Source organism: Coregonus lavaretus (assembly GCF_964263955.1).
Source record: "Coregonus lavaretus genome assembly, chromosome: 31".
In the NCBI taxonomy this organism is placed as follows: Eukaryota; Metazoa; Chordata; class Actinopteri; order Salmoniformes; family Salmonidae; genus Coregonus; species Coregonus lavaretus.
The window spans coordinates 17,959,287-18,031,375 of record NC_140018.1 but is presented as its reverse complement, the minus strand read 5'-3'; the positions used below and the strand labels follow the sequence as shown (position 1 = coordinate 18,031,375).

The 72,089-nt window shown below is 43.7% G+C and overlaps 2 protein-coding genes across 2 annotated transcripts; both read right to left on the bottom strand.

Moving 5' to 3' along the window:
* Positions 1-23,078: 23,078 nt before the first annotated feature.
* On the bottom strand, positions 23,079-29,408 carry LOC311106393 (radial spoke head protein 9 homolog; the record flags this gene model as incomplete). Its single annotated transcript, XM_084148727.1, has 5 exons — positions 23,079-23,304; positions 28,000-28,146; positions 28,505-28,634; positions 28,818-28,986; positions 29,182-29,408. 5 exons carry the CDS (start codon positions 29,406-29,408, stop codon positions 23,144-23,146), a joined length of 834 nt encoding a protein of 277 aa, XP_084004853.1. The 3' UTR covers positions 23,079-23,143.
* Positions 29,409-34,602: 5,194 nt separating this feature from the next.
* Positions 34,603-47,243, bottom strand: tmem63a (transmembrane protein 63A). Its single transcript, XM_084149522.1, has 23 exons — positions 47,107-47,243; positions 46,527-46,684; positions 46,278-46,357; positions 45,991-46,069; positions 45,871-45,908; positions 45,615-45,757; positions 44,979-45,030; positions 44,742-44,850; positions 44,505-44,575; positions 44,164-44,244; positions 43,876-43,999; positions 39,268-39,401; positions 38,804-38,959; positions 38,502-38,655; positions 38,238-38,344; positions 38,059-38,145; positions 37,855-37,920; positions 37,524-37,686; positions 37,242-37,347; positions 36,992-37,159; positions 36,733-36,848; positions 36,611-36,658; positions 34,603-36,101 (listed from the first exon to the last, which is right to left on the bottom strand). The coding sequence occupies exons 2-23, from the start codon at positions 46,674-46,676 to the stop codon at positions 35,955-35,957; spliced, it is 2,379 nt and encodes a 792-aa protein (XP_084005648.1). The 5' UTR covers positions 46,677-46,684; positions 47,107-47,243; the 3' UTR covers positions 34,603-35,954.
* Positions 47,244-72,089: the final 24,846 nt, after the last annotated feature.

Below are 72,089 nucleotides of genomic sequence, written 5' to 3'. Positions count from 1 at the left end.
CTCGAGTGGTTTAAAGGGAAACATTTAAATGTCTTGGAATGGCCTAGTTAAAGCCCAGACCTCAATCCAATTGAGAATCTGTGATATGACTTAAAGATTGCTGTACACCAGCAGAACCCATCCAACTTGAAGGAGCTGGAGCAATTTTGCCTTGAAGAATGGGCAAAAATCCCAGTGGCTAGATGTGCCAAGCTTATAGAGACATACTCCAAGAGACTTGCAGCTGTAATTGCTGCAAAAGTTGGCTCTACAAAGTATTGACTTTGGGGGGGTGAATAGTTATGCCCGCTCAAGTTCTGTTTATTAGTCTCATTTCTTGTTTGTTTCACAATAACAAATATTTTGCATCTTCAAAGTGGTAGGCATGTTGTGTAAATCAAATGATACAACCCCCCCCAAAATCAATTTTAATTCCAGGTTGTAAGGCAACAATATAGGACAAATTCCAAGGGGGGTGAATACTTTCGCAAGCCACTGTACATTACAGAACCTTTCCCTTGCATGGGCACATGTTGATATATTTGGAGTTATATCCTCACATGGTACCAATCACAGTCTACATTCGCTGCACACATTTGGAAATGCCGTGCTTCCTTTACATGACCGATCGTAAATATAGAGGGATGTGAAGTGGGGCAGGAAGTTTTAGCTCATGCTGAAGTAGTAACATGATTTGAGTACATGCAAGACCCTGTCCCACTTCAAGGCTATGCATTTCATCAGATTTCCCTTCAAGAGGTATCTGCATATAGAACTTAAAGTGCCCTTTTAAATAGTACTTGAAAAAAGATGTGTAAAAGTCAGCTGTGCTTACTGAAGAGCATAGCCTAATATGCCATGACAAAGATCCAACATAAACTGAAATATTGTTGTGTGGTGGTAAAGGTGTTTGGTGCCTGCCTTGTCTTAAATAGGCCCAAAAATAGGCCTAAATCATTTTTACAAATCCTATCACTGAGGAATGTTTTGTGGTCACTGATTAGATTTCAAGGTAACATCACAGAGTAGAATAGTCCTATGGACTGGTGCCATTGAGAGGAAAAGTGTGCGTTATTGCTATGACAACAAACATCACTACCTTGCTCCTACAAAAAACCCTCTGTAAATACGTTGATTTCATCTCCATGTCAACAGCAAGCGATAATATGCCTGTCACAGAGGCACCACCAGCACATACAGAACATCTCTTTCTCCTCTCTTCTAAAATCAAGCAGATACAGTAGATAGGGCCTACTGTACAACAGAGACACATGGTGAAATGGAGCCACAGTGGAGTTATTGTGGCAAGAAGACACCAGATTCTACTTGTTTCATTCCTAAATGTCTTAGGACAAAAAACAAAAAGCCTATGTCGTGTCCTTTAGACCAGTCTGATATGACTGATAATATGTCAAAGGTAGGTTAAAGTTAGAAAAACAGCAAATAATTTGGTTTGCTACTTTGCCTCATGGTACTGAACATCATGTTTCCAAGGGCGGATTGAAACAAAAATTCAGCCAAGGCCTTTCAGCCACACCAGCTCAGATCAGCGTACGCGTGCGCTACTTACACACACAGGTAGTAATGCTACCAACACATAACATAGGCAACTATAGTACAGCATTTCTCAACTTTTACTGTGCCAGTGACCGGTGAAATATAGCCCTCCTCCTTTTTTAACCAGCTCTTTTTAACCAGCTCATGTTTAAGAAAAATACAGCATGTGAAAGCACCACTGGAGATACTCACCACTATAACTGTGCCTCTGTTGCCTCCCTGTTGCGCAGTCTGTCTCTGCATCTTCTCTGCTGTCACTCTGTCTCTGTCTGTCTGTATGTCTGTCTGTCTTTGCTTCTCCTTGTGCTCCTCTATTGTCTCTCTCTCTGTCTGTCACTCATAAGTGTTAATTGCTATTACATATAGAGCCAACATATTAAGGAACTTGCAGTACATCTGTGTCTCTCTGTATACAGTGCCTTGCAAAAGTATTCATCCCCCTTGGCGTTTTTCCTATTTTGTTGCATTACAACCTGTAATTTAAATGGGATTTATTTGGATTTCATATAATGGACATACACAAAAATAGTCCAAATTGGTGAAGTGAAATTAAAAATATAACTTGATGAAAAAAATTCTAAAAAATCAATGATGGAAAAGTGGTGCGTGCACATCAAATCAAATCAAATTTTATTGGTCACATGCGCCGAATACAACAGGTGCAGACATTACAGTGAAATGCTTACTTACAGCCCTTAACCAACAGTGCATTTATTTTAAACAAAAAAGTAAGAATAAAACAACAAAAAAGTGTTGAGAAAAAAAGAGCAGAAGTAAAAAATAAAGTGACAGTAGGGAGGCTATATATACAATAGAATAAAGTGACAGTAGGGAGGCTATATATACAGGGGGGTACCGTTGCATAGTCAATGTGCGGGGGCACCGGCTAGTTGAGGTAATATGTACATGTGGGTAGAGTTAAAGTGACTATGCATAAATACTTAACAGAGTAGCAGCAGCGTAAAAAGGATGGGGTGGGGGGGCAGTGCAAATAGTCCGGGTAGCCATGATTAGCTGTTCAGGAGTCTTATGGCTTGGGGGTAGAAGCTGTTGAGAAGTCTTTTGGACCTAGACTTGGCACTCCGGTACCGCTTGCCGTGCGGTAGCAGAGAGAACAGTCTATGACTAGGGTGACTGGAGTCTTTGACAATTTTGAGGGCCTTCCTCTGACACCGCCTGGTATAGAGGTCCTGGATGGCAGGGAGCTTTGCCCCAGTGATGTACTGGGCCGTACGCACTACCCTCTGTAGTGCCTTGCGGTCAGAGGCCAAGCAGTTGCCATACCAGGCGGTGATGCAACCAGTCAGGATGCTCTCGATGGTGCAGCTGTAGAATTTTTTGAGGATCTGAGGACCCATGCCAAATCTTTTTAGTCTCCTGAGGGGGAATAGGCTTTGTCGTGCCCTCTTCACGACTGTCTTGGTGTGTTTGGACCATGATAGTTCGTTGGTGATGTGGACACCAAGGAACTTGAAGCTCTCAACCTGTTCCACTACAGCCCCGTCGATGAGAATGGGGGCGTGCTCAGTCCTCTTTTTTTTCCTGTAGTCCACAATCATCTCCTTTGTCTTGGTCACGTTGAGGGAGAGGTTGTTGTCCTGGCACCACACGGCCAGATCTCTGACCTCCTCCCTATAGGCTGTCTCATCGTTGTCGGTGATCAGGCCTACCACTGTTGTGTCGTCGGCAAACTTAATGATGGTGTTGGAGTCGTGCATGTTTCACCCCCTTTGTTATGAAGCCCCTAAATAAGATCTGGTGCAACCAATTACCTTCAGAAGTCACATAATTAGTTAAATAAAGTCCACCTGTGTGCAATCTAAGTGTCAAATGATCTGTCACATGATCTCAGTATATACAGTGGGGAAAAAAAGTATTTAGTCAGCCACCAATTGTGCAAGTTCTCCCACTTAAAAAGATGAGAGAGGCCTGTAATTTTCATCATAGGTACATGTCAACTATGACAGACAAAATGAGAAAATAAATTCCAGAAAATCACATTGTAGGATTTTTTATGAATTTATTTGCAAATTATGGTGGAAAATAAGTATTTGGTCAATAACAAAAGTTTCTCAATACTTTGTTATATACCCCTTGTTGGCAATGACACAGGTCAAACGTTTTCTGTAAGTCTTCATAAGGTTTTCACACACTGTTGCTGGTATTTTGGCCCATTCCTCCATGCAGATCTCTTTTAGAGCAGTGATGTTTTGGGGCTGTCGCTGGGCAACACGGACTTTCAACTCCCTCCAAAGATTTTCTATGGGGTTGAGATCTGGAGACTGGCTAGGCCACTCCAGGACCTTGAAATGCTTCTTACGAAGCCACTCCTTCGTTGCCCGGGAGGTGTGTTTGGGATCATTGTCATGCTAAAAGACCCAGCCACGTTTCATCTTCAATGCCCTTGCTGATGGAAGGAGGTTTTCACTCAAAATCTCACGATACATGGCCCCATTCATTCTTTCCTTTACACGGATCAGTCGTCCTGGTCCCTTTGCAGAAAAACAGCCCCAAAGCATGAAGTTTCCACCCCCATGCTTCACAGTAGGTATGGTGTTCTTTGGATGCAACTCAGCATTCTTTGTCCTCCAAACACGATGAGTTGAGTTTTTACAAAAAAGTTATATTTTGGTTTCATCTGACCATATGACATTCTCCCAATCCTCTTCTGGATCATCCAAATGCACTCTAGCAAACTTCACACGGGCCTGGACATGTACTGGCTTAAGCAGGGGGACACGTCTGGCAATGCAGGATTTGAGTCCCTGGCGGAGTAGTGTGTTACTGATGGTAGGCTTTGTTACTTTGGTCCCAGCTCTCTGCAGGTCATTCACTAGGTCCCCCCGTGTGGTTCTGGGATTTTTGCTCACCGTTCTTGTGATCATTTTGACCCCACGGGGTGAGATCTTGCGTGGAGCCCCAGATCGAGGGAGATTATCAGTGGTCTTGTATGTCTTCCATTTCCTAATAATTGCTCCCACAGTTGATTTCTTCAAACCAAGCTGCTTACCTATTGCAGATTCAGTCTTCCCAGCCTGGTGCAGGTCTACAATTTTGTTTCTGGTGTCCTTTGACAGCTCTTTGGTCTTGACCATAGTGGAGTTTGGAGTGTGACTGTTTGAGGTTGTGGACAGGTGTCTTTTATACTGATAACAAGTTCAAACAGGTGCCATTAATACAGGTAACGAGTGGAGGACAGAGGAGCCTCTTAAAGAGGAAGTTACAGGTCTGTGAGAGCCAGAAATCTTGCTTGTTTGTAGGTGACCAAATACTTATTTTCCACCATAATTTGCAAATAACTTCATAAAAAATCCTACAATGTGATTTTCTGGAAAAAAAATTCTCAATTTGTCTGTCATAGTTGACGTGTACCTATGATGAAAATGACAGGCCTCTCTCATCTTTTTAAGTGGGAGAACTTGCACAATTGGTGGCTGACTAAATACTTTTTTTCCCCACTGTACCTGTTCTGAAAGGCCCCAGAGTCTGCAACACCACTAAGCAAGGGGCACCACAAAGCAAGCGGCACCATGAAGACCAAGGAGCTCTCCAAACAGGTTAGGGACAAAGTTGTGGAGAAGTACAGATCAGGGTTGGGTTCTAAAAAAAATATCAGAAACTTTGAACATCCCACGGAGCACAATTAAATCCATTATTTAAAAAAATTGAAAGAATATGGCACCACAACAAACCTGCCAAGAGAGGGCCGCCCACCAAAACTCACAGACCAGGCAAGGAGGGCATTAATCAGAGGCAACAAAGAGACCAAAGATAACCCTGAAGGAGCTTCAAAGCTCCACAGCGGAGATTGGAGTATCTGTCCATAGGACCACTTTAAGCCGTACACTCCACAGAGCTGGGCTTTACGGAAGAGTGGCCAGAGAAAAGCCATTGCTTAAAGAAAAAAATAAGCAAACACGTTTGGTGTTCGCCAAAAGGCATGTGGGAGACTCCCCAAACATATGGAAGAAGGTACTCTGGTCAAATTGAGCTTTTTGGCCATCAAGGAAAACGCTATGTCTGGCGCAAACCCAACACCTCTCATCACCCCGAGAACACCATGCCCACAGTGAAGCATGGTGGTGGCAGCATCATGCTGTGGGGATGTTTTTCATCGGCAGGGACTGGGAAACTGGTCAGAATTGAAGGAATGATGGTGGCGCTAAATACAGGGAAGTTCTTGAGGGAAACCTGTTTCAGTCTTCCGGAGATTTCAGACTGGGACAGAGGTTCACCTTCCAGCAGGACAATGACCCTAAGCATACTGCTAAAGCAACACTCGAGTGGTTTAAAGGGAAACATTTAAATGTCTTGGAATGGCCTAGTTAAAGCCCAGACCTCAATCCAATTGAGAATCTGTGATATGACTTAAAGATTGCTGTACACCAGCAGAACCCATCCAACTTGAAGGAGCTGGAGCAATTTTGCCTTGAAGAATGGGCAAAAATCCCAGTGGCTAGATGTGCCAAGCTTATAGAGACATACCCCAAGAGACTTGCAGCTGTAATTGCTGCAAAAGTTGGCTCTACAAAGTATTGACTTTGGGGGGGTGAATAGTTATGCCCGCTCAAGTTCTGTTTATTAGTCTCATTTCTTGTTTGTTTCACAATAACAAATATTTTGCATCTTCAAAGTGGTAGGCATGTTGTGTAAATCAAATGATACAACCCCCCCCAAAATCAATTTTAATTCCAGGTTGTAAGGCAACAATATAGGACAAATGCCAAGGGGGGTGAATACTTTCGCAAGCCACTGTACATTACAGAACCTTTCCCTTGCATGGGCACATGTTGATATATTTGGAGTTATATCCTCACATGGGTACCAATCACAGTCTACATTCGCTGCACACATTTGGAAATGCCGTGCTTCCTTTACATGACCGATCGTAAATATAGAGGGATGTGAAGTGGGGCAGGAAGTTTTAGCTCATGCTGAAGTAGTAACATGATTTGAGTACATGCAAGACCCTGTCCCACTTCAAGGCTATGCATTTCATCAGATTTCCCTTCAAGAGGTATCTGCATATAGAACTTAAAGTGCCCTTTTAAATAGTACTTGAAAAAAGATGTGTAAAAGTCAGCTGTGCTTACTGAAGAGCATAGCCTAATATGCCATGACAAAGATCCAACATAAACTGAAATATTGTTGTGTGGTGGTAAAGGTGTTTGGTGCCTGCCTTGTCTTAAATAGGCCCAAAAATAGGCCTAAATCATTTTTACAAATCCTATCACTGAGGAATGTTTTGTGGTCACTGATTAGATTTCAAGGTAACATCACAGAGTAGAATAGTCCTATGGACTGGTGCCATTGAGAGGAAAAGTGTGCGTTATTGCTATGACAACAAACATCACTACCTTGCTCCTACAAAAAACCCTCTGTAAATACGTTGATTTCATCTCCATGTCAACAGCAAGCGATAATATGCCTGTCACAGAGGCACCACCAGCACATACAGAACATCTCTTTCTCCTCTCTTCTAAAATCAAGCAGATACAGTAGATAGGGCCTACTGTACAACAGAGACACATGGTGAAATGGAGCCACAGTGGAGTTATTGTGGCAAGAAGACACCAGATTCTACTTGTTTCATTCCTAAATGTCTTAGGACAAAAAACAAAAAGCCTATGTCGTGTCCTTTAGACCAGTCTGATATGACTGATAATATGTCAAAGGTAGGTTAAAGTTAGAAAAACAGCAAATAATTTGGTTTGCTACTTTGCCTCATGGTACTGAACATCATGTTTCCAAGGGCGGATTGAAACAAAAATTCAGCCAAGGCCTTTCAGCCACACCAGCTCAGATCAGCGTACGCGTGCGCTACTTACACACACAGGTAGTAATGCTACCAACACATAACATAGGCAACTATAGTACAGCATTTCTCAACTTTTACTGTGCCAGTGACCGGTGAAATATAGCCCTCCTCCTTTTTTAACCAGCTCTTTTTAACCAGCTCATGTTTAAGAAAAATACAGCATGTGAAAGCACCACTGGAGATACTCACCACTATAACTGTGCCTCTGTTGCCTCCCTGTTGCGCAGTCTGTCTCTGCATCTTCTCTGCTGTCACTCTGTCTCTGTCTGTCTGTATGTCTGTCTGTCTTTGCTTCTCCTTGTGCTCCTCTATTGTCTCTCTCTCTGTCTGTCACTCATAAGTGTTAATTGCTATTACATATAGAGCCAACATATTAAGGAACTTGCAGTACATCTGTGTCTCTCTGTATACAGTGCCTTGCAAAAGTATTCATCCCCCTTGGCGTTTTTCCTATTTTGTTGCATTACAACCTGTAATTTAAATGGGATTTATTTGGATTTCATATAATGGACATACACAAAAATAGTCCAAATTGGTGAAGTGAAATTAAAAATATAACTTGATGAAAAAAATTCTAAAAAATCAATGATGGAAAAGTGGTGCGTGCACATGTTTCACCCCCTTTGTTATGAAGCCCCTAAATAAGATCTGGTGCAACCAATTACCTTCAGAAGTCACATAATTAGTTAAATAAAGTCCACCTGTGTGCAATCTAAGTTTCAAATAATCTGTCACATGATCTCAGTATATATATATACACCTGTTCTGAAAGGCCCCAGAGTCTGCAACACCACTAAGCAAGGGGCACCACAAAGCAAGCGGCACCATGAAGACCAAGGAGCTCTCCAAACAGGTTAGGGACAAAGTTGTGGAGAAGTACAGATCAGGGTTGGGTTCTAAAAAAAATATCAGAAACTTTGAACATCCCACGGAGCACAATTAAATCCATTATTTAAAAAAATGGAAAGAATATGGCACCACAACAAACCTGCCAAGAGAGGGCCGCCCACCAAAACTCACAGACCAGGCAAGGAGGGCATTAATCAGAGGCAACAAAGAGACCAAAGATAACCCTGAAGGAGCTTCAAAGCTCCACAGCGGAGATTGGAGTATCTGTCCATAGGACCACTTTACACTCCACAGAGCTGGGCTTTACGGAAGAGTGGCCAGAGAAAAGCCATTGCTTAAAGAAAAAAATAAGCAAACACGTTTGGTGTTCACCAAAAGGCATGTGGGAGACTCCCCAAACATATGGAAGAAGGTACTCTGGTCAAATTGAGCTTTTTGGCCATCAAGGAAAACGCTATGTCTGGCGCAAACCCAACACCTCTCATCACCCCGAGAACACCATGCCCACAGTGAAGCATGGTGGTGGCAGCATCATGCTGTGGGGATGTTTTTCATCGGCAGGGACTGGGAAACTGGTCAGAATTGAAGGAATGATGGATGGCTCTAAATACAGGGAAATTCTTGAGGGAAACCTGTTTCAGTCTTCCAGAGATTTGAGACTGGGACGGAGGTTCACCTTCCAGCAGGACAATGACCCTAAGCATACTGCTAAAGCAACACTTGAGTGGTTTAAAGAGAAACATTTAAATGTCTTGGAATGGCCTAGTCAAAGCCCAGACCTCAATCCAATTGAGAATCTGTGGTATGACTTAAAGATTGCTGTACACCAGCGGAACCCATCCTGATTGAAGGAGCTGGAGCAGTTTTGCCTTGAAGAATGGGCCAAAATCCCAGTGGCTAGATGTGCCAAGCTTATAGAGACATACCCCAAGAGACTTGCAGCTGTAATTGTTGCAAAAGGTGGCTCTACAAAGTATTGACTTGTTAGTTTCACCCCCCAAAAAATTGCATCTTCAAAGTGGTAGGCATGTTGTGTAAATCAAATGATACAAACCCCCCAAAAATCCATTTTAATTCCAGGTTGTAAGGCAATAAAATAGGAAAAATGCCAAGGGGGGTGAATACTTTCGCAAGCCACTGTAGTGCAACAAGCCCACTCTTGGTCTGTAAAGTTCTCTACAAACAATATTGGAATCACCATGGTCACGACCATAAACGGTCAACTCCATCTGCCTGATAGAATATGAATTTTGGTTCAAATATGTTACATTTAATTCGGTTTTAGTCATAAAGCACATGAGGAAAAACGAAATTGCAACTCCCTCAGAGTGCTGAAAGATCTGATAGAATGGTTGTTTTTATTGGGGATTTTCAAATGAATAATTGTTCATATTTTACAAATTTTTGAAAGCAAAAATAAGTCTGTTATGAGAATCTGTTGTCAACTCCGTCATTGAATTGTCAACTCCGTCACTGATGGAGTCAATATTTTTTTGTCAATATTCAGAAAAGGTATTTTAATCACTGTTCTTCAACATATGCTTAAACAATTGCAGTATTTGCTATGCTAGACCTAAGGGATAATGCTTGCTTTATAAATGTTGTTTTATGTTCTAAATCTAGAAAAACTAAATGCTAACAAAATTTTCCCTGGAACATTTAATCGTGCTCGGACCTTGCGGGGGGCTCCGTGAAACTGTGCTATGCCACTGTCTTTGAGGTATGTTTGCTCTGGGTTTTCTCCAGTTTGGTCAGTGTGGCAGCTAGTGACCTGACCAATATGACCATTTGAAATAGTGTAAAAATGGCCAGCTCCTGGTCTTCTATTCACAAGACCCAACTGCTTTTAGTTTTCTTACTGGAATAAAGTCACACCAATCATTATTTTAGTAACCAATCAGAAGCCTTTACTCCCAGGACTTTTAGAGTAGGACCCCAGCACAGCACGACAGTTAATCAGTAGTTTTCCATCCTGATGACCACTAACCATTTCCCTACCTGCTCACTCTACCTCCTGTTGACAATACCTGTTTGATTGTGGGTGCAGCAAAATTTACATTTTACATTTACATTTTAGTCATTTAGCAGACGCTCTTATCAAGAGCGACTTACAGTTAGTGAATGCATACGTTTATTATTATTTATATTTTTTTCATACTGGCCCCCCGTGGGAAACGAACCCACATCCCTGCCGGCCAAACCCTCCCCTGGACCAATTGTGCGCTGCCCATGGGTCTCCCGGTTGCGGCCGGCTGCGACAGAGCCTGGACTCGAACCAGGATCTCTAGTGGCACAGCTAGCCCTGCGATGCAGTGCCTTAGACCACTGCGCAACAATTAGTTTCAGAGAGAGTGGTGTTGTATGTGTGTGAGTGGATCTTCATTAAAAACATTATGTGGTGGTTACTACTGGCCTGAAACCAGCACCTAAGTTTTCCCCTATTTTGAATGGTCCTTCGAAGCTACAACCAACCCATATTTTTTAAACAGCAAAACTCGTACAGCACATCATATGAGTAGGACACAATTGTCCTATGGGCCACCATAATCACAAAGTTCTTAAACCGACCGGGCAAGCAGGGCACATGCCCTGGGACCCCAACCTCCAGCGGCCTGGGTCAAACTGTCAAACACCATCAAGCGCACATGGGTCTGCCTACAAATGTAAAGATGGTATATGTGAGATAGACGGTGAGAGCGTTCGTGAATAAACTGTTGCAGTGCCGAAATTGCAAAGGTTATGGCCATGTATCAAGTGTGTGCAGACAGAATCAATATGCAGTTGAGTAATCTGATGATGTACGGTGTTGCAATTGTGGTGGAATTCACTTTCCTGAATTCCCAGAGTGCCCTGCTAGGGCGAAGGAGTTTGAAGTAGCAAGGGTCTGGATAGCCCAAGAATGTACTGCTAAAGTCTAGGCCTACTCCTTTCACATCCAAGGACCTTATTGTGGTGCTATTTGCATTTTGCATTCTGATTGGCCATATGCTAATGAGGAAAGCATCTCTCTCTCATGTGGCTTGTAATGTGAAGCCACGTCAAGTTAGCAATAAATGTGCCTTCATAAAGATACACTGTTAGTAGTTACTGTGTTTTACTCACGTACAGACAAGTTTGATTACACGACGTGGTGTCAGAAGTGGACTAGAATGAGTGTATTTACTAACAGAGTTTAGCTTACAGTACTGGGTTGAAAAGTTTTGGGAAGAAAATCGAGGAGGCCAATCATCATGGAAGACGTTGCGGGAGAAGCGCAGCAGCCACCGGCTGCAGTGGGTAGAGGAAGAGGCCAGCCACCCATGCAAGGTGCAGCGGGAGGGGCACAGAAACTTGCGCATACAGGCCCAAGTGCTACCTTTAGTATACAGCCGCCGGAGCCGTTTTATTTTTCTAAACCTCAAGAATGGACCAAATGGATTAGGAGGTTCGAGCACTTTCGTCAGGCGAGTAATCTTCACACATCTACCGAGGAGAACCAGGTAAACACGCTCATGTACTGTATGGACGACGAAGCAGATTACGTTTTGAGGGGTGTAAACCTAAACGAACTCGAGCAAAAACAGTATGGACAAATAAGAGACGGATTTCATGCATTCTTTATTGTGAAAAAAAAACGTGATCTATGAGAGAGCCCGCTTTAACATGTGGAGACAGGAGGAAAATGAAACAGTGGATTCTTTTGTCACAGCCTTATATGCCCTAGCAATGTATTGCAACTATGGACTTTTGCATGATGAACTAATTAGAGACAGGCTAGTCGTTGGGTTAGCAGACATGCGTGTGTCAGAACGTATGCAGCTAGATAAAGATCTCATGCTAGAAAGAGCCATTGAGATGGCAAGGCAAACTGAAGAAGTGAAAAAGCAGCAAAGATGCCTGCGAGGTGACACAGTAACAACAAAAGAGGTATGATCAGTGGATAGAGTTATGCAAAAAGACAGCCAGTGGAAACAGACATTCCAGCTTGAGAAAGCTAGCCATTGAAATGGTATTGCTAATGATAAAAAGTAGTCAAAGTGTCGAAACTGTGGCAAAATCCCTGCATATCCAAGAGCACAGTGTGCAGCTAATGAAGTAGTGTGTCACTCCTGTGGGAAAAAGGGACATTACCAACGTGTGTGTATGTCATCAAGAGCCTTAAACGAGGTTGAAGAAGAGGATGATAGCATTTTCCTAGGAACAATAACAACAGGAGGTGACCCATGGATGATTGACATTCAAATGATGGACAGAAATGTGAAATTCAAAATAGACAAGGGTGCCGATGTGACTGTTATCCCAGACAATGTGTTCAATCACATTTTTGCAGGAACCAGCAAGCCAACTCTGCAAAAACCAACAAAACCTCTGCTAGGACCAGGAAGAGCACCGCTGGACGTGATCGGTGTCGCAAGTGTGGTTCTACTAAAGGGAGAAAAGGAGACACTGGAGGACGTGTATGTCATCAGAGATCTACACACAGCTTTACTAGGCAGACCAGCTATCACAAAGCTTGAGCTAGTTGCTCGACTTGACAGCATTGATTTACAGACACTGAAAGAAAGCTATCCAAAGCTGTGCAGCGGTCTTGGCACAGCACAACAACCATATACCATCAAGCTGAAACCCAGCGCAGAGCCCTACTCACTCCACACTCCACAACGGATTAATCTGACATTGCTGCCAAAAATAAAGAAAAAGCTAGAGCGCATGCAAGGGTTCAAGGTTGTCACCAGAGTGGAGGAGCCCACAGACTGGTGCGCCGGCATGGTGGTTGTCCCAAAGAACGGGGATGTGCGGATATGTGTCTATTACACCAGTCTCAATGAGTCAGTGTGTAGAGATGCGAACATGGGCTTCTGGCAGATCCCGCTAGCCGAGGAGTCAGTTAAGCTAACAACCTTCATCACATTAATGTTATAATGCCGCCGGAGAAGATGGCTGCCGTTTTACAGCCCTCTAAAAAAGTGTACTATTGTGTGTGTTTTTTTGCATTATTTGTAAATGTATTCTGTACATAATGTCTGCCACCGTCTCTTATGACCAAAAAATAGCTTCTGGATATCAGGTCAGCGATTACTCACCTCGTATTGGACAAAGATTTTTTCTTCAACGAGTCGAATGCGAAGGATATCCTACAGACACCCGACAAGGCCCAAATCCCCCTCATTCGCATGAGAAAGAGACAGAGATATCGTGGACGTAGGTTGGGGTGCCTTGTAAGGATCCGACGGCGAGCGAGTAAACTGCCTCTTCCATCAATCCTATTAGCCAATGTTCAATCATTTGAAAATAAATTGGACGACCTAAGATTAAGGTTATCCTACCAACGGGACATTAAAAACTGTAATATCTTATGTTTCACTGAGTCGTGGCTGAACGATGACATGGATAACATACAGCTGGCGGGATATACGCTACATCGGCAGGATAGAACGGCTGACTCCGGTAAGACAAGGGGTGGCGGTGTATATTTGTAAACAACAGCTGGTGCATAAAATCTAATACTAAGGAAGTCTCGAGGTTTTGCTCGCCTGAGGTAGAGTATTTCATGATAAGTATGAAAATGTATGCACTCACTAACTGTAAGTTTCTCTGGATAAGAGCGTCTGCTAAATGACAAAAACATTTAATAATAGGCTGTAGACCACACTATTTACCAAGAGAGTTTTCATCTATATCTTTCGGAGCTGTCTATTTACCACCACAAACCGATGCTGACACTAAGATCGCACTCAATGAGCTGTATAAGGCCATAAGTACTCATCCAGAGGCAGCGCTCCTAGTGGCCGGGGACTTTAATGCAGGGAAACTTAAATCCGTTCTACCTAATTTCTACCAGCATGTTAAATGTGCAACCAGAGGAAAATAAACTCTAGACCACCTTTACTCCACACACAGAGACCCGTACAAAGCTCTCCCTCGCCCTCCATTTGGCAAATCTGACCATAACTCTATCCTCCTGATTCCTGCTTATAAGCTAAAACTAAAGCAGGAAGCACCAGTGACTCGGTTAATAAGGAAGTGGTCAGATGACGCAGATGCTAAACTACAGGACTGTTTTGCTAGCACAGACTGGAATATGTTCCGGGATTCTTCCAATATCATTGAGGAGTACACCACATCAGTCACTGGCTTCATCAATAAGTGCATCGATGACGTCGTCCCCACAGTGACCGTACATAAATACCCCAACTAGAAGCCATGGATCACAGGCAACATCCGCACTGAGCTAAAGGGTAGAGCTGCCGCTTTCAAGGAGCAGGACTCTAACCCGGAAGCTTATAAGAAATCCCGCTATGCCCTCCGACAAACCATCAAACAGGCAAAGAGTCAATACAGGACTAAGATTGAATTGTACTACACCGGCTCTGACGCTCGTTGGATGTGGCAGGGCTTGAAAACTATTACAGACTACAAAGGGAAGCACAGTCACGAGCTGCCCAGTGACACATTTACATTTTAGTCATTTAGCAGACGCTCTTATCCAGAGCGACTTACAGTTAGTGAGTGCATACATTTTCATACTGCCTATCAGACGAGCTAAATCACTTCTATGACAAGCAAGCAACACTGAAGCATGCATGAGAGCATCAGCTGTTCTGGATGACTATGTGATCACGCTCTCTGTAGCCGATGTGAGTAAGACCTTTAACATGTCCCTGACTGAGTCATGGCTACAGTTTCAAGCAGACCACCATAGTCCCTGTGCCCAAGAACACTAAGATAACCTGCCTAAATGACTACCGACCCGTAGCACTCACATCTGTAGCCATGAAGTGCTTTGAAAGGCTGGTCATGGCTCACATCAACACCATTATCCCAGAAACCCTAGACCCACTCCAATTTGCATACCGGCCCAACAGATCCACAGATGATGCAATCTCTATTGCACTCCACACTGCCCTTTCCCACCTGGACAAGAGGAACACCTACGTGAGAATGCTATTCATTGACTACAGCTCAGCATTCAACACCATAGTGCTCTCAAAGCTCATCACTAAGCTAAGGACCCTGGGACTAAACACCTCCCTCTGCAACTGGATCCTGGACTTCCTGACGGGCCACCCCCAGGTGGTAAGGGTAGGTAACAACACATCTGCCACACTGATCCTCAACACGGGGGCCCCTCAGGGGTGCGTGCTCAGTCCCCTCCTGTACTCCCTGTTCACCCATGACTGCATGGCCAGGCACGACTCCAACACCATTATTAAGTTTGCCGACGACACAACAGTGGTAGGCCTGATCACCGACAAAGATGAGACAGCCTATAGGGAGGAGGTCAGAGACCTGGCAGTGTGGTGCCAGGATAACAACCTCTCCCTCAACGTGATCAAGACAAAGGAGATGATTATGGACTACAGGAAGAAAAAGAGGACTGAGCACGCCCCCATTCTCACCGACGGGCTGTAGTGGAACAGGTTGAGAGCTAAGCTGCACGAGGGTCATCAAGGTGTGGTCAAGTACAGAGAACGTGCACAACAGGCTGTGTGGTGGCCTGCACTCAGCCAGCAACTGAACTAACTTGTGCTTAACTGCAGGACATGCATCAAAGAGTGCACAAACCACACAGAACCACTCATACCATCACAACCTCCTGAGAGACCCTGGCAAAGACTGGGAGCGGACATGTTCACTCTGAAAAGCACCACCTACCTGCTAGTGGTGGACTACTTCTCAAGGTATGTGGAAATCGCAAACCTGTCACTAACAAAGTCTGCGGACGTTGTAGTTCATCTGAAGTCCATCTTCGACCGCCATTGGGTACCTGAGGTCCTAGTTATGGACAATGGGCCTCAGTTCTCTGGAAGACCCCTTTCTGACATCGCTGCAGAGTATGGATTTTGCCATTTCACCAGCAGTCCAAAGTTCCCGCAAAGCAACAGAGAGGCGGAACGCCATGTTTAGACAGTGAAGAACCTCCTCAAGAAAGCAGCTGACCCTTACCTTGCTTTGCTGGCCAATCGGTCAACTCCACTCTAGAATGGCTTCAGCCCGGCGCAACTGCTGATGGGACGACAGCTTCGTACCACAGTGCCAACACTCCCATCGCTGCTAGACCCATCACTCCCAAACACAGCTGCGCTCAGCTCAAAGGAAAAGGAGAAAAGGAGTGCGGATCAGCAGCGCTTCAACAAGAGTCACAGAGTCAGCGACGTCAGCAGACTCCCACCTGGAAAACAGGTGTGGGTGACTGACTCAAAAAGTCACAGGAACAGTGCTGAGGGAACATGCAGCACCACGATCCTATATGGTGGAAGTTCCACACCGGTCTGTCCGCAGGAACAGACCACCTCATCCCTATGGATGGACCTGAGAACAATAACACTACGCAGGAGAAGATTCAAGTCTCTTCACCACTCCGACACACCGCATTGCCAGATCCACCAACACCCAAGGTAATCATGGATGTACCTGCTATACCCAGAACAAGGTCTGGGAGAGCAATAGTTAAACCTCAAAGACTGGACTTATAAGTCAGAGCAAGAAGAACAAAAGACTGAGCTAAAAATAAAACAAATAAAGACAAAACAACAGCTGTCAAGTTGTTACAGTTCTAACTTACCTGTGGGGTAGATTTGTGTTAAAAGAAATGAGAGATGAATTTTGGGTTAAAGTTTACAGAACATATTTTATGTTCATGACTATGTTGAAATGTTCCAGAAGAACTAGGCAGGAACAGACCTACCGACATAAAGGCAGAATAATCATTTGAGGTCTGTTGAGACAAAGGCAGTCTATCCTTTGTTCTCTGAAAAGGGGAGATGTGGTGTTATTTGCATACTGCATCCTGTTTGGCCATATGCTAATTTTTTCATTTACATTTTCTGTCATTTAGCAGACGCTCTTATCCAGAGCGACTTACAGTTAGTGAGTGCATACATTATTTTTTCATACTATTTTTCATACCCCCGTGGGAATCGAACCCACAACCCTGGTGTTGCAAACGCCATGCTCTACCAACTGAGCTACATTCCTGCCGGCCATTCCCTCCCCTACCCTAGACGACGCCGGGCCAATTGTGTGCCGCCCCATGGGTCTCCCGGTCATGGCCGGCTACGACAGAGCCTGGATTCGAACCAGGATCTCTAGTGGCACAGCTAGCACTGCGATGCAGTGCCTTAGACCACTGCGCCTGTGGGAATGTATGGGTTCATGAGGAAAGCATCTCTCTCTCACATGGCTTGTAATCTGAAGCAACGTCAAGCTAGCAATAAATGTGTCTTCATAAAGATACACCGTTAGTAGTTATTTTACTCACGTACAGACAAGTTTGATTACACAACACTTATATGTTATGTTTAGAAGTAAACTGACTCTGGCAGCCAAAACAGCCAAATACTCCATCTAAACGTGAATCAATTATCAATTGCGATTCGGTTGTAGAAACATAATGCCCTTTACTTTCATATCACATCAAAATAATTTAACACATTTTAAATATACACTTACTACACTGTTGTAACCGGTTTTAACACAGTTACCACACATTTCTGGCATCCTTCTTTCGTTACACACAGGTGTTTGGAAAAACTATAGATAGCTAATTAGAGTGGTCACCTCTCTTCTGTAAACAAGCGCTGTAACATGGCTGTGAAGGAACCCTAACCCTATAAAGGTGTGTAGTAATTTAACCTTTTTGTTTTTTGAAAATAAAAGTTCCAAATGTTTCCTAAACATATAATGTTTAGCATTACGATATATGAATGGGTTAAGGTCCGGTCTGTCCAGTAGGTCTTCTACATGGAGGTGCAGGAAATAGTTGAAGGAGAGAGTGGAGCTGAGGAAGCTATGACAGTGGATACCCCGCAGCCTGTGGAGATTCAAGCGTTTATTCACCAGTTGAGGGAAACTGTTACATTGATCGTGAAGAAGGTTGATTTTGTGGCGTTTAATGCACATGTGATTAATTGTACTGCCCAAACGAACAAGAAGTCCAAAAAACTGGACATAATTGTATTTGTGGCTGAAAGGTTTTGGGGTCTTCAGGAACTAACCAGCTAGCAGATAATGTTCTGAGAACCATGTTTCTTAGAGCTTGGTGAGAGCGTGGTTGTAATGGTTACTGTATTTTCCATACTACCTTCCCACAACTTTCTGGGAATGGTGCAGGATACAGTGAGGGAAAAAAGTATTTGATCCCCTGCTGATTTTGTACGTTTGCCCACTGACAAAGAAATGATCAGTCTATAATTTTAATGGTCGGTTTATTTGAACAGTGAGAGACAGAATAACAACAAAATAATCCAGAAAAACGCATGTCAAAAATGTTATAAATTGAAAATGGATTTTAATGAGGGAAATAAGTATTTGACCCCCTCTCAATCACAAAGATTTCTGGCTCCCAGGTGTCTATTAACAGGTAACGAGCTGAGATTAGGAGCACACTCTTAAAGGGAGTGCACCTAATCTCAGTTTGTTACCTGTATAAAAGACACCTGTCCACAGAAGCAATCAATCAATCAGATTCCAAACTCTCCACCATGGCCAAGACCAAAGAGCTCTCCAAGGATGTCAGGGACAAGATTGTAGACCTACACAAGGCTGGAATGGGCTACAAGACCATCACCAAGCAGCTTGGTGAGAAGGTGACAACAGTTGGTGTGATTATTCGCAAATGGAAGAAACAGAAAATAACTGTCAATCTCCCTCGGCCTGGGGCTCCATGCAAGATCTCACCTCGTGGAGTTGCAATGATCATGAGAACGGTGAGGAATCAGCCCAGAACTACACGAGAGGATCTTGGCAATGATCTCAAGGCAGCTGGGACCATAGCCACCAAGAAAACAATTGGTAACACACTACGCCGTGAAGGACTGAAATCCTGCAGCGCCCGCAAGGTCCCCCTGCTCAAGAAAGCACATATACAGGGCTGTCTTAAGTTTGCCAATGAACATCTGAATGATTCAGAGAACTGGGTGAAAGTGTTGTGGTCAGATGAGACCAAAATCGAGCTCTTTGGCATCAACTCACTACATGTTCGTCGTCAAACCCACTGGCTCCAGGCCATCTATAAATCACTGCTAGGCAAATCCCCGCCTTATCTTAGCTCATTGGTCACCATAGCAGCACCCACCCGTAGTCTGCGCTCCAGCAGGTATATCTCACTGGTCATTCCCAAAGCCAACACCTCCTTTGGCCGCCATTCCTTCCAGTTCTCAACTCGCCGTGTTTGGAGGAGGAGGAATGCTGCCTATGACCCCAAGAACACCATCCCCACCGTCAAACATGGAGGTGGAAACATTATGCTTTGGGGGTGTTTTTCTGCTAAGGGGACAGGACAACTTCACCGCATCAAAGGGACGATGGACGGGGCCATGTACCGTCAAATCTTGTGTGAGAACCTCCTTCCCTCAGCCAGGGCATTGAAAATGGGTCGTGGATGGGTATTCCAGCATGACAATGACCCAAAACACACGGCCAAGGCAACAAAGTAGTGGCTCAAGAAAAAGCACATTAAGGTCCTGGAGTGGCCTAGCCAGTAGGGGATCAAATACTTTTTTCCCTCACAGTTGCTTGGCTTTGGATTATTCTAAGCACATTTAATGAATTTGCTAAAAAAATATATGTTTTCTTGGTATTTCATTACTTTAACAGAATGCAACCTAAAAGTTCAAACATGGTTACATTTAATTTCAATTTTGGTAATGTTCTAGGAACGTTCTCCAACTGGTTTGGCATTGGAAATGTTTTCAAATAGTCCCGAGAATGTTAAGAAATGTTATTCTGTGGGAATTTCAGTACTTCAGCATAACGTTTCTTACAGGTTTACTTATGGTTCTATTTAAAGTCATGTTCTCATATTGTTCCGAAAACGTTAAGAAACAATGTTCTTCTGTGGTAATTTCAGTATTTCCACAGAACATTCCACACAAGTTCCCATGTGGTTCTATTTAACGTAATTTTTTACTACATTCTGGGAACGTTCTCAAAAATGGTGTGACTTAAGCAATGTTTTCAGAACGTTCAGAGAATGTATGGTTCTCTTTCATGTCAGTTCTTGGCAATATTCTGTGAATGTTCTAAAAAATGGAATTGTAGACATTAACATCAAAAAGCTCTAAATTCCGTTCTCAGAACATGATGAAAACGTTCCATAAAAACCACAAGGAAACTTTAGTAACTTTCAGAGAATGTTCTACAATGTTTACTTAAAAACATAGACATTCTGTTCTCAGCATCAACAAAACTCGATCTTGTTAAGTGTGTTCAGGTGTGTTGGCCGAGCCCACTAATTGGCCACACCTGATCTTAATGAGTGCTTGTTTCCTTTGAAATGGGGTCTGTTTGAATAGACTACAATGAACAGCTTTGTATGCATAAAAATCATGGCATGCTAGCTCCATCATGGTGGCACAATGGACTAATTCCAAGGATAGAGAACAGAAAGTAATATGTTTCAATCTCACTGATGTCGTGTCACATTAAAAAATAAATGTGTTTGCACGATTAATGCGTAAGGAAATGAATTTCCATGTGTCCTATCTTTTTTTTATTTTTTTGTCATTTAGCAGACGCTCTTATCCAGAGCGACTCCAGAGTGAGTGCATACATTTTATTTTATTTATTTTTTATTCTTGTCCCCCGTGGGAAACGAACCCACAACCCTGGCGTTGCAAACGCCATGCTCTACCAACTGAGCTACACGTGAGCTATCTGTGCTTGGAGTTCAAAAAAGTTAACCCCAAAAAAGCTAGCAGTATTATCGGAAGTCTTATTGAAAATTCAGTTAAAGTTTTAAGGAAGTTATTAAAAAACCTCCAAATAACCTATAATTTAATAAAACCTCCCAGGAAACAGAATAAAACGTTCTCAGAACTTCCCTGCAACCTAAAAATACACATTCCCAGAACAGGCAACATTTTCACTTCTGTTCTCAGAACGTTTAAAAAAACGTTCAGTTTTACCGGTCAGGAAAAGTATGGCTTCATTTCCACAACCAATGTGAAACCAAAAACATACGTTCCCACAACTTCCAAAGAACCAAATGTGCTAGTTGGGTAACAGCTGAAACATTGCAGGGAATACTGTCAGAAGATGTTCGCCCCTCCCAGGCCCTTGAGCCTGTGGGATGTGATCTTGAATGGAATGTTACTGAAGGAATGGGATAGGTTTTTGATTTATCTATTTTCCATTCCCTTACAAAAAAAGATTGCAGTTTTGAAACTGCAGTAAAAGTGAAGTAACTGCAGTCGACTGTGATATTTTGGACGCTGTAATTGCAGAATAACTGCAGTTATACTGCACTCTAACTGCAGTTACAATGCAAAAAAATTTACAGTGTTATTTTCGACGCAGTATTTGCCGCATACTGCAGTTATACTGCACTCTGACCGCAGTCCTTTTTCGTATATTTTTTTTTTTTACAGTAGGCGACGGCATACACATTGCATTTGTGCAAACGCCATTATAGCAGAGAAGAAGAAGGTCAAAATTCCAAGATGGCAGCACGCTGTGTGCTGGGGTATATATGGACCTCTCTTTCTGGTGTTAAATGTGTGGCCAGCAGCAGCAATTTGTGTGCCTGTTCTATGAGCTCAGGCGTACAGCAATTCCCTGTGTTTGTATTTGTCAGGATGTCCTGTTGCTCAGTCAGTTCATCAGGTCTGATGAAGGCATTTTGCCTTGTAGAGTCTCTGTGCCCAGGCGCACCGCAAGATCGCCATCTGTGTACAGATGGCTCACAGAGCAGGTACAATGCTGTGTGTGGGTGTCTGCTCTGGATACACAACTATTGTGAAATGTATTCTCTTCAAAGTGGTAAAAGTACTCTCTTTTCTACTCCAGGTCTGCTCCCAGATCACAAACCAACTCTACCAGAGGAACACATCCCAAAGAAGCCCAAGCCACAGCTCAACAGGTAACAAGTGTGTTTGACCCCTTCAGTATCTCAGTATCTACCCTCTCACACCTGTATTGTTTCTTGTTAGACCTCTCATTACATTACCTTTCAACTAACTCTTCTGCATCCCCTCTCTGGCTAACTCACACCTGTGTTGTTGCATCAGATATCTGACTCACTGGTTCATTGATTTGGTGAAGCCCATCTATAGGGCGGAGCTGAAGTGGTGTAAAAACCGCATCTCTGTCAACCACCCAGCTCTCAGAAACAACGTACAATACGGCAAGGGAATCCTCTACCTGAAACATTGATGACCTGGGGGCATGTAAACTCACAGCAGCAGGAGTCAGTGTGGGTGGGACAGACATGGGGTGCAACAATTCTATTGGACGTCCTTCCTTGTAGTACTCCTGGCCCATTTGGAACTCCATTGACTTTGAAAACTAGCCATTGGAAAAGCTGGGGGAGCGTCTGTTTTTGTCCAGCCTATTTGTCTATTGGTGGACATTGCCCATTGGAACGAGTCATTCGGAGCAGTACCCAGAAACCCATTCTGTCATTTGACCTTTGAAGATGCCCTGAAACAAAACTATTCAAAACTCCACATTTAGGGCTCTATTCAATCCGCATCGCGGCAGTTCAGCTTTACAGCGTGATTGAAATTTAAAGGCAATGTTCCCGCTTTACCAGAGACTGCATTCACGGTAACCGCTGCATATGTCGGCTCAATCGGGAATGACCTTTACATTTCTATTGCGGAATCTGTAACGCTTCAGCTTTACAGATTGAATAGAGCCCTTACTGTAAGATCAATTGGGTCAGTGTTACACTGTTTCGATGTAGGTGGGATGTTGACATGGTGTACTTCAAGGCAACCCAGATGTGCAAATAAAACGTATCTACTTTCTCTCCCTCCACCATCTGTTTACTGTGTGGGAGTAAGCATTTACTGGGCCTATTAGCAGGAAGTGAATGTGGAAGTAAATCACAAACAATGAATGATTTTAGTTTCTGTTTATTTACTTTAAATAACAGGAAAGAAACATCTCTTGCATAAATATAACTCAGTTTTGGGTGGGGATGAAACACTGCTTGCTCAGATGTATCTCACTGGCTCTTTAAAGCATGAAGGGCAGGTCCAGGTTCTTGAGTCCGTCGCCCATGTAGATGTATCCATGCTGGGGGGTCATGGGTACGTGGAAAAAGGTCAGGCCCAGCCACAGCATACTGCGGATCACACACACTGTGCTGCCACGCTCAAACTGCAAGCTCCACGACCCTACACATTCAAAAATATATGGGTTATGAAGACTATCACACAAACTGCTGCGCCTCCATGACCTTTCATAAACGGAGACCATGTACAGGTCTCACATTACTCCCTCATTAACTGACTCCACTATTCCCTATGTAAAGAAGTCTACACAGCAAAAAGGTAACAGTTGGCTGATAGCTCAATAATTTAGAAGGGTTCAGTAGGCCCTTTCCCTGAATCTACATATCAGGGTGGCCTGGCGGAGCAGCTGTCTGCTCATGGCCATCACCCATAGCCAGAGAACACTTAATGCTGAATGGGAGCCTAGCAGAATTCTCACAACAGATTCACTGCACCATTAATCAGAAGGCTCCAGGACTTGTTGGAAATCATTAATTAATCTGGAACCTCACAATTATCAAAGCATTAAACATGAAATGAAACCTTGTGCCAGAGCTATCTAGGAAAAACCTTGAGCCAGAGCTATCTAGGAACAGCGATTTCAGTAAATTGGGTCTGTTGTTCTGATATACTGTTTTTCTCTCGTATTTCAGTTTCACAATGCTATGGGGTGGGAAATTAAATGAAACATTTTGCAAGAGCTATCTAGAAACATAGATTCCAGAAATTGTGTTTATTGGGAGGTGTTTCACAATGCTCTTTGTCTACGGGGTGGGATTCATCTTCCATGACCCAAAGACACTCTCCTGCCATGATGACGTGATTTGAGAAGCTGTTCAGCAATGGTGTCCAGATAAGTCTACTTTCCACTGAAACGCACACTGGCGGTTTCAAACTCACATGTAGCATAAGGAGGAACCCAGTAGGAGAACAGGCATGGAAGGGGTATTGCCACATACTTCCAGGCAAGTCTGGAGGATCGCTGTGGTGAGAGGAGTAGCTTTACTCAGGGATCCCAGAGGAAAGCACCCATCTTTTAGTGGAGATCCACCATTTTCTCCTTAGAGACTGTCTTTAGTCTGGGTCTCTCGCTCCCTCCAGCAAAGGCTTGAGGCCTGGCCGTTAATGAGTTCTCAGTGAGGGTGATGCTGTCACTGGGACAGCTGTGTAATGTAAGCTGGTTTGGGAAAGCTATACAAACATGCACGCACAGGCACACTCATTCACACACCACAGAGATGCTCATCCCTTTGAATTGAACAGCTGTGATGTTTTAGACAGAGGCTCTGGACACACACACAGCAGTATCTATCACTTTTCCACAGCACCCACACCACAAACAAATTGTGATACATGTCTGTTTAGACAAAGTACAGTTTGATATCATCCAGCTATAAACTGAGTGTACAAAACATTAAGAACACCTGCTATTTCCATATACAGACTGACCTTGAGAAAGCTATGATCCCTTATAGATGTCACTTGTTAAATCCACTTCAGTCGGTGAAGGGGAGGAGACAGGTTAAAAAAATATTTTGAAGACAATTAAGACATGGATTATGTGTGTGTGCCATTCAGAGGGTGAATGGGCAAGACAAATTTAGGAGAGTGTTCTTAATGTTTTGTACACTCAGTGTGCAGTACTGTATTACATTTGCCATCTGTTTTGGTTTCTGGTTGAATCATGTTTGCTTCGCTTGTGAAAAAGATGGTGACTGTAGGTGGTGGGCCCAAAGCCTTGACCTAAAAGTTCGCTATATGACTATCTTAAGGGAAAGGCTGCAAGCTTTTTGTCAAGTCCATCCCAGATTGGGCACTGAAAAGTAGTTTGAATACTGCCCAGGGAATACTTCAACCATCTTCTAGAATCTATATTCCATCTGATAATGATCCATGATCAGTAGAGCAAGGCAGCCATTGGCAATTTGTTGGCCTGTTTATCCATTAAGCCTTGCTCATGTCCTCGCTACTGACCCACGGCAGGAGCTGCTGTTAGCAGATAGGCCCACAGTTGTCTGGTTTCAGACCAGGTCATAGCACCATCTCTGTTACTTCTTTGGTTTTTAATTGTTTGGTTTAGATGACACTGTGGATCACTCATTACTTATTCAGAGGCTTTCATCAATTGGCCTGGACCAGGCTGCATGTAGCTGGTTTGAAAAGGGCAGAACACAGTGTGTATTTACTGATGGTGTTAAATCAGATTTTCTGGAAATAACAAAGGGTGTCCCACAGGGATTGATTCTTGGTCCGGTTCTTTTCACTATTTCCATTAACAATATTGGTTTATCTGTAAAAACAAAATGTAACTTTCACCTGTATGCAGATAACACTGTGGTGTATGCTATTTCCCCCACAGCTGACCAGGCCCTGTCAGAGCTTCAATCTGTCTTTATTCTCCTGCAGAAAGCCTTTGTTGAACTGAAATTGGTACTTCATGCAGGTAAAACCAAGTATATTTTATTTTCCAAATCACGTTAAAATGTTTCTAATGATATACAATACCAGTCAAAAGTATGGACACACCTACTCATTCAAGGGATTTTCTTTATTTTTACTATTTTTTACATTGTAGAATAATAGTGAAGACATCAAAACTATGGAATCATGTAGTACCAAAGAAGTGTTACCCAAATCAAAATATATTTTATATTTGAGATTCTTCAAATAGCCACCCTTTGCCTTGATTACAGCTTTACACACTCTTGGCGTTCTCTCAACCAGCTTAACCTGGAATGCTTTTCCAACAGTCTTGAAGGAGTTCCCAGATATGCTGAGCACTTGTTGGCTGCTTTTCCTTCACTCTGCCATCCGACTCATCCCAAACCATCTCAAATGGGTTGACGTTGGGGGATTGTAGAGGCCAGGTCATCTGATGCAGCACTCCATCACTCTCATTCTTGGTAAAATAGCCCTTACACAGCCTGGAGGTGTGTTGGGTCATTGTCCTGTTGAAAAACAAATGATAGTCCCACTAAGCCCAAACCAGATGAGATGGCGTATCGCTGCAGAATGCTGTGGTAGCCATGCTGGTTAAGTGTGCCTTGAATTCTAAATAAATCACAGACAGTGTCAACAGCAAAGCACCCCCACACCATAACACCACCTCCTCCATGCTTTACGGTGGGAACTACACATGCAGAGATCATCCGTTCACCCACACCACGTCTCACAAAGACAAGGCGGTTTGAACAAAAAATCTCAAATTTGGACTCCAGACCAAAGGACACATTTCCACCGGTCTAATGTCCATTGCTCGTGTTTCTTGGCCCAAGCAAGTCTCTTCTTATTATTGGTGTCCTTTAGTAGTGGTTTCTTTGCAGCAATTCGACCATGAAGACCTGATTCACACAGTCCCCTCTGAACAGTTGATGTTGAGATATATCTGTTACTTGAACTCTGTGAAGCATTTCCTTGGGCTGCAATTTCTGAGGCTGGTAACTCTAATGAACTTATCCTCTGCAGCAGAGGTAACTCTGGGTCTTCCATTCCTTTGGCGGTCCTCATGAGAGCCAGTTTCATCATAGCGCTTGATGGTTTTTGCGACTGCACTTGAAGAAACTTTCATGTTCTTGAAATGTCCCGTATTGACTAACCTTCATGTCTTAAAGTAATGATGGACTGTCATTTCTCTTTGCTTATTTGAGCTGTTCTTGCCATAATATGGACTTGGTATTTTACCAAATAGGGCTATCTTCTTTATACCCCCCTACCTTGTCACAACACAACTGATTGGCTCAAACGCATTAAGAAGGAAAGAAATTCCACAAATTAACTTTTAAGAAGGCACACCTGTTAATTGAAATGCATTCCAGGTGACTACATCATGAAGCTGGTTGAGAGAATGCCAAGAGTGTGCAAAGCTGTCAGCAAGGCAAAGGGTGGCTATTTGAAGAATCTTAAATATAAAATATATTTTGATTTGTTTAACACTTTTTTGGTTACTACATGATTCCATATGTGTTGTTTCATAGTTTTGATGTCTTCACTATTATTCTACAATGTAAAATGTTTTACAAATAAAGAAATACCCTTGAATGAGTAGATGTGTCCAAACTTTTGACTGGTAGTGTATGTATACTTACTTTGGACGGTGCCCCGCTTATAAATACAGTGCTGTGAAAAAGTATTTGTGCCCTTTCTAATTTTCTCCACTTTTGCATATTTTTGATACTGAATGTTTTCAGATCTTCAACCAAACCTAATATTAGATAAAGGGAACCTGAGTGAACAAATACCCGTCAGGGATGGCTTACCCTGGAGATCCCTTCAATCTCCACGAGTTAGGTAAATCTGAGTTTCTTTTTTTTGCACCTATAATGTGGATTGATCGCCAAAAGTCCTTAAAGTTGGTAGATTTGGTTCGTTTTGTGTTTGCTTTCTTATGTATTGTGTAATTGATGTGTGTATAGATATGTATGGTGTAACTGTTGTTTATAGATGTGTTTGACAAGTCTCACTTAGGGCCCCCAAAAGGCCAGAGCTGGCCCTGCAGAGGAGGATGCCTTGATAGTTTCCTCACAGAAAAACTGGGCTCTCAACTGCCAACCCAAATTATCATTAGCGCCAATTAAAAGGCTAGTCTAGTATAATAGTGCATAGCCATCAGAGCATGCCAAACATTAGTAATCTCATGTTCGTATTACATTTTTGTCTCCCACAAAAGTGCTGTACTTTTCAAGGAACTGGTTCTATTTCTAGAGACAGACAACATGTGGGAAGGAAACCCATCCCATGGGAGGAACGGTAGGATGACTGCACCTGTTACAATGGTCCTGGTAAAGGAGTGGTGTAGTGAGAGATTTGGAACTCTATTACCTTTGGGGATATCCTCACTCAAAGGATCCAGGAAGTCGATGGAGGGGTTGAGGTCAGCCATCTCCAGGATGGATTTCTTCTTCAGTTTCTGCGGCTCAGTGAAGTGCAGGAAGCAGCTGAGTTTACCCGCCTCCAAGGAGGACAGACCTGCAGAATAGACAGAACACACACAGACTCACTCATTCACTCACTCAGTAACTGATAGCATGATATGATTCTGTCTGTATGAGAAAAAAAAAAACTAAAACGTGTGTGTACACTACAGACACACATGCACAATGTGCAGTGTGTGATAAATGATGGTCTGGATTCTGGTTCCAACTTCCAACACACCCAGACACACTCAGCGCTAAAAACTACACAGCTGAGTCATCCTTTCCAGGCAGTAACACACACAGCTGTGTCCCATCTCTCCACACACAGTCAGACCACATTCTCAACTGGGAACCACCACACTCTACGTGGAGCCATCCATTTCATTAATGACTTTGAAAATTAGCTTTACCCTCAAAGCTGCGGTTGGTCTGCACCAGGCCATGGGGACTCTTGATGAAGGCGCCGCGCGGGACCACAGACACCTCCTTATCAATGGTGTGGACCGTGGAGGCCAGCCTCTTCTCCTCTTTCACCTTAATCTGCAACACAAACCAAACAACCATTACCAAACATCCAAACAAACTAGTCTTCACTCTTCTGCAATAATACCACACACAGTCACGACGGTCATATGAATCCAGTCACTGCACATTAATCACTGACACTTATTTATAAGCAAAACACCATTAGCTCAACATTTAAACAATATCATTCTTCATCACCATGATTTCCTCCTCCACAGCCTCGTCCCCCTCCCCTTGCCGCCGTATCTCGGTGTGCTCATACTCATGTGAGGGGTCTCCCACGAAGCGACCCTTTGCTGCAGCAGACACTTCTGCTAGCATGGCCTCAGTGGCAGGGGGAAGCAGGTGCCAGTCCACACAGTTGAAACTGGAGTATGGAGAGGACACAAACACGTGGGCAAGAGGGCACACATACACAGAGAGAGAACATATTGAACAGGAGAATGGTTCTCAACTCCAAAGCCACAAGTGACAACATCAACTAAATGCAAGCTAGCTATAATAATATTCCTGTGGTAAAATAGACTAGAGGCTCTAAAACTATTTCATTTGTACCTCTTACCTGTAAAGGCTCTTTTTATCCGTCATCTCATCCTCTGAAACCCCCTGTGCAATGAAATAGTCACCCTTTATGCCCAGAATCTTGCCCCAAAACAGGATACGGTTGAATTTGTTGTTCCTCTTCAGAATGACCAGGGAAGTCTGCAGGGCAGCTTTTTGCTCACTGCTCAAAGTTAAACCGCTACCAGAAACGAGGTCCAAAGAGTAGTATAACGTATTGGAGTCCATTTGTCTCACTGAAAAGTAAATACTTTTCTATAAAAAAGAAGGCAAAATGTTTGCTAGTTTACGCAGGGACAGCTGCCAAGCACGTCCGGTTGCTAATGTAAACAAATCTCCCTAGTTACGTGTAGTCATAGCAACTGCTGACTGCTCACCGAAAAAAATAAGCTGCGTTCCAGACCGTCTACAAAGCAGTTGCGCTGCACAAATTAACTAGTTTGAGATTGAATTAGTTAAATTCTCAATCTGATCTTCAACACTTCTGGCATGCAAGACAAATTCTATTAAATACAAAGTACTGTTGGCTCTAAATCAGTAACAATCTGCTACTTACTTGTCTTAGGCTACCTATCCTCATCTCATATTTTTGTAATTTACAGTCTTAGCTACTTCAGATATTTCAGTGTCGAGAGTGAAGAATGGGGGAGATTTCCAAGGCCTTTCCTTCAAGTAACAGCCAGAAACCTGTTCTTCTGAGCTCCTGAGAGGTTTCCCAATGCTTTCTGATTAATGGGTCTGTCTGCATGAGTTCGTTCTCACCCATTAGCTGTGGATTGGGAGAGAGTGACAGAGAAAAGTGAGAAAGAAAGAGAAATGTTAAACCCAGTGCACAGCTGGCAGAATGCATGCTCAAAATCCCACTAATGCTACAGCGTGACACAAAGGAGGATAGGACACTGCATCAGTGGGTTCATGTCCCTCGATCTGTGTACTTATATACATGTCATGTACATAAATAAGTATGTGTATATAGGCCCTATTTTATATATATTATAGGATTGCCATATTTTCCCACCATCGTAACTTTATAGTGTGAGATGGGGAATTCTCAAGGCCGAAGGTACACTTGCTTATACAGTTCTCTTTAAGCCACAAGCCATAACAGCAGCAAAGGAGCTGAGAGGGCCTTTATGAGCTAGAGCTCTCCTATGACTCTAACTCACCATAACTTACCAGCTCAAGACAGCTTCTCATCCTCTCACCCCTGAGTCTGTCTGAGATCTCACAACGAGGATTTGGGACCGGAAAGAGAGCAGAGAGGATGCAACAGAAAGGAGGAAGAGAGGGATTAGGGAGGAGATGGTAAAAGAGGGATAGTGCTTGAAGAGTGGGGATAAAGAAGGAGAAGAGAGAGATACTGTATGGAGACAGAGATAAAGGGAGGGAGATGTAGCAGGAAACATGAAGAATGTGGGATGATAGAGGAAGGAAATAGACACTGAAATCATTTGAAGTTGCAGCACTGTAATTTCAGACTGTTCTGTCTTGGTGAATGTTAATGTTCTACACATCTGGCAACTCTGTGGGAACAGTGTTTCAACAGCGCCCCCCTTAGGCAGCAGGGGTACATGTCCCTGATAGCATAGGGTAGTTTGAAACAATGTCCCTCTTAAAAACAAGAATGCCATCTTTTAATCCCAGCTGAACATGACCCCTTAAATCACTTGATTATTTCTACCCTTCAATACTGATTTAGGCTCAGCCCTCCCTACATCTCTCCTAACCTTTACCGTCACAAGCCGAGCAAAAGAACTGACTCTGAAGCAGTTGTTAAGGCTCAGTAGGTAACCCTGTTCTCATAAATCCTGCTCTGTATTCTCTTCCCATTCTGTCCTGGCTGGCTGTTCCCATGCCTTCCGTGGGCCACCAGATCCTTACCGTTTCCAGGGCTCTGTGCGTTTGGTGTAATTGCCGAACAAAAGGACCTGGCGGGCCGGAATCACATGCTACCGCCTCGGTGGAGACTTCAGCCCCCTCCCTCATCCTCCCTCCCTCACCCCCATTCCTTGTCCTCCCCCTGGCCCCGACTGCAGCCAGAGAACACAAAGAGACCAAGTGGGGTGACTTTTCCTTTTCCTTTTGTCCCCACAGACCAGCCGTGCCTGTGCACACACTCTCTCACACAAACTTACACAAATATATACACAGGTGCAGCTTCACATTCTGCATACTGTAACTGCAGATGAGCAGGTACTCACACACAGTCATACCCAAACACACTAATGTGCAAACACTTTCAACACACATCTCCCTATGACAACTACCTATGGCTCAGTTGGTAGAGCATGGCACGTGCAATGCCATGATTGTGGATTCCCGAGGCCACCCATACATTAAAAAAAATCTGCATGACTAAGTTGCTTTGGATAAAAGGGTCTGCTAAATGGCATATATCTTACCCTTAGAAGGCTTTGGCAGTTGAGGTGGACATTTTTTCTTTTTCAGGAGAGGAACCCCCCCCCCCCCCAAGATGTTTGAAGGGGTAAAACATCGCCCCCACCTCCCTGAACTTGGTGTTGGTGGGCTGTGGTCCCGCTCCTATGGGAACCTCACCTCCCAGGCGACCAGCGTTGCCAAGGAACTAATCCTGAGGGACAAAAGGTGGGAACGGTGTAGAATAGGATGCCTCTATAGCATCTGATTGGTTGGCATTGGGCCACGCGATCGCCTGATTGGCTTGAACTAAGTTTAGATACAAACTCATAGGGACAGAGGTCAGATCCATCGATCATGGCGGTGACATGAAGAGTGATCCCCCCCATGGAACTAACATGGTTTTTACCCATTCAACACACCACACACACCAACCCTCCATCTTGCGATTACTCTCGCATATCCCCGACCTTGGAGAAACGTAAGCCTATAGGCAGCGAAGCATTCAAAGATTGAGGAAGAAAGCCGTCTGGCTCGAGAGACTATCTTGCGATAGGCCATGTGTAAGTTCTTTGCCCTGAGCTGAGAGTAGACAGAAAGATTGAGAAAAGAGAATGCGGGAGAGAGATTACTTAATAAAGAAGTGTCTGTGGTGTAATGAAGCACAAATACACAATGCCAAGAATGTGGTGAGGGCCCTGGGTTCGATGGGTTTGTCACACACACGTAGATAAGCACATGTGCGAATGTACACACACTTGCACGTACGCGCGTACACACTCCTTGCAGCAGTAAATCTGGATTAGCAGTGGATAAATGTCTTGATCCAGACTAGGACTGCAGCCCAGTCTCAAATGCTCTGTGATCCCCTTCACATGGTGAATGATACTGCCTTGCCCTACACCTACAGATTAAACACAGCAACATGGGCTGTGTCTCAATACTCTAAATCAATGGCTTCCTTTCCTTCATTACCAAAGAGATTGTGTGTGGGTGTAGGAGTCTTTTGACTCTGTGCATTGGTCCATATCCCACTTCAGTATGATCGGCTAATTGATTGAAACGTTTTCACACACTCCTTCTGCTGCAGCCCAAACCCAACTGTGTCAGAACCAAGGCACTGTCTGTGGTCTGACCGCTGGTCAGGTCAGGGTAAGGCCTCACTGTGATGTTTGACTGCTTCTTGACTGCTGGGTCTGGAGTAGGCAGGTTCCCAGGCTCCTTTGCGCCTAACTCCATAGTACTTCTGCTCTACTGAGCTGGCAACCAACTGGTGCTTTCCCCTCTGCTCACCAGCAATACCGACTTTCACACACAACATGCACCTACAAACACACATATCAAGCATAACCAGCAAGGTCACCCGTGATACAAGTCAGTATTCGACGTCCATCCATGTCTGAGGACATCAGGAGATGAAGTGGAAACTGGCCACTAGGGGCAAGAGTGAGCGCTGTTACCTTCAAGTAGGTGGGCGGTGATTGTGGATGGGTGTAAGCATCTGCCTCTTATTCAAAAGGTTGCGAGTGCAAATCCAGCGATAGAAAGTTGTTTTTTATATTTTTGTTTTAAGCCTAACCCAAACCTTAACCATTCAGAGTTAATGCCTAAACTTAACCCGAACCTTAAAAATTCAGAGTTAAACTAAACCTTAAATACTTCAGAAATTTGACGTTTAGAACATCTAAATTTGACGTTGAGAAACAGACTGTAAGAGCTGGTAGAGCATTACACCAATTCCAACACCTCTCCAAGGGGGACAGACACACAACAGACATCCACTCTCACACACATCTCTTTCCCAATTCATCCTTAGTGCTCCCAGATGGCCTGCAAGCAATTAGAGCCCCCGCAAACTCTTTCACTGTACCAAAACTCTCATGTTTCTTCTCGTGTGTGTCATAAACAGGCATAGAGATCTGAATGGTAGTTAGCACATTTGCTATTATGAGTTGCTGGAGCAAATTATTGCCTGTCGTCTCAATGGCTCTTTAATTGCCTTCTGGGTGTTCAGCTACCAATTACCCAACCACACTCCAGGGAGGTACAGGCTAACACCAGTAATCCATTCTGATGAAATCTACTATTTATTACCCACCCACACTCTCCCTTTCTCATTCACAATCACCAACACACCCAGCCTTAACATAATGAGGGAAAATGTTTTCAATTCTTGTGCAACTGAAAATCTCTGTCCAACAAGCAACACCAAACAAACCTGATAACCCATGTGCTCCTTGAGCGTCCAACAGTATAATGTCTTGAGGGCCCCCTAAATAAAGGTGTATGCATATATACAGGTATGTGTGTATGCATGTTTGTGTGTAGTTATTCACGTGTGTACAGTACATGTGCGAGGGATGGTGTCTAAGCTTAATCCTGCCAAAGGTTCTTTCCCAGTCTCTAGAGTTGCCTGTTACACAATGGTGAACTCGCCCTGCTTTATGTTGTGTCTTTGTCCATGATTGAGAGACATCGATTGCAGAGCTGAGTTCAACAGATTACCCCTGGGCTAAAGTTTGTTTTGCTGATTATTCTGTTGGTTTAAGAGGCTTTTGGGGGAACTGAACTATATTATGTACTTCTGTGTGTGTGTGTCACATCTAATTAACAGTGAATTAAGTGTCAGTGGTAAAACTACAAAATCAAGACATTAATTTGAAGTAAGCCAATAAGAACCACTTCTGCAGCTAGTTACTGTTCCTGATATGTTCCATTCATTCCCCCCAAAAAACAAGGTGAACTTACACTGATCCTAATCTAATAACAAAACACTATTTTTCTGCTCTATGAAAAGCCTCCACCCAGATATCTGGCATGCTTAGCACTTCATTAACCATCTTTAACTACTCGGCCAATCGCTTGTACTAAAAAACATGTTACCTAGAAGAGTCCTTTTGAAAACTGATGCACCCTAAGGACAAGACACTGTTGAAGCTAATGCTAAATACTAATAGAACATTGTCACGCAGTGCCCCCTATGGCTATGGACACAATACTTACTTACACATTAACAACTTATTCGGCACAAAATCTCAAACATTAATAATGATCAACAAAAGCTCAATGTATTAACCATTTGACATTTCAACACAATATATTTAACACTGAGAAGTTCCATGCTGTTCATATGCACATAAATAGGCCTAATCTCATTCATCATCAATAGTTATATCAATTCATGACAGATTGTGTCATGGTTCAAAAGCCTGATAATTAAAAATCTATAATAATGTTAAATATATCAGCTTAATATAAAACATTTTGGTTTAAAACATGATTCAGTCAAAATGAAATAAAAGTTCCTTGTTAAATAATACAAAAACTATTTGTAAAAACTCTGAAATTTGAAAACATGATTTCCATTTACAGTACCTATAAAAAGGTACAAATAAAATCTTTTGAATGGTTAATATTCCTTTACATCTTGACAGTATCATTCATATCCTATGCATAATGCTAATGAACAGGCAAGTTAAGCTTCTTACCAACAGTCACAATGACATAATAAATAATTAATCACTGGTGCACTATGGTAAAATGTTCTATATTTGATTTACTTTAGAAATGTTGTGCTTTTGGTTCCAAATGGAAGGTTACTGTAGAAGAAAAGTCACTCAGTATGGGGTATGAAGTCCAGGTCTTGAGGTATGCAGTACTGCTGGTTTTACTGTTCCTCTGGTGGTTAATTGATTGATTGTCATTGGTTGGCCTGAATCAGAGGGTAATCAGGCATTCATAACAGGTAAACAGAGAGGAAGGATTAAAAGCAGCAGTACTGCAGACCTTGAGGTCCAGATTTGAAAGGCTTAGTACAAGTAGTTTAACGTGGACACTAACTACCATGCAACAAGAGTGCCCTCTGTTGGTCAGAGAAACAAAATGCCTTCTATTCTGGCATTCTGGATATCAAACGCAAACTCAGTGGAAATGCATGGCATGGCAGTTTTTCCCAATGTTATGCTATAAAAGCATTTTTGGCAAAACTGTCTTGGGGCTGGATAGTCTTTAGCCAAGGCAGTCCTTATAGGCAGGTATTTGTAAAAGGGTCAGATTTGGGCATTTCTGACAGAAGACTTGGCTCCTGAGTGGCTGCCAGCTCTTGGTGGTGCCTTGGCAGAGTTGTCTCAGGAGGCCTGTAACAATGTCTTCTCTCCTCCCCTCCTGGAAAGAATCACTGATGGAGCACTATTGAATAAGTGAAAGCAAAGGCTCTACTTTGACCTATCTATTGATATCAGATACATGCTAAGCTTGATGAAAGGGGAGAGAAAGGATGCATTTTTAGGAGTATTGGAAGGGCCTGTGTTGGATAGTACAGCAACAGATTTGAGGATACACTCCCCTATGCCAACACCTCAGTTCTGGGGTGACCCACCAGGGGGCAGCATCTCAGGTTCAGGGGTTCAACAGTTCATCATCTACTGGGCTCTGACAGGCTGGGCTGCTGTCTGTGGTCCCGTATGACTGGGGGGTTTTACACCCATCTGGTGACGTAGAGGGGGACTCAGGGGACTCTGTTCTAAGCACCCTTGGAAGGTAGACCTGTGGACACAGAGAGATACATGTGCAGAAGGGAGAGGGGAAAAGTGAAGGGGATATCTAGTCAGTTGTACAACTGAACGCATTCAACCGAAATGTGTCTTCCGCATTTAACTCAACCCCTCTGAATCAGAGAGGTGCGGGGGGCTGCCTTAATCGACGTCATCGGCACCCGGGAAGCAGTTGTTGTTGGGGGTTAACTGCCTTGCTCAAGAGCAGAACGGCAGATTTTTTCCCACCTTGCCAGCTCGGGGATTCGAACCAGCGACCTTTCGGTTACTGGCCCAACACTCTTAACCGCTAGGCTACCTGCCGCCTAGACTGAGACAGAAATGATATATGATATGTTCTGAAACTCTTAAATTGGCTTTTGTTTCTACGATTAACTTCCTCATTTTTGTGAGAATTGAGCAGAACTGGGAGAGGGGTACCACCATATTGCTTCCCCCATTCCAAACAGATTTGAACTTCCGTCTATAAATGAATGGCGAAGGAATAAACCTGTTACTGACCATGTTGCTGTCCGCCAATCCATCCACGGCATCCTCATCCTCCTTCAACTGCAGATAGAACAGGGACTGTTAGTGTCTAAAATATACACACACAAGAACACACACATGAACACACAGCTCACCTTGTAGTTGTGAGGGCTGAGGTACTTGAAGTGTCCGAAGCAGGTGTAGCTGATGCAGATGCAGACAGTTACACACAGGACCACCAGAGTGAAGACAGATGTGTCCGCCTTGAATCCTGACCCCAAAACACACACAGAAGGAGGATACGTTAAAAATGGTGCTTTAACTCAAGCAGGTAACTGCAGGGAAACAGCCACGTTAGAAGAGGAAGGAACATAGGTATGAGAGCTCCAGTAAATATCCAGTTGTGTGCATTACCTGTCCGGAGGACGGAGAAGAAATAGAGCCAGATGAGGCAGATGATGGGTGCGGCCAGGGCTTGATTGACAGCTCCCAGGTGCACCTGTCTGTCCAGGCGGGCGGGCAGGTAGGCAAAGTACAGGTTGTGTTTGTCCACTAGATGCTTCAGCATCAGGTACAGCAGACCTGAACACACAGAGAGGGAATGTAACTTTAGGGCAAGGTCAGTAGTATGTGTGTGTGTGTGTGTGTGTTGCCCATCACTCACCGAAAGGCACTATGACAGGGCAGATGATGCTGTAAGCCATGATGACAGTGAACACACACAGGGTCCACCCGTACATGGCTCCGTACTCAAACTCATACGCCTGGTTCTGCAGACAGACAAGGTTAAATCACACATCATCTGAATTTCATCCATGACTACGTAGATAGAAAAAGCTAAACACTTAGCTAATCATTCCATACTAATCATGCATGACAGACTGTTGTCTATCTGAGGTTTCTGTAACGTTGAGCCCACCTGATTGATACAGAGGCGGAGTCTCACCTGTTTGACATACTTCCTCTCTGCGGCGGAGCGAGCCAGAGCCATGCGAATGGTGTAGAGCAGTAACCCTGGCAACCGTAGCAGCTCCATCCCAGAACCCACCAGGCCCGCCGTGATTACATAGTTCACAAAGAACGCCCCCTGGTCAGGCAGGAACACACACCTGGTAGAGGGGAGGGGGAGATGAGAGGGAAGGGGGCGAGAGAGAGAGAGAGTTGGTGACAGAAGAGGAAGTGAGAAATGGACACAGTAAATTAGATACTAGTTATTATACAGGGACACAGTAAATATATGAGAGAGAGAGAGAGAGAGAGGGGTGTAGATCACTCACTCAAACCTCAGCTTCCCATCAGCCAGAAACTCTTTGTCAAACAGCCAGCGGAAGAACACAGCCAGACTGTGGTTAGAACAGAGAGCCACAATCACATAAAAATATAAATGTAGTTCAATTACAGAAAAAAAACACAATTTTATTTAATATTTCATTGATTATCTGGAATGATCATTAAGTGATCAGGGTGGGGTAATTGATTACCTGGTGAGTCCAAGAGAGGGCAGGATTAGAACCATAAACAGGAGGAAGATGTACAGCTTGTGCATCATAATCAACTGCTCACTGGACCTACAGTACATAGATACAGTATGTCAGTGTGTGTGTGTGTGTGTGTGTGTGTGTGTGTGTGTGTGTGTGTGTGTGTGTGTGTGTGTGTGTACCTGCTCCAGTGGCACTCTCCCAGAGTTGAGTAGTACACTATGGTGGGCAGCAGGGCAGAGAAGGACCACAGAAGCAGAGTCGGCAAGAACTGACTGACCACAGCACTCTGTCTCACACACACAAACACACAAATAGACATTACATGATAGCATATATGATAGTATACAATTCAAAACTAATTGAATACACAACATGAGCAACAGCATTCCTCTCATCTCACAGACCAAATACAGTTCTATTCTAGTAGAAGGTGACGGACTCACGTTGAGGTAGTAGATGGGCTTGGTGACGTTGAACTTGTCTATGGTGCTGATGATGATGGAGGGAGTGGTGAGGAAGGTGAGGAGGAAGAAGAGGAAGAAGTTGAGCAGCAGGCATCGGAACCACCAGCGGAAGCCCCGCACTGAAAGGTTGTCCCTGGAACAGACAAAGAGACAGAGACAGAAACAGAGAAAGAGGAAAACAGCAGAGAGAGGACAACAGAGATGATAATTTTCAACATGACAGAATGTACTGAACCATCGTTATCAAACGGCACTGTAGGTTAGGTTATAGGGGAACTCACCAGTACACATTTCTGGGATGAGGGGCGTAGTCAACCCTCCAGTTCCTCACTTTCAGAGCCGCGCTATTGGACGAAAGCTGGGTCTCTCGGCCACACCCACACCTCACTGCACTGCCCCCATCTCCACAGTCCAGGGCATTGAAGTCCTTCAGAATGCTGAGGGGAGTGAGTGACAGCTGTCAAACATCATGTTTACATAACCCAAGAAAGTGGATACATCAACTAATATTGTTTCCACTAATGATGGTATAGTCATCAATTCCATGTTTATTTTCCTGTTGGGCTGGAACAAAAGCCTGCACACCCTGTAGCTCTCCAGAGCTGGGGATGTTGACCACTGCTTTACACACTATTGAGAGACGTAATCTAAGGTTGGAGAATCAGGTCTTAAAACTACAATATTGTTCTATCCCATCATCAATATAACCCTTAGCCCAGCCACTCCACAGAGAAAGGAAACTCACTATGTGGCCATGGCCTCAGACTGCAGAGTGACGAAGGCCATCCCTAGAGGGTGCTGTGGCACCAGCTCTCTCTGCTGCCTCACCTCCTCTAACAGACCTGCCTGGAGGCGCCGGTAGTGCTCTATGGCATCTACCTAGAGACACAGAAAACATACACATTACACTAATATATATATAAAAATATAAAAAGTATTTGATCCCCTGCTGATTTTGTACATTTGCCCACTGACAAAGAAATGATCAGTCTATCATTTTAATGGTAGGTTTATTTGAACAGTGAGAGACAGAATAACAACAACAAAATCCAGAAAAACGCATGTAAAAAAATGTATAAATTGATTTGCATTTTAATGAGGGAAATAAGTATCTGACCCCTCTGCAAAACATGACTTAGTACTTGGTTGCAAAACCCTTGTTGGCAATCACAGAGGTCAGATGTTTCTTGTAGTTGGCCACCAGGTTTGCACACATCTCAGGAGGGATTTTGTCCCACTCCTCTTTGCAGATCTTCTCCAAGTCATTAAGGTTTCGAGGCTGACGTTTGGCAACTCAAACCTTCAGCTCCCTCCACAGATTTTCTATGGGATTAAGGTCTGGAGACTGGCTAGGCCACTCCAGGATCTTAATGTGCTTCTTCTTGAGCCGCTCCTTTGTTGCCTTGGCCGTGTGTTTTGGGTCATTGTCATGCTGGAATACCCATCCATGACCCATTTTCAATGCCCTGGCTGATGGAAGGAAGTTCTTACCCAAGATTTGACGGTACATGGCCCGTCCATCGTCCCTTTGATGCGGTGAAGTTGTCCTGTCCCCTTAGCAGAAAAACACAGCAAAAGCATAATGTTTCCAACTCCATGTTTGACGGTGGGGATGGTGTTCTTGGGGTCATAGGCAGCATTCCTCCTCCTCCAAACACGGCGAGTTGAGTTGATGCCAAAGAGCTCGATTTTGGTCTCATCTGACCACAACACTTTCACCCAGTTCTCCTCTGAATCATTCAGATGTTCATTGGCAAACTTCAGACGGGCATGTATATGTGCTTTCTTGAGCAGGGGGACCCCTTGCGGGCGCTGCAGGATTTCAGTCCTTCACGGCGTAGTGTGTTACCAATTGTTTTCTTGGTGACTATGGTCCCAGCTGCCTTGAGATCATTGACAAGATCCTCCCGTGTAGTTCTGGGCTGATTCCTCACCGCTCTCATGATCATTGCAACTCCACGAGGTGAGATCTTGCATGGAGCCCCAGGCCGAGGGAGATTGACAGTTCTTTTGTGTTTCTTCCATTTGCGAATAATCGCACCAACTGTTGTCACCTTCTCACCAAGCTGCTTGGCGATGGTCTTGTAGGCCATTCCAGCCTTGTGTAGGTCTACAATCTTGACCCTGACATCATTGGAGAGCTCTTTGGTCTTGGCCATGGTGGAGAGTTTGGAATCTGATTGATTGATTGCTTCTGTGGACAGGTGTCTTTTATACAGGTAACAAGCTGAGATCAGCTTGTTACCTGTATAAAAAGACACCTGAGAGCCAGAAATCTTTCTGATTGAGAGGGGGTCAAATACTTATTTCCCTCATTAAAATGAAAATCAATTTATAATATTTTTGACATGCGTTTTTCTGGATTTTTTTGTTGTTATTCTGTCTCTCACTGTTCAAATAAACCTACCATTACAATTATAGACTTATCATTTCTTTGTCAGTGGGCAAACGTACAAAATCAGCAGGGGATCAAATACTTTTTTTCCCTCACTGTAGATACACACACACATTCTATATATCACCCACCTAGACAAAGCAAAATATCACATTACACTCAAGACAACCCTGAAAGTGTGGGTTCACAGCTCCAATCCTGATGTTTTGGTCATTACTGAAACGTGGTTAAGAAATAGTGTTTTGAACACTAATGTTAACCTTTCTGGTTATAACTTTTTTCAGCAAGACAGATCTTCCAAATGGTGGTGGAGTGGCAATCTTTACCAAGGAACACCTTCAGTGCTCGGTTGTCTACACCAAGTCTGTCCCCGAACAATTTGATCTGCTGGTTTTAAGCATAAAACTTTCAAATAGCTCTTTGTTGACTGTTGCTGGGTGTTATCGTCCACCATCAGCACCGGCCTGTACCCTAAATGCCCTAAGCTCTCTCCTGGCCCCTTACACCAAGTCTGAATTTGTCCTGCTAGGTGACCTCAACTGGGACATGCTTAAACCACCTGACCAAGTCCTAAAGCAATGGGACTCCCTAAATCTTTCTCAGATGATTACCAATCCCACAAGGTATGACTCCAAACACCCAGAAAAGGCTACTCTCCTTGATATGAACCTCACAAATAATAGGTATCAGTTTGGTGTTTTCTGTAACGACCTTCGCGATCACTGTTTTACAGCCTGTGTTCGTAATGGCTGCTCAGTGAAACGACCTGTCCTGATTTGTTATAGACGCTTGCTACAAAACTTTAATAAGCAAGCCTTCCTTCATTACCTTGCCTTTGTAAATTGGTATAGAATCAGCTTGATCCCCTCTGTTGATATTTTCAGTGGTATTGTTAACAAACACGCCCCATAAAGAAAAAACAGGTTCAGCCCCTGGTTCGACCGTGATCTGGCAGAGTTACTCCACCTCAAGAATTCCATTTGGCGAAAGTACCTGCACACGCATACTCAGGCTGACTGGCTCTCGTTCAGGCAAATGAGAAATAAGTGTACTCAGGCTATCCAGAAGGCCAAAGTTACTTTAGGGAGCAGTTCCCTCTCTGTGGGTCTAACCCCAAGATGTTCTGGAAAACGGTTAAAGACCTGGAGAATAAACCCTCCTCCTCACAGCTGCCCATGTCCCTTCATGTTGATGATGTGGTTATGACTGACAAGGGGCACATGGCTGAGCTCTTTAAAACACCACTTCATTAAGTCAAGATTCCTATTTGACTCAGCCATGCCTCCTTGCCCGTCCAACATTTCCTCAACTCCCAGTGCAACCTTAAAGGTCCTAAATGATGTCACCATTGCCCTTGATTCTAAGCAATGTTGTGCTGCTATTTGTATGGACTTGGCCAAAGCTTTTGATACAGTAGACCAGTCCATTCTTGTGGGCCGGCTAAAGAGTATTGGTGTCTGAGGGGTCTTTGGCCTGGTTTGCTAACTGCCTCTCTCAAAGAGTGCAGTGTATAAAGTCAGAACATCTGCTGTCTCAGCCACTGCCTGTCACCAAGGGAGTACCCCAAGGCTCGATCCTAGGCCCCACGCTCTTCTCAATTTACATCAACAACATAGCTCTGGCAGTAGGAAGCTCGCTCATCCATTTATATGCAGATGATACAGTCTTATACTCAGCTGGCCCCTCCCCGGATTTTGTGTTAAACACTCTACAACAAAGATTTATTAGTGTCCAACAAGCTTTCTCTGCCCTTAACCTTGTTCTGAACACCTCCAAAACAAAGGTCATGTGGTTTGGTAAGAAGAATGCCCCTCTCCCCACCAGTGTGATTACTACCTCTGAGGGTTTAGAGCTTGAGGTAGTCACCTCATACAAGTACTTGGGAGTATGGCTAGATGGTACACTGTCCTTCTCTCAGCACATATCAAAACTGCAAGCTAAGGTTAAATCTAGACTTGGTTTCCTCTATCGTAATCTCTCCTCTTTCACCCCAGCTACCAAACTAACCCTGATTCAGATGACCATCCTACCCATGCTAGATTACGGAGATGTAATTTATAGATCGGCAGGTAAGTGTGCTCTCGAGCGGCTAGATGTTCTTTACCATTCGTCCATCAGATTTGCCACCAATGCTCCTTATAGGACACATCACTGCACTCTATACTCCTCTGTAAACTGGTCATCTCTGTATACCCGGCGCAAGACCCACTGGTTGATGCTTATTTATAAAACCATCTTAGGCCTCACTCCCCCCTATCTGAGATACCTACTGCAGCCCTCATCCTCCACATACAACACCCGTTCTGCCAGTCATATTCTGTTAAAGGTCCCCAAAGCACACACATCCCTGGGTCACTCCTCTTTTCAGTTTGCTGACAGTTGTGGCTGCTTCACGTGATGTATTGTTGTCTCTACCTTCTTACCTTTGTGCTGTTGTCTGTGCCCAATAATGTTAGTACCATGTTTTGTGCTGCTACCATGTTGTGCTGCTGCCATGTTGTGTTGCTACCATGTTGTTGTCATGTGGTGTTGCTACCATGCTGTGTTGTCATGTGTTGCTGCCATACTATATTGTTGTCTTAGGTCTCTCTTTATGTAGTGTTGGGGTTTCTCTCGTCGTGATGTGTGGTTTGTCCTATATTTGTATTTTATTTTTTATCCCAGCCCCCATCCCCACAGGAGGCCCTCATTGTAAATAAGAATTTGTTAACTGACTTGCCTAGTTAAATAAATAAAAAAACATACACAAATAGTACCCTAGGAACAACAGCGCGAGTATCATCAATGTGTGAAATATCTGACATATTCCTCCACAGTCACAAGACCCATCAGACTGAAAGACCCATCTGGATACACCAACCCAATCTCACAGCTAAACTTCCCCATATTCACCGTTCCTAATACAGCCCAGATCCCGCCACCCCTCTCCTGGCTTTCTCTTGGTATGGCCCATCTCACCTCCTGACAGTTGCGGGTGCGGCAGCAGCAGAGGTGACCACACAGACTGGGGTTGATCACCTCCCTCTGGCCCCCTCGCTCAAGAACCCGCTCGTAGTAGTGCAGGTTTTTCTCTGCTCTCTTCCTGAGAGAGAGAAAACAGGATTTAGTGTAAAAGACGGGTAGGGAAGAATCAGTCAATTCAGACTGCTATATCTGACTATATGTCAGATAATAAAGAACTACATGCTATGCATTTCCGCAGCTTGGCAGTGTGAAGTTACCAGGGCAGTTTGGCAAAGCACTGACCTTTCCTTGTCCAAGTGCATCAGCTTGGCCACATCATAGGTCAGGTGCACGTCACACACACGGCAGGTAGGGTAGGCCTCACTGCAGAGAAGACAAGGGGGAGAATAGAGGTGATAAGGCACAGTGTCAAAATATATACAGGTAAATGTATGTCCAATGTTCATCCTTGTAAGCCATTGTCTGCCCATTCAGGCAAGTCAACACTAGTCAAACTGAATCACTTTTATTGCCATGGTGAAGACAAAGACACTACAGGTATGGGTGTAGGTTCTGAAGACAGGGTTAGTGGATGAGTGTGGACTCCCCCATGTTGGGAGAATGGTGCGGTCCAGTCTACTTACGTAAAGTGGGTCCTGATGCCCTCTTCACTGGCTTCTTTGGGGATGGAACACACAAACAGGGTGTTTCTGGTCTACGGGGGGATCAAAGCACACACATCAGTATCAGTACGAAAAACTAGTGAGGGGATGAACTGTTGGTTTTGTGACAGGTGGAACAGAGGAAGTGACCAATTCTCTGCTCATGCCCTTTATCTGGGAGGGGTGTGTGTGTGTGCTTGTGCGTGCGCGTGAACTGACCAGCCCTCTGCCCATGCCCTTCATCTGGGAGGTGTGTCGCCTCAGCAGTAACACTGTCAGGATCAGGTAGATGACTGCAAACACTGTGTGTAGCCACAGCAGGTTATTACTGAGAAAATCATAACAACACACGGTTACCTTAAGCAATAAGGAACCATTGTTAAGGAAGTTAATATTAGACACAATGAAAGAACCACACATACATACACACACACACACGCACAGACACACACTTACTCCTTCTGAAGATTACCCACAGTAGTCCTTCCGAAGTTGTACGGGTCATTTCCTGAAAAAATATCATCATTTCACACTTAAATCTCCTCAAGTGAGACTGTTAAAACATATAATTAAAACAGAATAAGAGGACTGACAGCAATGATGTTGTTCATTACAATGTTGAATGAGTATAAACGTTTAAAAAATACTGCAATAGTTATGCTTCAGTCAGTGGTAAGTAACACCATTGTGTTGAAAGAGATTAACTGCCACATATCGGTGGTAGATAATGTAGTACAAAAGAGGACATTTATACTCTCGGTCTTGCTCTGGCAAAAGTGAGACTTAGCAACGAAACAATATTGAGTTTACAGAGTGATTTGCATTGCAGAGTGTTATGTTAAACACTGTTTATACATCTGTTATGTTTGAGTAAAGTTCGAGTTATGTTATTGTTATAATGAAAGCACTGTTTGGCAGTGTTGTGTTTGGGTTCACATTGCATTGTGAGAGTGTAATACAGTGAGGTTCTTATATAGTAATATTGAGAGTTTTGTAACAATGTTGTGTTGACAGTGTGGTGTTTGCATTACATTAGCGTTGTGTTTGTGTTCCATTTTTACATTGTGTTGACATAGTGTGTGTCACACCCACCTAGCAGGTTACCAGACAGGTTGACAGGCAGGATGACAGTCACAGAGATGACGGTGACCAGCACCAGGAGGGTGATCAGGTGACGCTGGAAGGAGAGGTAGTGGACCGCGTCGATCCCACAACGCGCCTTGACCATCTCCTCACTGCAAAAATAAACACAAATTGAGGGCGCAACCTCAACATACGAAGACACCGACCCCCCCCCCCATACACACACACACACACACACACAGAGAGAGAGAGAGAGAACACTCACTCCATTCTGATGATGTAGGGGAGCCAGCCGCAGCATCCCTAGAGAGGAAAAAGAAAGATGATGAAGATGATTATTAGATGGAGATGATGATGATGATGATGATGATAACCTCTCCCTCACCAATTCGTGCTCCGGCTCCTCCCCGTTGGACACACAGGACGACATTCTCTCATAGCGGCGGTGTGATGTCTCACTGAACCTGAAATACAGACAGCTAAGATCATTATCACTGTGACAGGGCTGGGGGGGTTAACAGGACACATCTCTATAGACAATTAATTCAACTATTGGCTGGCAGTAATACCCACTGCAGAATTATTTGTAGTCTTTTGCCTTTAGGTAGGTGTGTTTATATTGTTTTTCTCAGGTTTCAACAGGAAGTTATACTGTTTGATGTCATAACGGACCCTTCCCTGTCAGAGATCAGCGCCAGGCGGCCGTAGTCCCACAGCTTCCTCCTGATGATGGAAAAGAGGATCAGCAACACCTGAGACAGGAACACAACAACGGAATGAGGAAATGGCTTCATTTTTGTGTGCATGTATTGTGTAACACTATCCCATTAGGGTTTGGAATCACCCTAATGTGGTCATATGAGTTTCAGTAGGAATGTCAGCTGCCGCAACACACAAACAAGCACACGCGCACACACAAACCAAGAAGACGCTGAAGTCCAGCAGCAGTACAACTGGCACCCCTCCAAAGCTGTTTCCCTTGAGGACGGTGCTTTCTGTGGAGCTGAAACAGCTGCTATTGTCCACATGATGTGCACTACCATTTTTCACCACCCCCCAAAGGGAAGCCATCACAGGAGCTGAATAAAAAACATTGTTCATATCAAGATTGTATCACAATGTGTCACTTCAACAACATGATAGACAAGTATTGGAGACTGGGCATTACATTACACATACAAAAAAAGTTTTTATCAGTGACAGCAATATTTTGTAAACACACTGAACAGCTGTTAGCTTAGCTTAATGTTTGCTAGCACGTAGCTAACTTAGAAAGCACGTAGCTAACTTAGAAATAAACACATGATAAAAATAGTTTGAGACAGCGACAAGTTGACAAATCCCTCTACCGCAAGCTAAACTAGTGCATTATAGTCTAGTGGTAGCTAAAACAAGAGTGGCAACATGAACTTCCGCAGTGTTTTTGTCTCGTCTCCAAATGTGCCAACACGACTAATAATGCATCAACCTGATTTGGTAAGACTTCTGAAGACAAACATACCTGGGGCAGCCTGTGATACTCGAAGTTACAGAGACAAAACTTTTAGCGGTAACAACACAGATAGAAGAAGCAACAAGGTTTTGGTCACTGGACCTTCTTTTTCTTTTCTTTTTTCTCCTACTCCTTCTTCTTGATTTGGTTGGCGGATCGGATCAAACTTTTAAATGCATTCCCCGCCACCTACTGTACTGGAGTGTGAGGCCAGTCATTAAACTATCTTCATTAGTCCTGTTCCTAAACACAACCACCTACACTCATTAAAAACCCACTACCCTATTCCACTACTTTAACCCCTCAACACACCCTGTAACTCTTCTGAAGTCAAATCTTGTATACCCAAAAACGTCTCTGCAGCTGCCACCACAACATTTATTTTCTGTGATTTACGGTACAGTTGATAACCATTGCTGTGATCGCTAAGAAGCCAACCTTACTGAAGCATAACTCACTCGTTGCCTGACTCTGGCAACTTCAACCTGCCTCTCTCGCACCGGACACTTCCAATCCCCAGCAGCATGAGCACCCCTACAGTTGACACACACAACTTTATCCACCAAAACGACAGAATACTCTGTCCCATGCCCTCCTGCACACTTCCCACATCTAGGAATTTCCCTCCTACACACTGCTGCAACATGACCATTAACGTTGCATTTGAAACAGCGCAGTGGATTCTGCACAAAAGCTCCTAACATGACTGTTTGGTAGAGACTCTGACTCAAAACTCACAAAAAAATACGGACAATGACTCCTCTGTTTCACCACACTCCCCAGCGGGTCTGAGTCGCACCAAACATCCGGCGTCACAAACACCAGGAATGTAACTTAAATTGCTCCACCTCCACACTTAACGCAGTGTGTAGGAGGGAGATTCCTCCTTCTTCTTCTATGGTATTGGCGATCACACAATTTAATGTGCATCCCGCCACCTACTATGCGGGATGGAAACAGAATTCCCCCCCAAAACTGAACAAACTAGCAAAAAATAAAAAAGAACAAATGTTTTAAAGATACAACAGATCTGATCCATACACAGGGGGCCTTCAGGTTCCTTGTGGTATACTTTGATACTAGACTGACCTGGGCAGAACACATTGAGAGAGTGGTGGGAAAGTGTAAGAAGGTGCTAAATGTGATGCGCTGTCTGACGGGAAGGAGTGGGGGGGGGCTGGGCGATCCTCATTGAAGACCATGTATGTTGCATTGATCCGATCTGTAATAGACTATGGAAGTATAGCATATGGTTCAGCAGCCCGGACCTCACTGGAAAGGCTAGATGTCATACAGGGGCAAGGACTCAGAATATGTAGTGGGGCGTTTCGGATGTCCCCAGTGGCTGCATTACAGGTGGAGATGGGGGATATGCCATTGCAGATTAGGAGACAGCAGCTGGCAATGAATTACTGGGTCAACCTACAAGGACATGGGGTGTCTCATCCTGCGAAAGGGATTTTACAGGCATGCTGGGAACATGAGCAAAGACCAAACACAAGCTTTGGGTGGGTGGGTAATACCCAGGCGAAGGAGATGGGACTGTATGGAAGGGAGTTTAGTTCAACAGTAGTTATTCCTGTAAATCCACCATGGCTACTCCAGTAGGTGATCTAGAAGTGTTGGAGAGACTACAGAAAGATAGGAAGGGTGTTGATCCAGCTGATTTCTTCAAGAGACGTCTGGAAACTGTGTATCAGGATTTTGTGGCTATTTACAGATGGTTCAAAAGATCCAAGGACAGGACGTACTGGGTCAGCATTTGTAGTGCATGAATGTGGGGTGGAAGTCAGGAAACGTATTACAGATCATCTGGCTGTATATACAGCGGAGCTGATGGCCATACTGTTGGCCTTGCAGCGGGTGGAGGAAGTTAAGCCAGACAGAGTAGTTATTTGCTCTGATTCATGTGCCGTGTTGATGAGTCTCCAGTCCTTTAGCTCACGTAGAAGACAAGACCTGCTTTATGAGGTGCTACAAACCCATGGCAGGATTAAACAGATGGGTATTCAGATAAGATTTACTTGGGTTCCAGCCCATATGGGGGTGGAGGGGAACGAGGCGGTAGATGAACAGGCTAAACAAGCACTTAGTAGTGGGGATGTTGATGTTGATGTTGAAGTGTCAATGAGCAAGGCAGAGGCAAAAAGACTGATATATACAGTGATGGTGAAGATATGGCAGGAGCAGTGGAATATAAATAATAAGGGAAGGCATTTATTTCAGGTACAGAGGAAAGTTGGGGAGGGGAGGATGGCAGGAAGGGACAGAAAAGAGGAGGCTATTTTTACAAGATTAAGGGTGGGACACAGCCAGTTGAATAAGACATTAAACGTGATAGGAAAGCATCCATCAGGAAAGTGTGATTATTGTCAGGAAATAGAGACTGTGGAGCATGTATTGCTACAGTGTGGGCAGTATCAGAGGGAAAGAGAGAGGATGAGATTTAGTATGAGGGAGAAGGGCATACAGGAAATTAGTTTAAATAGTATATTGAGTAGAACGTCATTAGATATAGTCTAAAATATTTTGTTATATTTTTTAAGAGAAACGGGGTTGGCAGGTAGGATTTAGTTTATCCCTGTCGCTGGACCACACTCCAGTACGGTAGGTGGCGGTAATGCACCATAACGTTGGATGCCAACCGCCAATAAACCCCACTGAAGAAGAAGAAGAAGAAGAAGAAGATCAAGAAGATCCATACACAGGCTCAAGGGGAACCTGGGAGGCGGGTCTTCCGGCGCCAGTACCCCTTGCAAATTGTAAATTCACTCTGGCTGTCTACTCCGATTTCAGAGCAGACTCGTCTGAGTGTGCCATAGTGCAGAATAACTGCTGAATTTACGAACGCTTAACACCCGTTGAATATGGCCGGTGCCAGTAAACGTCGGCAAAAAAAAAGCGTAATTTAATTGTTGCCAGCATCACAGTTACAGTCACTGGCGGGTTACAGCCACCCGCCGTGGAAACTCGGGTTGTTGCAGGTCGTGAAAGTGGAGGAAAGATGGCGGAAGTGGATGCTGAGTTCGAATTATGCAGCGCGTCGAGTAAATTTGGGTCGAAGACGAATGTTCTGAATGGACAACAGTAGTATCGAAAACTGGAACAAAAAGGAAATTGTCTAAAATTGGAGTAGAGGATACGTGTGTAAATGATCATGTATCACTTCTTGTTGGGATCCGTTTGTTGAGTAATGATGCATATGTGGGAAACCCGTTTGAGGTGTCGAAAATGGTGAAGTATGCGCTTGGAAAAGTGGAGGCTGTCAGAGTGACCAGGAGAGGTCTTATTTTGATTAATTGTATTTCTGAAGAACAGAGGAAGATTGCAGTGGGCCTCAATAATCCGGACAACAGAAGTTTTGTGTTTTGAATTTCGGAGTAGAGCACCCATCAAAGGAGTCATTTCAGGGGTGACGACGAATGTTCAGGTTGAAAACCTGAAGAGAATTCCTGGTGTGATGGTGCCCGGCGTCTGACCCGCTGGGTGAATGGAGAAAAATAAGAAAGTCTGTCAGTCCTGTTGTTGTTTTTTGACAAAGAGCAAATACCTACGCATGTGAAGCTTGGTTATGTAAGATACGCTGTAAGAGCTTTCGTCCCCAAACCACTGCAGTGTAAGAATTGTAAAGGACTTGGCCATGTTTCAAGTGTGTGCAGACGAACAGAGTATACTGAAGAAAGGTGTGTAGAAGGACGACGGTGTTGCAATTGTAGTTGGGGTCATGATCCTGAGTTCCTGGAGTGCCCTGTAAGGGTGAAGGAAATTGAGGTGGCAAAAGTAAGAGCGGTCAAATGAATCTCCTATACAGAGGCGATTAAAATAATTGAGAAAACAAGTGATGCTAGTGAAGAGATGGTAGTGGATACACCACAGCCTGTAGTAAATGTTTGCTGCCAGACAAGATACCCTGTGTGTTAAAAAGGTGGATTTTGTTGCGTTCATTGCCACACTTATAAACTGTACAGCACAAGTCTCAAAGAAGTCGAAGAAACTGGACATTGTTGTGGCTGTGGCAGAAAAGTTTTTGGGACTCAAGCAGTTTACATTGGAAGACTTGCAAGGGGTACTGGCGCCGGAAGAATCGCCCTACCAGGTTCCCCTTGAGCCTGTGTAGGGATCAAATCTGTATTTATTTATTTTTAACAGAAAAGTTGTTTGATTTATTTTAGTTTTTTGGTAGTTCCTTTTTGGGGGGGAATCCTGTTTCCATCCAGCATAGTAGGTGGCGGGATGCACATTAAATCGCCAATACCGAAGAAGAAGTTACAGTTACCAACGCTCTGGATAACATGAAAACAGCCTAACCAGCTCTGCTAGGGTGATTAAAATGGTCAGAGTGAGATGTTCTCTCATTTTTGTCTGGAAGTAGCTAACAAGCTAGCTAACGTTAGCCTGTTAGCTTGGGTGCTTGACTGCCGTTGTGAGGTCAGAATGCTCAGATCAACATTTCTCCTCGGCCAGAGCATCCAGTGTACGCTCTGAATTTACGAACGGACAATCTGACAACGCTCTGAATTTATGAATGCCCAGAGCGCACTCTGAGCACACACTTGCACAGTGAATCTAGGAACACACCCACATTTGGGCTGGATAATGCTAAACAAGGTTGGAATGTTGTTATATAAATTCAACAAAGGACAATCATTAGTTAATTTGACAAAAATCAGTTGAAATCCCACTGTGGATGTATTAAACTTCAGAATTGCATTGGGGGCATACTTATACTGTATTTCACTGTACAGCCTTATCGATTGTGGATAAATGAAATGGGGTATCTGTCTACTCAGTGACATCCACAGAACAGAACTGTGAAGAGTTTACACAAATATTAGTATTGTAGCTCTTATTGCAGGACTTGAAGTCACTGTGATCCACAATCCATAGGTAAGGCTGTACAGTGCAATATGAAAGTCCAATACACATAGTAGGTTGACTGATAAGCTTAATGTGGCTCATTTCACTGGGGTTTCAGAGTCCCGCAATAAGAGCTACGTAGCTAATATTTGCATAAACTCTTGATGGTTGTGTCCTGTACGTGTCACTGAGTAGACAGATACCCCATTTCATTGATCCATAATCCACAAGGCTGTACAGTGCAATATCAATGTCCAATGCATATAGTAGGTTGACTGTGTTTGGTGAAATTAACTAATTTTTGGCGTTTGTTGACTTTATATAACAACATTCCAAAGTAAACTTGCAAAGCATTACCTAGTCCAAATATGGCATAATTCCACAATTTGTATCCATTTGCATCACTTTCAATGCGGGACTTTTATTTTGAAGCGGAAATTCCACTATTGTGTATAATCCTTATCGTGGCTAGCTTCACATAGGTCACTGGTCATCATAAAACACATCCGCATTTGCGCAGATAACCGATTTTGAACACCCCTCTCAAAGACATTACAGTCACAGATAGAACAATGAGATAGATATTTCACTGGATGTAAAAATTGTATAGCATCCGCTTGGCGTTTCCAAATATGATAGTGAGAGGAAGGCCATTGGCCATTGGCCATTGAAACGAGATGGATTTTGGCCGACATTATGCACATTTTCTCATCGATGAAAAATGTGATATCAATACAGTTTTCTGTTCCCAAAACTAGAATATGTTATGAACATAGTGGAATAAGTTTAGTAGACTTTGCCCTTTGCAAAAGTTTTTAAAAATCGTGTTGTTTAAAAGGTGCGCAAAGGCGAATGGAGTTATTGCACACGCGCACTTCACAAAGTAGGCGTTCCCTAACGGAAATATGCAGATGATGCTAGAACACGCCAATAGGATCTCGCTAGCTCGTGCTTGGTTCTGCCCACCTCCCTGCTTGTTCTGCTCACTATGACTCATTTGTTCCCATTGGAAATTACAGGCTGTTATCTATCTTGGTTTAGTTGTAAAGACATTTGGTACAAGATAGGCGGAAACTGTTTCTTCAATAGAAATCCTCGATCACACTTGTAGGGATGTCATAGCGAAGTTGGCTTGCTAAACTCATGCATATGTAACTGGTGTGAAATGGCTAGCTAGTTAGCGGTGCGCTAGTAGTGTTTCAATCGATGACGTCACTCGCTTTGAGACCTTGAAGTAGTTGTTTCCCTTGCAAGGGCCGCGGCTTTTGTGGAGCGACGGGTAACGGTGCTTCGAGGGTGACTGTTGTCGATGTGTGCAGAGGGTCCCTGGTTCGAGCCCAGGTAGGGACGGAAGCAACGCTGTTACACGTAGAAACACGTCATTGGTTGTCTCGAGCCAAACTGTGCAGGTGATTGCTGTCAATCGATATAAAGTAGTTTTTGACGAAAATTAAAAGGTGTCAGTTTGTCATTTTCACCAGGTTGAGGTATGAACATGTTCAACTATTTAAGAAATTGGCTCGAATCTAGGTTGTACCTTTTAGATTTCGAGAAAATTAACAACTAAGAAATAATCTTTCACTTCTCTCATTGCCTTCTCAAACCCCGGCCTGGTCTGTTTGGCAAGCGTTCCCGGAAGTCTTGCGATTTTGCGCCTCTTGGTTGGGGGTTTAGAGACTATGTGCTCCTCTTGCTCATAGCCATATTGGGCGTTCTCAGTAGTTGTGGGCCGAAGCCGAAAAGAGTGAAGTTGATCGATCCCCGACGAGGGAGAAGACGATTTTTGTATATCACAGTAAAACATTCTTATGATGACTATACCATTTGTTGGCACCTTCAATTATTGCACATTTTCTCATTAAAAGTATATTCCAACACTGTGTGCTCTGGCAAATTTGCCGAACTCGTAAACTTGGAACCAATCAGAAGTCCCGTACATACCCCTCGCGTTGAAGGTAGCCAATGGCCTGCTTCTATCTACGACGTAAACACAGCCTCTTGTGAAAACGCCAGCTGCTGTCTGATGAAGAGAAACAGATATAGTTAGCTCCCAAAGACTGAAATAAGATAAATATCTGTTTTCGAGTGCACTTGAAATATGCAGCATGCAATACCAATAGTCTTAATCGTATGAAGAGGTAACTCCGTGGACCATTTAGCCAATTTATTGAAAACTAGCCAATGTTACAGTTTGACTAACGTTAGTCTAGTCAGCAACTGTAAATGTACATTTGTGTTTTATTAGCTAGCTAGCTAGATCTGTTAGTTAATTCATTTTTTAAATCATGATTATATGTCATTTTAGGTAACTAGCTGCATGCTTAAAGAAACATTCAATCATATACAGTTGAAGTCGGAAGTTTACATACACCTTAGCCAAATACATTTAAACTCGGTTTTTCACAATTCCTGACATTTAATCCTAGTAAAAATTCCCTGTCTTAGGTCAGTTTGGATAACCACTTTATTTTAAAAATGTGAAATGTCAGAATAATAGTAGAGAGAATGATTTATATCAGCTTTTATTTCTTTCATCACATTCCCAGTGGGTCAGAAGTTTACATACACTCAATTAGTATTTGGTAGCATTGCCTTTAAATTGTTTAACTTGGGTCAAACGTTTCAGGTAGCCTTCCACAAGCTTCCCACAATAAGTTGGGTGAATTTTGGCCCATTCCTCCTGACAGAGCTGGTGTAACTGAGTCAGGTTTATAGGCCTCCTTGCTCGCACACGCTTTCTCAGTTCTGCCCACACATTTTCTATTGGATTGAGATCAGGGCTTTGTGATGGCCACTCCAATACCTTGACTTTGTTGTCCTTAAGCCATTTTGCCACAACTTTGGAAGTATGCTTGGGGTCATTGTCCATTTGGAAGACCCATTTGCGACCAAGCTTTAACTTCCTGACTGATGTCTTGAGATGTTGCTTCAATATAGCCACATAATTTTCCTTCCTCATGATGCCATCTATTTTGTGAAGTGCACCAGTCCCTCCTGCAGCAAAGCACCCCCACTGCATGATGCTGCCACCCCCGTGCTTCACGGTTGGGATGGTGTTCTTCGGCTTGCAAGCGTCCCCCTTTTTCCTCCAAACATAACGATGGTCATTATGGCCAAACAGTTCTATTTTCTGAGGTCTTGGCTGATTTCTTTTGATTTTCCCATGATGTCAAAGAGGCACTGAGTTTGAAGGTAGGCCTTGAAATACATCCACAGGTACAGCTCCAATTGACTCAAATGATGTCAATTAGCCTGTCAGAAGCTTCTAAAGCCATGACATCATTTTCTGGAATTTTCCAAGCTGTTTAAAGGTCAACTTAGTGTATGTAAACTTCTGACCCACTGGAATTGTGATACAGTGAATTATAAGTGAAATAATCTGTCTGTAAACAATTGTTGGAAAAATTACTTGTGTCATGCACAAAGTAGATGTCCTAACCGACTTGCCAAAACTATAGTTTGTTAACAAGACATTTGTGGAGTGGTTGAAACACTTAGGTTGGAGTCATTAAAACTAGTTTATGTAAACTTCCGACTTCAACTATATATATATATATATATATATATAAAACTTATTTTAGCAACATTTCAGTAATTGGCATATTCTGTAAAATGAGTATATATATATATATATATATATATACACTGCCGTTCAAAAGTTTGGGGTCACTTAGAAATGTCCTTGTTTTCCATGAAAACATACATGAAATGAGCTTGAATAGGAAATATAGCAAAATGCAAGGTTAGAAATAATGATTTTTAATATAAATAATAATTGTGTCCTTCAAACGTTGCTTTCGTCAAATAATCCTCCATTTGCAGCAATTACAGCCTTGCAGACCTTTGGCATTCTAGTTGTCAATTTGTTGAGGTAATCTGAAGAGATTTCACCCCATGCTTCCTGAAGCACCTCCCACAAGTTGGATTGGCTTGATGGGCACTTCTTACGTACCATACGGTCAAGCTGCTCCCACAACAGCTCAATAGGGTTGAGATCTGGTGACTGTGCTGGCCACTCCATTATATACAGAATACCAGCTGACTGCTTCTTCCCTAAATAGTTATTGCATAGTTTGGAGCTGTGCTTTGGGTTATTGTCCTGTTGTAGGAGGAAATTGGCTCCAATCAAGCGCCATCCACAGGGTATGAAATGGCATGCAAAATGGAGTGATAGCCTTCCTTCTTCAAGGTCCCACTTTACCACCACCAAAGCACCCCCAGACCATCACATTGCCTCCACCATGCTTGACAGATGGCATCAAGCACTCCTCCAGCATCTTTTCATTTGGTCTGCGTCTCACAAATGTTATTCTTTGTGATCCGAACACCTCAAACTTCGATTTGTCTGTCCATAACACTTTTTTCCAATCTTCCTCTGTCCAGTGTCTGTGTTCTTTTGCCCATCTTAATCTTTTATTTTTATTGGCCAGTCTGCGATATGGCTTTTTCTTTGCAACTCTGCCTAGAAGGTCAGCATCCCGGAGTCGCCTCTTCACTGTTGACGTTGAGACTGGTGTTTTGTGGGTACTATTTAATGAAGCTGCCAGTTGAGGACATGTGAGGCGTCTGTTTCTCAAACTAGACACTCTAATGTATTTGTCCTCTTGCTCTGTTGTTCACCAGGGCCTCCCACTCCTCTTTCTATTCTGGTTAGAGCCCATTTGCGCTGTTCTGTGAAGGGAGTAGGACACAGCGTTGTACGAGATCTTCAGTTTCTTTGCAATTTCTCGCATGGAATAGTCTTCAATTCTCAGAACAAGAATAGACTGACGAGTTTCAGAAGAAAGTTATTTGTTTCTGGCCATTTTGATTCTGTAATCGAACCCACAATTGCTGATGCTCCAGATACTCAACTAGTCTCAAGAAGGCCAGTTTTATTGCTTCTTTAATCAGCACAACAGTTTTCAGCTGTGCTAACATAATTGCAAAAGGGTTTTCTAATGATCAATTAACCTTCTAAAATGATAAACTTGGATTAGCAAAAACAACGTGCCATTGGAACACAGGACTGATGGTTGCTGATAATGCGCCTCTGTACGCCTATCTAGATATTCAATTAAAAATCAGCAGTTTCCAGCTACAATAGCCATTTACAACATTAACAATGTCTACACTGTATTTCTGATCAATTTTATGTTATTTTAATGGACACATTTTTTTTCTTTAGAAAACAAAGACATTTATAAGTGACCCCAAACCTTTGAACGGTGGTGTACATGGCAGTGGCCAAGGTGGACATGATCTTTGCCCTCCCTGACCTCTCCTCCGCCCTCAAACTAATCCAGTTGCAGTATGACAGCATCGCCGGCAGAAACCTACAGGTACCAATTACACATATTATTACATATATACTGCATTACATATGTAACTACATATATTATTATACAATTATATAGAAAACGGAATCCATTTTGCCATTAAGTGCTTTGAAAGGCTGGTCATGGCTCACATCAACACCATTATCCCAGAAACCCTAGACCCACTCCAATTTGCATACCGACCCAACAGATCCACAGATAAAGCAATCTCTTGCACTCCACACTGCCCTTTCTCACCTGGACAAGAGGAACACCTACGTGAGAATGCTATTCATTGACTACAGCTCAGCATTCAACACCATATTGCCCTCAAAGCTCATCACTAAGCGAAGGACCCTGGGACTAAACACCTCCCTCTGCAACTGGATCCTGGACTTCCTGATGGGCCGCCCCCAGGTGGTAAGGGTAGGTAACAACACATCTGCCACGCTGATCCTCAACTCAGGGGTGCGTGCTCAGTCCCCTCCTGTACTCCCTGTTCACCCACGACTGCATGGCCAGGCACGATTGCAACACCATCATCAAGTTTGCAGACGACACAACAGTTGGAGGCCTGATCACCGACAACGATGAGACAGCCTATAGGGAGGAGGTCAGAGACCTGGCAGTGTGGTGCCAGGACAACAACCTCTCCCTCAATGTGAGGAAGACAAAGGAGCTGATCGTGGACTACAGGAAAAGGAGGGCCAAGCTTCCTGCCATCCAGGACCTCTATACCAGGCGGTGTCAGAGGAAGGTCCAAAAAATTGTCAAAGACTCCAGTCACTCAAGTCATAGACTGTTTTCTCTGCTACCGCACCGCAAGCGGTACCAGTGCGCCAAGTATAGGTCCAAAAGGCTCCTAAACAGCTTCTACCCCCAAGCCATAAGACTGCTGAACAATTAATCAAATTGCCACCCGGACTATTTGCATTGACCCCACCCTACCTACATGTACAAATTACCTCAATTACCTCGACTAACCTGTACCCCTGCACATTGACTCAGTACAGGTACCCCCTGTATATAGCCTTGTTATTGTTATTTTATTGTGTTACTTTTTAAAAACTTTAGTTTAATTAGTAAATATTTTCTTAACTCTATTTTCTTAAAACTTCATTGTTGGTTAAGGGCTTGCAATTAAGCATTTCATGGTAAGGTCTACACCTGTTGTATTCGGCGTATTTGACAAATAAAATGTAATTTGATTTGATGTTGCGTTTATATTTTTGTTCAGTGTCGAATCAGAGAAATCACCTACCACCAATCTTTACGATCAACCAAGAGGTATTTTCTAAAGCCGCTTGGTCTGAACCATAGTGGAGATTCAGTGTGACATATAGCAGGGAGAATATGGGCTGTCCCACTGGTAGAGCAACACAGGCAATGTGTCAGAGTAGGCACGGGACAGAGCGACACCAACCAATGATATGTTCCCCTAACAAATCCTGTGGTGGACAAATTAACAAGTCTAATCAAATTACTCCTCCAATTTACTGAGGCCTTCTCTTTATGACAGAGTTACTGGAGAGTTATGTGTTTGCAAGACACTCTCTTCGCCCCCATCTCTCTCTGTGTGTGTGTGTGTGTGTGTGTGTGTGTGTGTGTGTGTTTGCCTACCGGATTTTCTGTTTATCCATTTGTCTTTGACTGTTCATTTCTCCCCAATCCTCACACCTCGCTGTGAGTGTATCTGTTTAAGTGCGTGTGTGTGCACCGACCTCAGTGTGTGTTTGTGTGTATGTGTGTGTTTGTGTGTAACTGTTCATGCTTCGCTGTGGGATGCTTTGATTAGTGCCCTGCTGTGGCTCAGTTCCCAGCTGTCCCTGATTGAAACCAATCAGGCTTGTGATGGCCCCGTCGCTGTGACCCCTCACCCCGCCCACCCCCACCCTAATCACCTGCTGATTGGCCCTCGCCAAGCAACCCCTCCCATCGGCACGGAAGGTTAATTTGGCCGTCGGATGGAGCGGCCGGGAGGGAGTAGGAACGTGCGCCTGGCGATATTGCATGAATATAGCCACCTGTCAATCAGACACAGAGCAGGGAAAGAGGGCTGAGAGGAGGGCTGGGAAGAGGGCTGGAAGGAGGGTTGGGAAGAGGGCTGGAAGGAGAGTTGGGAAGAACAGTGGTGCTAGCGTGGCAACGTTGCTTGTTTGTTTTCTGACTGTTTTGAATTATTCATATGTGTTTCAGTTCTTTATGCTTAAACACTTTTGGTACATTTTCAAATGAAAGCCACAACCAGATATTATAAAATGTGCAATTGCTTAGTAAACAGGCCTTGCCAAGTATTTAGCTTGTTATTCTATACATAAGACAACAATATAATAGGGTCATGACAGTGATATTCATAAGTGTGTCTGCCTGGTTTATTTCTGAAAGCTCAATTGTTGAATTTTGACTCCATCTCTCACTTTATGATCATTCTTACTGTATCTTGTTACACTGCAGTAGTGTAGTTTGACCATAGGGAGGCAGTGTTGCACTGACAGGCATACAGTGCCTTCAGAAAATATTCACAGCCCTTTACTTTTTCCATATCTTGTTGTGTTACAGCCTGAATGTAAAATTGATGAAATTGAGATTTTGTGTCACTGATCTACACACAATACCCCATAATGTCAAAGTGGAATTGTGTTTTTAGAATTTTTTTCCAGATGAATTAATGATGAAAAGCTGAGCTAATAAGTATTCAACCACTTTGTCATGGCAAGCCTAAATAAGTTCGGGAGTAAAAATGTGCTTAACAAGTCACATAATAAGTTGCATGGACTCACTCTGTGTGCAATAATAATGTTTAACATGATTTTTGAATGACTACCTCATCTCTGTACCCCACACATATAATTATCTGTAAGGTCCCTCAGTCGAGCAGTGAATTTCAAACACAGATTAAATCACAAAGGCCAGGGATGTTTTCCAATGACTCGCAAAGAAGGGCACCTATTGGTAGATACAATTTTTAAAAAGCAGACATTGAATATTCCTTTGAGCATGGTGAAGTTATTAATTACACTTCGGATGGTGTATCAATACACCCAGTTAGTACAAAGATAAAGGCGTCCTTCCCAACTCAATTGCCAGAGAGGAAGGAAGCCGCTCAGGGATTTCACCATGAGGCCAATTGTGACTTTAAAACGGTTACAGAGTTTAATCAATGTGATAGGAGAACACTGAGGATGGATCAACAACATTGTAGTTACTCAACAATACTAACCTAAATGACAGAGTGAAAAGAATGAAGCCCGTACAGATTTTTTTTTCCCGAAACACGCATCCTGTTTGCAATAAGGCACTAAAGTAAAACTGCAAAAAAATGTGGCAAAGCAATTAACTCTATGTCCTAAATACAAATCGTTATGTTTGGGTCAAATCCAACATAACACATCACTGAGTAGCACTCTTCATATGTTCAAGCATGGTGGTAGCTGCATCATGTTATGGGTATGCTTTTCATCGGCAAGGACTAGGGAGTTTTGGGGATAAAAAGAAACGGCATAGAGCTAAGCACAGGCAAAATCCTAGAGGAAAACCTAGTTCAGTCTGCTTGCCAACAGACACTGGGAGACAAATTCACCTTTCAGCAGGACAATAACCTAAAACACAAGGCCAAATATACACTTACCAAGAGTTTCTTACCAAGACGACGTTGAATGTTCCTTAGTGGCCTAGTTACAGTTTTGACTTAAATCGTCTTTAAAATCTATGGCAAGACTTGAAAATGGCTGTTTAGCAATGATCAACAACCAACTTCACAGAGCTGCATCAGGTAGCCTAGCAAGAGCATTGGGCCAGTAACTGAAAGGTTGCTGGTTAGAATCCCTGAGCCGACGAGGAGAAAAATCTGTCTGTGTCCTTGAACAAGGCACTTAATCCTAATTGCTCCTGTAAGTCGCTCTTGATAAGAGCTCTTCTAAATGAATAAAATGTAAAAAATAATAATGTGCAAATATTGTACAATCCAGGTATGCAACGCTTTTAAAGACTCACAGCTGCCAACGGTGATTCTAACATGTATTGACCAAGGGGGTTGGATAGTTATGTAATCAAGATATATTCATGTTTTTTTTCCCACTTTGACATTACAGAGTATTTTGTGTAGATCATTGACAAAAAAAGGACAATTAAATCAATTTTAATCCCACCTTGTAACACAGCAAAATGTGGGAAAAGTCAATGGGTGTGAATACTTTCTGAAGGCACTGTATGCTCCACACATGACTCCACACCCTCCTCAGAGAGGAAGAGGAAAAGACAGAACGCTCTACAGGTCAACACCTTCAATTCAAGCTCACAAGTAAGGCTAAATTCATTTTCTGGTGTTGTGGTTCAGTTTGTGTGCTATTGTATTGTGTTGAAAACAGGACTTTTCAGAAGTCCACTGACCTCTTTGCTGAGAGAGAATTCAAACTATCCTCCCTAACCCACCGCTTTCAGCTTGTTCCTTTCCCCCATCCCTAGTCTCAATATTCCCTCACTCAGTCAGTTAGTTTGTGTTCTGTCTTTGTGTGAGTGTGTGAGTTTGTAAATGTGTGTGTGTGTGTGTAGCGTGTAGCGTGTGGCTGTTCCTCTCCCTCTCCTTCTCTGATGAGTAGAATAACGCTGCCAGATTACCATATCATTACCATATAATTTCCATGTCATTACCGTACCGCTGCCTGCGATGGTGTGTGTGGACTCAGTATCAGATCATCAACTATCTCTCTCTCTCTCCCCCCTCTCTTTCTCAGTTTCTCTCTCTCTCCCCCCTCTCTTTCTCAGTTTCTCTCTCTCTCTCTTGCTCTATCTTTCTCTCTCTATCCCCCCTCTCTTTCTGTTTCTCTCTCTCTCTCTTGCTCTGTCTTTCTCTCTCTCACTCTCTCTTGCTCTCTCTGACACAATTTTTCTCTGTCATAGATTTTCAAATCAAATCAAATTGTATGTCACATGCTTTGTAAACAACAAGTGTAGACTAACAGTGAAATGCAATTAATGTCTCTTCCCCATTTCATGTAAACGTATTATTGTGACATTAATAATGCCAGTATGCTAATTGAAATAACAGCAATTAACACTTTCCCATTAGCACAATGTCCATTTCATGATGGCCATTTATTTTTGATGGATGGATGGACATTAGGAATCCGTGCTCTGTGTTGTACTTTCGACCTTTTAAAGCAGGTGTACTTGCTGGTTTATAGAAATTACAGCTTTGGAGAGAGGCACTATCGCTCAGCCATTTTGGATCCATTACAGACTATCCACGATAGATACAATTATAACACCAAAAAAATTGGAAATGCACATTGGTAATGCACAAATTGCATCTATTCTGAATTAGTTTCAATGGCAATATCCCAATGTTTTCCTCTAATAGGAGGTGTGGCTGGGATTTTCAGTAAAGTACCCAGGGAAGCCAATGAACCATTTTGGCTCCATTAGACTAACCCCTGTACCTCACAGGACACTATTTTCACACCATTCCGCCCAGTGGGGGGTGCTATACGTCACCATGGGCATGGATTTCAAAGTGCAAGGACCGTTCGATGCGCGTCCACGTTCAACTGAGTACCCTCTGCCTGGGACCTCATTCATAACTTCTTCACCAACATCTCTATGGTGGTTTATACTTTATAGTTTGCAATTGCACCTTCATATTCGTACATCATTTTACTTGATTTTAACTAATGATAGCTAGCTACCAAGTGGCTGGACCAGTTTTCTCAAAAGTAAACAATGTGTAACATCAAGTTTTAGTTGCTAGCCAACCAACAACTTCAATGCCGCTATCTAGCCAATCTACTAAACCTACCAGAATGAAATATACAGTATGAAACTGATCATGACTAGATTTAATCTAATTTCACTGCGATTGGTTAGTCAACATGCAAAATACTTGTATACTTTCAATCACTAGATGAATGATTTGTGTTTAAATGAACAAGATCAGATTAACTGAGCCTATGCTTTTCCCCTCCCTTTTCAGTGACTGATGTGCTAACCAATACTTCAGGTCAGTATGATCAATGATCATCATGCCTAAATACATTGATATGCATGATATGGTGTGAGTTTTACAGTAGACCTAGCTACATACGTTTTCTTTAATGAATTTGGTATCAGTGTTGCTGGCTTCATTAAAAACTATTAATCTGATTGTGGATGTCCTTGGTCTTATTTATTTGTTTGAGGCATCATTAGGCCTATAGATGATGCCAACTTTGCCATATTATTCTAAAGGCATACTTACACACCCAGTCTCATGATGATACAGGATCTCTTAAACATTTTTTTTTAAAAATTTGAATAGAAATTTGTTTAGCTTCTTTCTATTCTGTGGCTGCATGAAATAGCAAACATAACATGAACTCAGAGATTACATTACTTCCTCTTTGTTACTCCCTGATGAAACAGTAACATCCATACTGTAGTTAGGCGGTGTGTTGAAAATAGATTCCACGATCCAGACTTGAGCGAGTGCTCAGCTCGTTCTCGATGCTGTGTGCACCCGTATGCGCGATGAAATCTATGCCCACCGTGACCTATAGCACCGGGCAAAATTGCGTGAAAAGAGTGTGTCCCTGTACCTTACAGTCAGCCATGTTGGCTCCATTATAGACTAGCCCCTGTATCTCACAGTCAGCCATGTTGGATCCATTGTACGTGTAGACTAACCCCTGTACCTCACAGTCAGCCATTTCGGGTCCATTACAGAAAAGCGGAGCCATTTAGAGAGGGGGCCATGTTTGGGGTCGCGCCCTTGTTTATAGGGAGATGAATCTGATGGTTTTAAAATGGCGTCTGGATGGTGACAGAGCCTGACTGCAGCAGAGTGGCTTCTATGTACTGCCCACTCCTTCTGTCCAACTACACTCCTCTATCTGCTCTCTCTATCTGCTATCACTTCTCTATCCCTCTTTTTCTGTCTGTGTTCTGCCCTCCACTACTGCTCTCCAGTCACTCTCCCTGGATCTGTTTCTATACTGTCTCTGTGTTCTCCACCTTATTTCTGTATTTTCTTTTAGTCTAGAGCTCTCTCTCCTCATTCATTCACTCACTACCTCTCCTTTCTCCCACTTGTCTCCTCCCCTTCTCTCTCTCTCTCTCTCTCTCTCTCTCTCTCTCTCTCTCTCTCTCTCTCTCTCTCTCTCTCTCTCTCTCTCTCTTTCACTCTTTCTCAAACGCACGGACGCACACACACGCATGCAAGCACACACACACAGTTCTCCTGCCGACCCAGGTGATGCATGGCAGTAGAGTGTGTACATGGTCTGTGTGATGGATAGGACTACCCTGGGTAAATTACTGTGTGTCGCATCCACCCCCAAGCCCAAGCTTAAATAAAAACACTCCTCTATATTGAGATGGAGAGAGGGAGGGACATAGAGAAGACGAGAGAGGGATAGATGGGGAGATGAAGAGAGAGAAAGGGAGAATGAGAAGGAGGGGGAGGTAGAGCGGGAGTGTTGCCACCTGGGATGAAGGAGTTTGTATGTTGTTCAGTGTTGATCTTGTCTCAGGTGTTCAGTGGACTCATCATGATCATCATTCCCAAGACTCTCAATCCTAGAGAGAGAGGGAAGCAGGGAGGGAGGTAGAGAGGGAGTGAGGGAAGGAAGGAGGTGGAGAGGGGAGGAAGAGCAGGGTCTCAGGCAGTAGATACAGATACTGTGATTATGTCAGTGTGAAATATGATTAGTGTTCTCTCTCATTAGCGAGCTGATCAGCCTCGTGCCTTCCCCCTCACACACACACGCTCGCTCATGCACACACACTTCACAAATACACATATGCTTGAGCTTTTATTTTTGTGAGTGTGCAATAAGTGCGTGTATGTGTGTGTCCTCATCTTAGCAGCGAGCGAGTGATTCCACAGGCTGTTGGGAGGGAGGGAGAGAGAGAGAGAGGTAGCAGTTTTTGCAATAAAATATGGAGAGAGGGATGGATTGGAGGATAAGAAGGAAGAGAGAGAGAGATAAAGACATGCATAGTTATTCTCCCTTTTACTCTGTGCCAGGGGCAAGTGGGTATGGGTCTGGGAGAGAACCCCAGTAAACCTTGCACATAACAACTGATGAAGATTACTGTGTTGAAATTAGCAAATAGTTGCTTTATGTCATTGGTGAGGATGATGAGGATGTTGATGAAGAAGAAGACAAACTGAGGTTAGCTCAATATATTTGGGCCAGTGCATTGAGGAAGATGATCATCATCATCTTGGGGTTAGAATGATGATGATGATGAAGGCTCTGTATCTGGGGGCAGTGTACTGTAGCAGCAATGCGTCGTTGATATTCACAGCAGAAGGTGCTGATGAAGAGCCCTATGCAGTAACCCTGGGCTAACTATACTGCTGAGCTGACTCTTTCTCTCAGTTGGCTTTAAAGTCTTCTTTCTCTGACTTCCTCCCCCCTCTCATCTCATCTCCTCTTCAATTCAGTTTCCATAATTTCTCTTATCTGTTTTTCTCCTTTCTCTTTCTGGATCACTCCCCTTTACTCTCTCTTCTCTGCCATCTTTTCTCTCCCCCTTGCTCCCCCTGTTTCTGTCTCTTTGTCTTACACCCTGCTGATGCATGCAAGTAACTCACCCGACCCACCACATCAATCTGAACTGCCCACCTAGTTCATGCACAGCAACCATTTTGTGCCAGAACACTCACCACATACAGGCAGTGGCAAGCCAAGGAGTGGTTAAAGTGCCAACAAGAAGCTGGGGATAATTAGGTGGCGTACTGTGAATTGGGAGTTCAGCCAGGACACTGGGGTTAACACAGCCATGAGTGCCATGGGATGTTCAGTTCCCCTGTATTACTGTAACAGAGTGCGGTCTTTGGTGTAATGTTTTAACCACAGGACGGCACTCCATGCGGGGAAGTTTCCCCATCAAATCATAGACCAAAGGGACGAGTACCTACCCCCTACTGGCCCTCCAAAACCACTTTCAGCAGCACACACACACACTTGCTCTTTCGCACATACACGGAGCAATACACACATAGCCGTGCACACTCTCCCACACACTCAATAACAAAAGGGTGTCTCATAGGCTCCAACCCTGACCTGGAAACACACTCCAAACACACGCTATTTTCCTCTGAGATATACATGAAACATCAACCAAATCAGAACAGAATGTTTTTATTTCACTACACACCAACACACGATTTATGTGTGTGTGTGTTTGTGTTTGTATGAGCAACTAGCTCTTACAGTCTCAAGTTGTTGCAAATGTCACATTTTTAAGTGTTTAAGGTTAAGTGTAGGCATTAACTCCAAAATCTTTGGGTTTGGCATTAATTCCGAATGGTTAAGGTAAGGGTTACGTTTTGGGATAGGCTTAAAACAAAAATCTCAAAAACAACGTGCTACGCCCATCCGCCATCCCTGTCCACAACGCCCTAGCAAAACTGAAACCTTCTTGAAGGTCACAGCGCTCACTGTTGCCCCTAGTGGCCGGTTTCCACGTCATCTCCCGACGACCTCAGACATGGATGGACGTTGAATACTGACTTGCATCACGAGTGACCTGGCTGGTATGAGTGTGTGTGTGTGTGTGTGTGTGTGTTTGTGTGGTGTGTGTGTGTTTGCTGAGTTGCTGCAGTCCAGAGATACGGCCTCTACAGACAAAGAGCTGGACAGATATGAAGAATGACATTTCTCAGTTCTCCCTCTCCCTCTCTCTCTCTCTCTCGCTCTCTCTCACACACACACACACACACACACACACACACACACACACACACACACACACACACACCTCAGATTCCCAGGGCTTCACAACTGCAATAGCAGTCCAGCACGACCCTGTCATTCATCCCACTACTGATACTATCCTCCTTTCCCGCCTCCCCTCCCCCTCTCTCTCTCCTTCTGAGAAGAGAGATGTGTTTGTGAGAGAGAGAAAACTGACATAGAGAGCTTTGAGGAGATGGAGCAATGCAGCCAGAGAGAGAGAGGGAGAGGGAAAGAGAGAGACACAGAGACAGAAGTAAAGCGAGTGAGTGAGAGAGGGGGAGAGGGAGATAAGGAGACAGCCAGAGAGAGCGAGGGCTAGCACGCTTCCGAAAGACACTGATACCCTCTCCTGCTTCCTCTCTCCCTCTCTTTGCGCTCATCCTCCTCCCCTCCTCCTCCTCTCCTCCTCCTCCCTCTCTCCTCTCCTCCTTTGTGCTGTGTCTCTGTGTTGCTGGGTTTTGAGTGGCAGGCCGTCACAGATCAGCTCCCAGCTAAAGCAGGGCTGCCAGCCCTGGGCTGACGGATCAGGACCAAGCCTAAGTGGGTTTATCAGCCCGGCGAAGAGCCCACGCACACACCCCAACACAAAGAGAGGGGTTAATACACACACAGGAGCTGACACATACACACAAGAAGACACACACAGGTTCAAACACATACACACACACACACACACACACACAAAGAGAAGGGGGTATTAGACAACCAAAGCAAACCTGTGAGCGTGAAAGCGCCTTACTGCTTGCCTGCTAGCAAGAGATGTGACTGGATTCTTAAGCAGCCAACAAGATGGAGTGAGGGGCTGCTGGATACACACACATGCACACACACACACACGCACAGGCTGAGAAACGCAGGCGTCCGCACACACTCAAACACACACACACGCACACACACAGGCTGAAAAACGCAGTCGTACATACACACACAAGGTTCAGGTGCATATGCTCGCACTAGAGGTTGTATGTTCCTCTGTATGTAGGTATATATGTGTTTGTGCATATTCCCTGTGAGTTTGACAGTATAGTTGCTTGTTTACCAGTGAGTGAGCAGACACCTTCAGTGTACTAACCACACTGTCTTTCTGATTCACAATGGTTTTCATCCTCCAGGTTGAAAACATAAACAATTACACCACTTCACCCTGCAATGGATGTTTTGGGATTATAATTAGGTAAGAAAGTAGTACTTAACTATGAGGTAATTCTACACTTTATTATTCTGCAAAAACAATGAATGGATCAGAATTAGGATAAATGGCGTTGAATAGATCTCTGTGATGTGGACGCTGTTTTTTCTCAGTAAATATGTGTGTGTATATGATCTCTGTGTGTATGCTGACTACCTCTCTCTCTGTGTGTAGTGGGGGATATCTCTTTGTGTAACTGTGGAACAGGCAGTGCTAATTATGTCATTAACACAGTAATTAGCAGCGTGTGTAATTGGTGGTTTACACACAAGGCACGCTTCAGGTTGGAAAACACACGTCATGTCTAACAAGCTCACTACGGGAGTGAACGTTATTTATAATGAGGGTTACGTAGAGAAAATCGGACCTCTGAAATGAAAATGGATGGCCCTCCCTTCAGCAAAATACATTTGACCTAAACCCTCCCTGAACGCTTGAAGAAAACAAAAGTGACCCTCCCCAATACCTAAAATAATACATAAAGTGGATAGCAGAGAACATGTCTACCGTTTACCATCACTTCTTAGACAGACCAGAGTCTTAGATATGCAGTTTGAGAATCTGTTGATAGCGCACAGGGCTGCAGGTTAGAAGGGTGTGGGTTCGCAGACCATTGCGGACAAGAGCAGGGATGGAAAGATTGCTTTTTAAGTAAAAACATTCCATCATCGTATTTACAGGTCTGAGAAAAAATTGCCTTTTATAAACATTTCATGCAATTCTATGTCATTTTACAGAATCTTTTTTAATACCACATAAATTGCAGAAATTACAGGCTAAGAATGCAGAGAGAGATAGGCCTATGTGTTCAACTTATCATATTTCTCCAATGCCAAATCAGTGTGTCTTGTTTGCAACGAAGCTGTCCATGTTTGCAAATAATTAAATCTGAGACATCATTAGGAATCTGAGCATGGCATTTTCAAAAGTTAAGCCTACCTTTCCATCCCAGACAGAGTAGGCCTATCAATGCAGAAAAATGTAAGCTATAACTGCTGGCTACTCTTCTTAACCCAACGAGAGAAAGTCACAAGAGTTTCCCTAAAAGCTGTCTGGGTTTAAACATCTACTATTGTACAGAAAGTGAATAGCTTAATCAATTGGTAGTGACAGAATTTTCTTTGTCTCCTCAACTATAGACGGTTGTAGCTCAGCCTCTGAATAAACGAAACAGTGATATCCCCATATGCACCGGAGTCACGTCTTACGCGGGTATTTTACAGCTTGTTTCTAGCATAAAGCATCGTGGACCAAAGGGCTGTTATAGATCACTTTATGTAATTGGATCAGTTAGATTTGTTCAAAATCTTAAGCTAACAAGTGGCAGGCCTGTGCTTTTCGCTATTTTCTTCAATAGAAGGTAGGCCTGTATACGACAATTATAGTAGTAGCATGCTATCAAAGTTGACCTCCAGTCCTCCTTCTCATCTTTGCACTCTCCTTCTCAAACTGAACAGAACAAAGGCTGTAGGCTAGTCGGCGCACAAGATATTGCATTGTTTTGGACTATCAAAAAGTATTTTCGGAAGAAGCCTTTGACTCTTCTCCTGAACAGCCACTGTAGGCCTACACAGCACAACCATTGGTTAGGCAGCACACAAAAAAGGTTTTGATCAGCAAGAGCAGACTAGGCCGGGTCTCAGGGTTGGAATATCCATTGCAGTGTGTAATGCAGCCTAGTTTTATTTACACCATCCCAGCAGCTATCTGTGCTTCTCCAAGCATGCACTTCGTAGGCTATAGCCTATAAGCTATGGATCATTTGATTGAGACCACACTAAATAGCCTATAGACACTTGATATTGTGCGCTCAGCGGAGAATCAGAGATGAGGGGTGGCATCGGGCACACACCGATATGTAGACTAACAAGCAACTCATTCTAAAACACTGAAAAATATTGAAACTTCATCAATTACAAATGACATGACCCTCCCCTGGACTAGATTTTAAAAATACTAAACCGTTGACTGAAATTGAAAAAGCATGACCCTCCCCCATTTTCCTCCAGGTACCCATTCTGTAAATTTCGATCCACCCTTTAGCAGACGCTCTTATCCAGAGCGATTTATAGTCAGTGCACTCATCTCAAGGTAGCTAGGTGGGACAACCACATATCACAGTCAAAGTGAGAAAATGTTTCCTCAATAAAGTCAGAGCTAGTAAGAGGAAGCAATACTCATGACATGACACACACAGACATACACAGACAGACACACACTCACACAGACACAGACACACACAGACACAGACACAGACACACACAGACACACACAGACCTGGCCCAGTCAATAAAGCTATCAGAGGCATGAGATGTAAGGGTTGCAGGGTTGGATCGATTGGCTGGTGCTCTAACGGGTGAAGTGGGGTGTGTGTGTGTGTGTGTGTGTGTGTGTGTGTGTGTGTGTGTGTGTGTGTGTTGTGTGTGTACAGGGGGGTTGTAGGAGGGGCTAGAGACAGAGAGGTGATGTTTTCATCTGCTGGCAGGGTGACAAGTCCTCTGGGAGGGCCCATGAGAGGGGAGGGGTTAGGCAGGATTGATTGACACCTCTCTGTGTGAAAGATGGAGGAGACTAGGAGAGATGAGGAGCGGAAAGAGAAGGAGAGAGGATGGTGGAAGAAGAGGAAGAATGAAGAAGCAGATAGTGGAGAAGTGATAGTGGGGAGAAGAAGCAGATCGGAAAAGGAGGATGGAGGGTTGGCAGGGTGGCCCTTAAGGTCTCATCCATTACACAGATGTGCTGTTTGTTTAGAGGAAATGACACGTTCGTGTGCCGAGGAAATGTCTCCTTCGCCTGTGTAAGATCCTGGCATGAAGACCGCTGCACTCAGCTCTTTTCCTCCTTTCTCTTTTTTCTCTCCTTCCCTTCATCTGCGCCACGCTCTCTCCATCGCTCGTCTGTCACGGCGGGGGTGCAGCCAATCCATCACGGGTCGGAGCCAGGCGAGACGTCAGAGTGTGTGTGTGTGTGTGTGCATGTTTGTTTGTGTGCCTGAGAGTGTGTATACGGCACATTCAACCCCTCCCCACCAGTTAGTGTACACTGACTTTATGTGTGTGTGTGTTTCGTCCTCACCTGTGTTTAGGCTTTAATAAACACTCCCCTCTATGTGGTGTGACATGCAGGAAGGAAATAGATGTGCTATAGATTGGCTCTGGGTGCTGTTTGCATTCTGATGGATCGCTGTGCAGTGCAGGGCACAACCACGCCGTGCAGGCCTGGAATCATATGATGAAATAATAGCACTGAGTTGTGTGTGAGAGAGAGATGCAAGGGGTTTGTAGAAAACTGTGAGGCATTGGTTCCTTATATTCCTCCACTGTATACTGTATTGAAATAATCCCCATACAAACTGCTCAACTAACCATCTGCTAATCCTGATCCTAACCCTAACCCTAGCACAGTATTGCATATCAACAGAGTTGCAGTTGATCATTTGTTGATACAGTAACATTCTATTCAATTTATAGGGAACTTATACCCAAATAAAATGGAATCAAATATGGTTAGTCCCGTGTAGCTCAGTTGGTAGAGCATGGCGCTTGCAACGCCAGGGTTGTGGGTTCGATTCCCACGGGGGACCAGTATGAAAATGTATGCACTCACTAACTGTAAGTCGCTCTGGATAAGAGCGTCTGCTAAATGACTAAAATGTAAAAAAAATTATTTTACAGTGTGTGTGTGTTATCTGACAACAACTCTAAGGTGACTAATATTCCATACGCCCCGATCTTTATCTGTGTAATAGACCTACCCCAGTCTGGGTGCTAAATGTATGCATGGCAATCCACTACTCATCCCTTTAAACTATTACTCTATTACACTGACACTCTCCTATTGAGCTATTAGCCCTTCGAGCCGAAGCCTGGGAAAGCCTACACAACGATGGGCTGTTGTTTTATTTACATAATAATTCTCCTTTAGGGCGTT

What these genes read in the sequence shown, in the direction of transcription:
- tmem63a (XM_084149522.1), bottom strand. Translation starts at nt 46,676, where the DNA reads ATGGCTTCCCTTTGGGGGGTGGTGAAAAATGGTAGTGCACATCATGTG. An exon ending in GGAGAGTGCCACTGGAGCAG is followed by an intron (nt 38,146 to 38,237) that starts GTACACACACAC and finishes TATGTACTGTAG; the next exon opens with GTCCAGTGAGCAGTTGATTA. An exon ending in CTTCTCCGTCCTCCGGACAG is followed by an intron (nt 36,849 to 36,991) that starts GTAATGCACACA and finishes TTTTGGGGTCAG; the next exon opens with GATTCAAGGCGGACACATCT.